Source organism: Mirounga angustirostris, unplaced genomic scaffold (genome assembly GCF_029215605.1).
Source record: "Mirounga angustirostris isolate CCGP_5_RB_7025 unplaced genomic scaffold, mMirAng1.0.hap1 SCAF_17, whole genome shotgun sequence".
NCBI lineage: Eukaryota > Metazoa > Chordata > Mammalia > Carnivora > Phocidae > Mirounga > Mirounga angustirostris.
The window spans coordinates 26,112,068-26,181,953 of NW_026991725.1; the positions used below are offsets into that span (position 1 = coordinate 26,112,068).

General features: G+C 43.1%; 9 protein-coding genes and 1 non-coding gene across 14 annotated transcripts; 1 reads left to right on the plus strand and 9 right to left on the minus strand.

Moving 5' to 3' along the window:
- Positions 1–2,858: 2,858 nt before the first annotated feature.
- LOC123841177 (keratin-associated protein 4-12-like) lies at positions 2,859–3,614 on the minus strand. 5 transcript variants are annotated; one of them, XM_045870844.1, is made up of 3 exons: positions 3,490–3,614; positions 3,190–3,363; positions 2,859–3,138 (listed from the first exon to the last, which is right to left on the minus strand). In XM_045870844.1, the coding sequence occupies exons 1-3, from the start codon at positions 3,612–3,614 to the stop codon at positions 2,859–2,861; spliced, it is 579 nt and encodes a 192-aa protein (XP_045726800.1). The 5 variants fall into 5 exon arrangements, with proteins under 5 accessions (XP_045726800.1, XP_045726797.1, XP_045726801.1 ...); XM_045870841.1 differs by having other exon boundaries at positions 2,859–3,399; XM_045870845.1 differs by having other exon boundaries at positions 2,859–2,992; positions 3,278–3,614.
- Positions 3,615–17,191: 13,577 nt separating this feature from the next.
- Positions 17,192–17,298, plus strand: LOC123841071 (U6 spliceosomal RNA). The gene has a single exon (XR_006790162.1). It is a non-coding gene; the product is annotated as a U6 spliceosomal RNA (small nuclear RNA).
- A 3,043-nt stretch (positions 17,299–20,341) lies between these two features.
- LOC123841069 (keratin-associated protein 4-7-like) lies at positions 20,342–20,887 on the minus strand. Its single transcript, XM_045870755.2, has 2 exons — positions 20,581–20,887; positions 20,342–20,490 (listed from the first exon to the last, which is right to left on the minus strand). Exons 1-2 carry the CDS (start codon positions 20,885–20,887, stop codon positions 20,342–20,344), a joined length of 456 nt encoding a protein of 151 aa, XP_045726711.2.
- A 3,346-nt stretch (positions 20,888–24,233) lies between these two features.
- On the minus strand, positions 24,234–24,779 carry LOC123841070 (keratin-associated protein 4-6-like). The gene has a single exon (XM_045870756.1). The coding sequence runs from the start codon at positions 24,777–24,779 to the stop codon at positions 24,234–24,236; it is 546 nt and encodes a 181-aa protein (XP_045726712.1).
- Positions 24,780–33,362: 8,583 nt separating this feature from the next.
- On the minus strand, positions 33,363–33,860 carry LOC123842014 (keratin-associated protein 4-7-like). The gene has a single exon (XM_045871452.2). The coding sequence runs from the start codon at positions 33,858–33,860 to the stop codon at positions 33,363–33,365; it is 498 nt and encodes a 165-aa protein (XP_045727408.2).
- Positions 33,861–42,019: 8,159 nt separating this feature from the next.
- On the minus strand, positions 42,020–42,520 carry LOC123842288 (keratin-associated protein 4-12-like). The gene has a single exon (XM_045871653.1). The coding sequence runs from the start codon at positions 42,518–42,520 to the stop codon at positions 42,020–42,022; it is 501 nt and encodes a 166-aa protein (XP_045727609.1).
- Positions 42,521–48,844: 6,324 nt separating this feature from the next.
- LOC135363040 (keratin-associated protein 4-4-like) lies at positions 48,845–49,300 on the minus strand. The gene has a single exon (XM_064583544.1). It carries the CDS (start codon positions 49,298–49,300, stop codon positions 48,845–48,847), a length of 456 nt encoding a protein of 151 aa, XP_064439614.1.
- Positions 49,301–55,424: 6,124 nt separating this feature from the next.
- On the minus strand, positions 55,425–55,880 carry LOC135363039 (keratin-associated protein 4-4-like). The gene has a single exon (XM_064583543.1). The coding sequence runs from the start codon at positions 55,878–55,880 to the stop codon at positions 55,425–55,427; it is 456 nt and encodes a 151-aa protein (XP_064439613.1).
- A 6,128-nt stretch (positions 55,881–62,008) lies between these two features.
- Positions 62,009–62,464, minus strand: LOC135362934 (keratin-associated protein 4-11-like). The gene has a single exon (XM_064582313.1). It carries the CDS (start codon positions 62,462–62,464, stop codon positions 62,009–62,011), a length of 456 nt encoding a protein of 151 aa, XP_064438383.1.
- A 6,130-nt stretch (positions 62,465–68,594) lies between these two features.
- On the minus strand, positions 68,595–69,050 carry LOC135362920 (keratin-associated protein 4-11-like). The gene has a single exon (XM_064582182.1). It carries the CDS (start codon positions 69,048–69,050, stop codon positions 68,595–68,597), a length of 456 nt encoding a protein of 151 aa, XP_064438252.1.
- Positions 69,051–69,886: the final 836 nt, after the last annotated feature.

Consider the following 69,886-nt stretch of genomic DNA (forward strand, 5'->3'; position numbering starts at 1 on the left):
AATCAACTGAAGATCTGAATAGAACAAAACCGCTAATGTCCCCTCACTTTGACTAAAAAGGAGCTCCTCATGTCTGACTCCCTTGATATCAGTCTTTTCCTGAAACATTGACTCTTCTTGGGTCTTGAGCCCGCTGGCTTTTGATTTGGTATTTACACCGTCAGATCTTCTGGGTCTCCAGCTTATTGAATGCAGATCTTAGGATTTCTCAAATTCTGTAATCACATAAACCAATTCCCTAAAATAAATACCTCTCTCTCTCTCTCTCTCTATATATATATATGATTCTGTATATGTGTGTGTGTGTTTATGTATATGAATGTGCATCTATATCTATATCTGTCTCCTATTGGTTCTGTTTCTCTGGAGAACCCTAATACATTTATATATTATTGAATTATTTTCCCATTATTGAATTTCCCATGTTTTTGAATTTTCCCATATTATTGAATTATTGATATAATCCTGAAGTCTTTCTTCTTTAATATAGTAGTATCAACAAGCCTATTTAAATATTGTCTAATTTTGAAGCATTCCTGAATGTCTAGGACAAACTCTATTTGGTTATGATGTGTTACTCCTTTTATATATTGCTAAATTTCGCTTGTATTTATGGGAATTTTGCATCTATAATCTTCAATAATATAGGCCTATAATTTTCCTTTATCACATTGTTCTTGTATGTTTTTAATATTGTTTACTAAAAATGAATTGGGAAGATTTTACTTCCGTTCTTTTTCTTAGTTGGAGTGGGAGAGAACTTTAAGGTTTAGTAAACTTACTTATAAATCAACATGGGTCTGGCTTTTTAGTATCAATATATGTAGAGGATGGATTTTGGATCATAGGTATAGTTTCTTTAATGGTTATTGGCTTATTTATGTTTTGTATATCTTCTAGAATTAATTTTACCAATTTATATTCTTCTAGACATAGTCAATTCAATTGTAATTTTCAAACATATTGGTATAAACTTATATGTAATGTTCTGATATGTTTTGTAAAAGTTTCTACTCTTTTGGGAGCTGATTATTCCCCTTTTCAAGCATAATGTTATTTGTCAGTCTTTCAGTCATCATCTTTCTCCCTTTCTCTCTCTTTGATCAGTTTTACCAGACCTTTTCTATTTCATTAGTTTTTTATCTTTGTTTATATAATTAATTTTATTAAACTTTTCATTTGTTATTGTATTTATGTAATTTTACTAAGCTTTTCATTTAAAAATATGTTACTAATGTTTAAATTTGTCATTATAACCTTCTTTCTACATTGGGTTTACTGATTGAAGGGGATGTAATAGAAGGGGGGCTATCCCAACATGTGATTGCAAAGCATGGCTTCAAGAAGGAGAACCCTGTGCATTGTTGATGGGGATATAAATTGGTGCAGCCACTCTGGAAAACAATATGGAGGTTCCTTAAAAAATTAAAAATAGTACTGCCATATGATCCAGCAATTCCACTCCTGGGTATTCATCCAAAGAAAATGAAAACATTAATTCAAAAAGATATATGCATTCCTATGTTCATTGTAGCATTATTTACAATAGCCAAGCTAGAGAAACAACCTAAGTGTGCATCAATGGATGAATGGATAAAGAAGATGTGGTGTAGATATACAATGAAATTTTACTCACCCATAAAGAAGAATGAAATCTTGCCATTTGCAACAACATGGGTGGATCTTGAAGATATTATGCTAAGTTAAGTCAAAGACTAATACTGTATGATTTCAATAAGCAAATGAACAAACAAACAAAACAAAACTCACAGATACAGAGAACAGATTGGTGGTTGCCAGAGAGGAGTGGGGTTGGGGGTGGGCAAACTGGGTGAAGGTAGTCAAGAGGTGTACACTTCCAGTTATAAAATAAATAAGTCATGGGGATGTAATGTTAGCATGGTGACTATAGTCAATAATATTGTATCACATACCTGAAAGTTGCTAAAAGAATAAATCTTAAAAGTTCTCATTACAAGGAAAAGAATTTTTGTAACTTTGTATGGTGACAGATAGTAACTGGATTTATTGTGGTAATCATTTCTTAGAGTATACAAGTATCAAGTTATGGTATATACCTGAAATATATGTTATATGTCAATTATACCTCAATAAAAAATTAAAATTTAAAAATAGGAGCTAAAGACATGAATTAAATCTGTCCCAATTTAGGATATTAAGACATATACATGTGGACATACATATGTGCTGCTTTTGTTCCAATATCTTAAATTATCTATATTTGATATAGCACTTATTCTCAAAGTGGTTTCAGCATGAGTGTTCTTCCTGTATCATCATGTAAAATATAGTTGCCTAGTTACTGAGTAAAATGATCATGAAAACAATAGAGAACAATACCGATGAATTTTTATGTGTAGAAAAGTTTATTAGAAAGCAGAGAAGCAACAAAACATAAGAAATTCACTCTTTTAGAAACTACATAACTGGACCCCCAGGTCTAAGGGTATGACTGAATCCCAGGTCAAAGGGTATCAAATCAGTACTGCACAGGGGTTACAGATAATATTCACTTTGTTAGGAAGGATAATCTAGAGCCCCTAAGTGATAAGGAAGAAAGAGAAATTTAGAGGACTGGGCTAATTTTTTAGCTGATGGATTACAGATTAATATCCATATTTGGCACCAATATTGAAAGGAAAAGATAATAATGGAAGGAGCTTAACATGAACCAGAATGTGCTCACAGAGATAGTGGGATGGGTTCTTTGGAATCATGAGGCTCAACCTGTTGAATGAGGTCAACCAGCCTTCATATGTCCTAATGCTCAGCACGAAAGGAGGGTCTACACCTGTAGGGCAGAGGTAAACAGAGATGGTAGTCACACGGCAGGGGGCTCAGCAGCAAGAGGAGGCACAGCACATGGGATGAGGGCAGGTGGAGATGACACAGGTGGGGCGATAACAAGTGGTGTGGCAGGAGACCTGACCACAGACTGGGCGCAGGCAGCAGGAGGGGCGGCAGCAGCTGGAGCCACAGCAGCTGGAACCACAGCAGGAGGGGCGGCAGCAGCTAGAGATGCAGCAGGAGGGGTGGCAGCAGCTGGAGCCACAGCAGCTGGAACCACAGCAGGAGGGGCGGTAGCAGCTAGAAATGCAGCAGGAGGGGCGGCAGCAGCTGGAGCCATAGGAGTTGGAGCCACAGCAGGAGGGGCGGCAGCAACTGGACACACAGCAGCTGGGGCGGCAGCAGGTGGTCCTGCAGCAGGTGGTCTGGCAGCAGGTGGGGCGGCAGCAGCTAGAGATGCAGCAGCTGGGCCTGCAGCAGCTGGAGCCACAGCAGGTGGGGCCACAGCAGGCGGGGCGGCAGCAGCTAGAAATGCAGCAGGAGGGGCGGCAGCAGCTGGAGCCACAGCAGGAGGGGCGGCAGCAGGTAGTCCTGCAGCAGGTGGGGTGGCAGCAACTAGAGATGCAGCAGCTGGAGCCACAGCAGCTGGGACCACAGCAGGAGGGGCGGCAGCAGCTGGACACGCAGCAGCTGGGGCGGCAGCAGGTGGTCCTGCAGCAGGTGGTGTGGCAGCAGCTGGGGTGGCAGCAGGTCTCCTGGCCACAGCCCTGGTCAGAGCAGACGGAGCCACAACAGGAGTTGACCATGGTGTCAGAGGGTGGAGGTTCTGGGTGGGTTTCCAGAAGAATGAGGTTCTCAAGTGTGATCTCTCCCTGCCCTCTGTCACTTTTGTACCCTGCTGAGAGCTACTATGACCATGTGCAGGACCCTTCTTGTTGTTTATCCTAATAGAAAATCAGTTAGTTTTAGTAAATTAGATAATTATGTTTATCTGGTAAATATACCTATATATAGAAAAGGCTCCATTTCCTTCTCCTGTTGTACTGTGAGCTGTCTCATTTGGTTAAAACCAATTGAATCAGCTCCCATTATTTCTTCCGTTGTCTGATATGTCTTCCAAAGTAGTCCCATCCCCTGGCATTGTTTCATTGGATTTCACAAGTATTAAATCTTCATTTATGTATTTAACTCCAGGATAGTATGTTGAGAATGGATTTTATGATGACTAAATCTGCTGTCAAGAGGTTAACAACAAGTCATATGAGAATGCTGGTAGGAAAATAGGATGAAAGAGCCATCTTGGTGGCGGGGGGGCGGGGGGGGGCGGGGTGTCCCTTGTGTGCAGTGGAGAATACTGTGATTCCTTTGGATTTTATGGATGGCCAGTGAGGTATGAAGGATCCTAACAAAGTTCCTATCTGTTTTGTCTTATTGAATCTATTCAATTTGAAAGTTATAATGCAATGATTCACTACTATTAAATAGTAAAAAACCCATTGGCATGAATAGGCCCTTTTAAAAATTATTATGGACATGTTCTTCAGAGATAGGGTATCATAAAGGAGTATTTTTTCTCCTATTTTAGTGGATGAACATACCCAATAGAATATGTATATTGAATATTTTCTTATATTCTGAGCTTTTGTCTCTCAAAAACTTATGTTTGAGGTATTTTGCTTGTTATAAATCATATCTAAGGGGTTAAGCTTTAATCTGTGTCCTGTAGGCACTTGAATAAGACAAACAAGATACATATGTAGGGGTTTGGCAAGCATGTAGAACATTGTTGATAAATAACAATTATGTATTTAAATCTGTACACTTATGAAATATGAGATAATACTAACACTATTTTTGAGTGCCTATTGTATGTCAGGAATTTTGAGTCATCTTTGTTACCTTGTTTATACTTCACAAGGGCTCTAAGAGGTGGTCACAACTTTTCTTAATTCTTCAGACATGAGGTAATTGAGGCTCAGATAGATTGAAGTCATATAGTCAATAGGGTTCTTTCTTAGAAGTTTCAAACAGGTGTGAGGAGTAATCCATGTCCTTTCTCATACTGTTTCATTTGTGTAAGTGTGCTTTCTCCCTTGTCAGTTCAGCAAACTCTTGCTCATACATAAATGTCTAGTCTGGATACCAACTCATCTCTAATGTCTTTCTTGACATCTACCACATTCAAAACGAATCCTTCTTTCCCTTTTGCTCCAAGATACCTGTGCTATAGGGTATCACACTCTATCATAATTGGTTCATATCCCCCCCAATCCTTCTATATACCCCATGAGGTCAGAGATTGGCTTATTCATATAAGCCAATATAGGTATATTTACCATATAAACATGGTGCCTAGTAATCTGAATGAATGTTAGTTGAGTGAATGTGGAATTTATGGAAAACATAGGGCATTTACTCACCCTTTATCATACTATAGATAATCTAGATGGATGGAGAAAAGAAAAACATTCAGACAGTGGGGATATTATTGAATGGGGGTTTATTTTTGGCCTCTGATGGAGTAAATGACTTGTCCGGTTGGTATTTGTAGGATGGTAAAGAAAAATAATAATCCACTGCTAAAATGAGAATGTAAAGATATTCTTGAATTTATGCAAAGAAAGTGGATATTGTATCATCACACAGTTGGGAGAAAGGTGTGAGAGAACATCTAGGCTTTTAAAATATTATTTGCCTGGGGGTGGGTGGAGTGACAGGAAGCAGGAAGAAAGTTTAGGTGGTGGTTGCAGGCTAGGGATGAGAGATGAATGCCTGTCTAGATTGGTGGCAATGGGAGCAGTAAGGAGGATAGTGATGCAATCGCACTTCAAAGAGAGTCAACCAGGATCACTTACAAAATGGGCAGTAGAGTTGGCAGGAGAACTCACTTAAAGAGGACGCATAATTTAATATTTTTTTCAATTGTATACACATACATTTTGCAATTAAATTCTGATAGTGAAAAGATAATAATTTGTAATAAAGAAAATATATTTTAAAATCTCACCAGAAACAAAGTAAAAAGACAAATGACTGAATGAAAAAAAAAATACTTGCAATTTATACCAAAGACAAAGAGCCAATGACCTTAATATATAAAGCATTTCTAAAATTAGACTGGAGAAGAGGAAAAACCTGATGGAAAAATAAAATGAAGATCTCTCTTCATCATATAGAGATGCCCAGTCTCACACATAGGAATGGAAATGAAATTATACAGGATACCACTTCTCACCTGTGGGACTGTCAAAAACTCAAAATTTGACAACATTGTCTAATAGATTATGTGGAAGTAGGCATGCTTATACCTTTCTTAAAAAGATTTGACAATAATTAGTGGCATTATTCTTTGACTCAGCTATCCCAATTCTATAAATTATCCAGGGTACTCAGGCAAAACTATAAAAAGATGTTATGCAAGATTATTCATGGCACTGCTATTTGTAAAAACAAAACAAGAGCTAGACACAACCTGGGTGTCCTTCAGTAGTGTAGGAGTGAATAAGCCCTGGTGCATCGCCATGATAGAGTACTATTCAGCTGTAAAAAGGAATAAGGAGTATCTTTATATGCTACTATGAAGTAATCTCCAGGATATATTGTTAAGAGATGATAAAGCAGATGGAGCAAAGTGTCTATAGTGTTCTACAATGTGTCTAAACAAATAAAGGAGGGATGTGGGTGGAGGATGGGCTAGATGGGTGAAGGGATTAAGGAAGGCACTTGTTGGGATGAGCACTGGATGTTATATGTAAGTGATGAATCACTGAATTCTACTCCTGAAACCAATATTACACTATATGTTAACTAGAATTTAAATGAAAATTTGGGGGAAAAAAAGTGCTGATGGGTAGAAAAAAATAAGGGAACACATACAGAAAATCTATTTGCTTATATTACATGAATTTTTTTAAATAATTGAAGAACAGAGGGGGAAAAAAAGGGACTTATATTTCCTGCTGAGGAGTTGAGGGACTGGATTTACCCTTCTGCCTGAAGCAGCTAAAAAACTAGACAAAATAAATGAAACAGTGGTTTTTAGACATTGGCTGTTGGGTCAGAACACTGGTACCTTAGGGGAAACAAATGAGGTGATCCCTAGAATTGCCTCAGTTTATTTCTTGAAGAGAGTTTCTGGAGGGTGCAGCTCTGGGAGAGAGAACCAGGTAGAGCCTGGTAATCCTCCTGACTTGAGGAGACAGAGTTGGGATGAAGGAGGCCAAGTCAGCAGCAATTCACAGGATAGAGTACCAGAGAAAAGAGAGTTGCACAGAGAACCTCAGAGATCTGCAGAGGGTCCACCTCCATCTTCAGCTGAGTACTTATGAGTGCATGTGCATGAAGAAACTAGCCAAGGGCAGAAAAAGAGCTGCACTGCCCCACCCTACCTCCATAAAAGACAAGGGAAACAATTCTTGGAGCTGACACAGGCCAGAAACAGCACATGCTCCCATGAGCCAGAGTGAATACAGAGTGAATTCAGGGGTCATTGGTTAGAGTATTTAGAATAATATTGCCTCAGGAATGGGGCAATTTTTTCCCTACAGTAAAGGGTGCTCTGATCCCATCTCACACCGTTTATAAGTAAGTTTTGAAAGGATCAAACTGTTAAATCAACTTAATTGCATCCCAGAGCAATCAATTAATTGGATTCCATCAAAAAAATTTTTACTTTTCAAAAGATGCTATTTAGACAGTAACCTCTTTGATATCGACTGTAGCAACTTTTTTTCTAGATTTGTCTCCTGAGACAGAGGAAACAAAAGCAAAAATGAACTATTGATACTACATCAAAATAAAAAGCTTGTGCACAGTGAAGGAAATGATCAGTAAAACTAAAAAGCAACCAACTGAATGGGAGACGATATTTGCAAATGATGTGTCTAATAAAGAATTAGTATCCAGAATATATGAAGAACTTACAAAACTCAACACCCAAAAAGCGAATAAGCCAATTATAAAATGGTCAGAGGACATGAACAGACATTTCTCCAAAGATGACCTACAGATGCTCATCATTATTTGCCATCAGGGAAATGCAAATCAAAATTGTAATGAGATAGCACCTCACACTTGTCAGCATGGCTACAATCAACAACAGAAGAAAGAACAGGTGTTGGTGAGGCAGTGGAGAAAGGGGAAGCCTCCCATGCTATTGGTAGGAATGCAAACATGGGGGGGGTGCATCCACTGTGGAAAATGGTATGGAGTTTCCTCAAAAAGCTAAGTAGGGGCGCCTGCGTGGCTCAGTCATTAAGCGTCTTCCTTCAGCTCAGGTCATGATCCCAGGGTCCTGGGATCTAGCCCCACTTCAGGCTCCCTGCTTGGCAGGAAGCCTGCTTCTCCCTCTCCCACTCCCCCTGCTTGTGTTCCCTCTCTCACTGTGTCTCTATCAAATAAATAAAAATTCTAAAAAAAAAAAAGCTAAAAGAACTACCATATGATCAAGTAATCACACTGCTGGGTCTTCCCTTCCCTCCCCCAAATACCAAAACACAAATTCGAAGGGATACATGCATCCCTGTGTTTATAGCAGCATGATTTACAACAGCCCATGTACGGAAGCCCAAGTGTCCGAGTGTCCACCAACAGATGAATGGATAAAGAAAATGGGGTCTCTATCGCCAATGGAAAAGTATTCAGCCACAGAAGACAATGAAATCTTGCCATTGGCAATGACATGAATGGAGCTAGAGAGTATAATGCTAAGTGAAATCAGTCAGAGAAAGACAAATACCATATGATTTCACTCATGTGGAATTTAAGAAGCAAAACAAATGAGCAAAGGGGAAAAAAAGAGAAACCAATCAAGAAACAGACTCTTAATTATAGAGAACAAACTGATGGTTACCAAAGGGTGGGTAATGGGTGAAATAGGTGAAGGGGATTAAGGAATTCATTTGTGATGAGTACAGTGTGATATATGGAATTGTTGGATCACTATTGTACACCTGAAATTAATATAACACTATTTTAACCACCTGAAATTAAAATCAAAATTTTTAAAAAGATACTGTTTAGGAAATTAAAAGGCAAGTCACACACTGGAGAAAATACTTAACATATATCTCACAAAGGATTTGTATATGGAACATATAAGGAATTCTTACCACTCAATAATAAGCAACCCAACAAAAATGGGCAAAAGATTTGAATAGACCTTCATCAAAGCAAATATACAGATGGAAAGTCAACCCATGAAAAGATGTTTAATATCATTAATCATTAGGAAAATTCACATTAAAACCCCAATGAGATAATACCATACACCCTCTAGAATGGTTGACATTAACAAGATTGACCTTACGAAGTGTTGGTGATAACATGAAGCCATTGGAACTTTCATACAAGGAAGGAACATAAAATGGCACAATCACTTTGTACAACAGGCAGTTTTTATTTTAAAGAGTTAAAGACACCTACTATATGACTTAGCCTTCCACCCCAAAGTATTTCCCCAAGAGAAATAAAATCATATGAACGAAGGGGGGGAAAAAGAGAGAAACCAAAAAACAGACTCTTAACTATAGAGAACAGGTAGTTACCAGAGAGGAGGTGGATAGGTGGATGGGTGAAATAAGTGAAGGGGATTAAGAGTACACTTACCTTGGGCGCCTGGGTGGCTCGGTCTTTGAGCGTCTGCCTTTGGCTCAGGTCATGATCCCAGCATCCTGGGATTGAGCTCCACATCGGGCTCCCTGCTCTGTGGGAAGCCTGCTTCTCCCTCTCCCACTCCGCCTGCTTGTGTGTCCTCTCTTGCTGTGTCTTTCTGTCAAATAAATGAAATCTTAAAAAAAAAAAGTACACTTATATTGAGGAGCACTGAATAATATATGGAATTGCTGAATCACTATATTGTATACCTGAAACTACTATAACACTGTATGTTAACTACACTGGAATTAAAATTTAAAAAATAAAGCTAAAATGATATGTCCATATAAAGATTTGTTCACAGATGTTCATGGAGATTTTATTTGTAATATAAAAAAATCTGGGAAACAACCCGTGTCTACCAACAGGTGAATAAACAAATGTCATGTCTCCATACTATGAAAGACTTCTCAGTCATAAAAAGAGGTGCACTAGGGGGCAGAGCAAGATGGCGGAGGAGTAGGAGACCTGGATTTCGTCTCCTCTCAGGAATTCAGCTGGATAGGGATCAAACCATTCTGAACACCTACAAACTCAACAGGAGATCGAAGAAAAGAATAGCAGCAACTCTCTGAACAGAAAAGCGACCACTTTCTGGAAGGTAGGATGTGCGGAGAAGTGAATCCGAGGCGATATTCGGGAGGATAGATGGCGGGGGAGAGGCCTCCGTCAGCCGCTTCTGGCAAGTGATAGAGCCGCGGAGCACAAAATCGGAACTTTTAAAAGTCTGCTCCGCTGAGGGACGTCACTCCGGTGGCTGAGTGGGGGATGGAACCCTCTGGGACAGTGTGGTCTCAGGACCCTCAGGGTCACAGAAAGACCAGGGGTGCCTGAGTGCGGCAGAGCTCCCAGGTATCGGAGCGGGGAAGCCGACTGCAGAGACGGAGCCGAGGCGCGGGCTCTCAGCTCGGGGTTGTCATAAACCATGATCCGCAGCACAGTCGGGCCCCTGCTCCTCCAGCAGGGATCCAACAAGCGGCAGATCCGGGGAGACTCACCTTCCTCCCCCGGGAGGAGCAGCGCAGGAGCGCACCGCAGGGATCTGCTGAGTTTGGAGACTCCACCCGGGGTCGGGTGCCAGAGATAGAAATGCGGTGAGCACGGAGTGCGGCCGGAGACTGGGGAGCCAGGAGTGACTGACTGCTTTTCTCTGGGGGCTCACTGAGGAGCGGGGCCCAAGTTCTCGGCTCCTCCGAGGCGGAGCTGGGAGGCCGCCATTTTCACTCTCCGCCTCCAAAGCTGTACAGAAAGCTCGCAGGGAACAAAAGCTCCGGAGAGCAAGCCCGAGCAGATTACTTAGCCCGGACTGGGCAAGGGTGGGGCAATTCCACCTCCGGCAAAGACATTTGGAAACCACGGCAACAGGCCCCTCCCCCAGAAGATCAGCGAGAATAGCCAGCCAAGACCAAGTTTACCGATCAATGAGAACTGCAGAACTCCAGCGCTAGGGGAATACTAAACATAGAATTCATGGCTTTTTTACCATGATTCTTTAGTCTTCCAAAGTTAATTTTTTTTAACTGTCTTTCTTTTTTTTTGAATTTTTCTTTTTCCCTTTTTCAACCAACATCTTATCAATCCCTTTTTTAAAAAAACATTTTTATTTTTCATTTTTAGAGTCATATTCTATCCCTTCATAGTAGTTACCCGTATTTTTGGCATATATATATATATATAAGTTGTTCTCTCTTTAAAATTATGATATAGTTTCTTCTAACAGATCAAAATATACCCTAAATCTCTACTATATGGTTTTTTCCTACTCCTCTGCCTGATCACATTCTCTCCCTTTTTTTTCTTTTTTCTTTTTTTAAATCCTCTTCTTTCTTTTTTCAAACAACTTCTTATCAATTCCTTTTATAAAATTTTTTATAATTTGCATCTTTAGTCATATTCCATCCCTTCATCATATCAACCCTTATTTTTGTACATATATAAGTTTTTCTTTCTTTAAAATTTTGGGAGGCACTTTCTTCTAACAGACCAAAATACACCCAAAATCTAGTGTGTGGCACTGATCTATATACCAGCCTGATCATATTTGATCACATTCTGGTTTTTTTGTTGTTGTTGTTTTGTTTTGTTCTGTTTTTGTTTGTTTGTTTTTAAGATTTATTTATTTATTTATTTATTTGAGAGAGAGAGAATGAGAGAACACATGAGAAGGGGGAGGGTCAGAGGACGAAGCAGACTCCCTGCCAAGCAGGGAGCCTGATGCGGGACTTGATTCAGGGACTCCAAGATCATGACCTGAGCCAAAGGCAGTCGCTTAACCAACTGAGCCACCCAGGCGCCCTTTTTGTTTGTTTTTATCTTTATCTTTATCTTTTTCTTTTTTCTCTCTTTCCCTTTATTTTCCCACTGTTTCAGGTCTTTTGATTTGTTTAGAGTATCTTTTCTGGGGATGTTGTTACTCTGCTAGCATTTTGTTCTCTCATTAATCTATTCTCCTCTGCACAAAATGACAAGACGGAAAAAATCACCTCAACAAAAAGAACAAGAGGTAGTACCGACTGCCAGGGACCTACTCAATATGGACATTAGTACGATGTCAGATCTAGAGTTCAGAATCATCACTTTAAAGATACTAGCTGGGCTTGAGAAAAGCATGGAAGTTATTAGAGAAACCCTTTCTGGAGAAGTAAAAGAACTAAAATCTAACCAAGTTGAAATCAAAAAGGCTATTAATGAGGTGCAATCAAATATGGGGGCACTAACTGCTAGGATAAATGAGGCAGAAGAGAGAATCAGTGATATAGAAGACCAAATGATGGAAAATAAAGAAGCTGAGAAAAAGAGATAAACAAGTAATGGATCACGAGGGCAGAATTCGAGAGATAAGCGATACCATAGGACGAAACAACATTAGAATAATTGGGATCCCAGAAGAAGAAAGAGAGAGAGGGGCAGAAGGTATAATGGAGCAAATTATAGCAGAGAACTTCCCTAATTTGGGGAAGGAAACAGGCATCAAAATCCAGGAAGCACAGAGAACACCTCTCAAAATCAATAAAAATAGGTCAACACCCCGACATCTAATAGTAAAACTTATGAGTCTCATAGACAAAGAGAAAATCCTGAAAGCAGCTCGGGAGAAGAGATATGTAACCTACAATGGTAGAAACATTAGATTGGCAACACACCTATCCACAGAGACCTGGCAGGCCAGAAAGGACTGGCAGGATATATTCAGAGCACTAAATGAGAAAAATATGCAGCCAAGAATAACTATATCCAGCTAGGTTGTCATTGAAAATTGAAGGAGAGAGAAAAAGCTTCCAGGACAAACAAAAACTAAAGGAATTTGCAAACACAAAACCAGCCCTATAGGAAATCTTGAAAGGGGTCCTCTAAGCAAAGAGAGAGCCTAAAAGCAACATAGACCAGAAAGGACACAGACAATATACAGTAACAGTCACCTTACAGGCAATACAATGGCACTAAATTCCTATCTTTCAATAGTTACCCTGAATGTAAATGGCCTAAATGCCCCAATCAAAAGTCACAGGCTATCAGATTGGATTAAAAAACAAGACCCATCGATATGCTGTCTGCAAGAGACTCATTTTAGACCCAAAGACACCCCCAGAATGAAAGTGAGGGGGTGGAAAACCATTTACCATGCTAATGGACACCAAAAGAAAGCTGGGGTGGCAATCCTTATATCAGACAAATTAGATTTTAAACCAAAGACTGTAATAAGAGATGAGGAAGGACACTATATCCTACTTAAAGGGTCTATCCAACAAGAAGATCTAACAATTATAAATATCTATGCCCCTAACATGGGAGCAGCCAATTATATAAGGCAATTAATAACAAAAGCAAAGAAACACATCAACAACAATGCAATAATAGTGGGGGACTTTAATACCCCCCTCACTGAAATGGACAGATCGTCTAAGCAAAAGATCAACAAGGAAATAAAGACTTTAAACGACACACTGGACCAAATGGACTTCACAGACATATTCAGAACATTCCATCCCAAAGCAACGGAATACACATTCTTCTCTAGTGCCCATGGAACATTCTCCAGAATAGATCACATCCTAGGTCACAAATCAGGTCTCAACCGGTACCAAAAGATTCGGATCATTCTCTGCCTATTTTCAGACCACAATGCTTTGAAACTAGAACTCAATCACAAGAGGAAAGTCAGAAAGAACTCAAATACATGGAGGCTAAAGAGCATCCTACTGAAGAATGAATGGGTCAACCAGGAAATTAAAGAAGAATTTAAAAAATTCATGGAAACCAGTGAAAATGAAAACACAACTATTCAAAATCTTTGGGATGCAGTAAAGGCAGTCCTAAGAGGAAAGTATATAGCAATACAAGCCTTTCTCAGGAAACCAGAAAGGTCTCAAGTACACAACCTAACCCTACACCTAAAGGGGCTGGAGAAAGAACAGCAAATAAAGCCTAAACCCAGCAGGAGAAGAGAAATAATAAAGATCAGAGCAGAAATCAATGAAATAGAAACTAAAAGAACAGTAGAACAGATGAATGAAACTAGGAGCTGGTTCTTTGAAAGAATTAACAAGATTGATAAACCCCTGGCCAGACTTATCAAAAAGAGAAGAGAAAGTTGACCCAAATCAACAAAATCATGAATGAAAGAGGAGAGATCACAACCAACACCAAAGAAATACAAACAATTATAAGAACATATTATGAGCAACTCTATGCCAGCAAATTAGATAACCTGGAAGAAATGGATGCATTCCTAGAGATGTATCAACTACCAAAACTGAACCAGGAAGAAATAGAAAACCTGAACAGACCTATAACCACTAAGGAAATTGAAGCAGTCATCAAAAATCTCCCATCAAACAAAAGCCCAGGGCCAGATGGCTTCCCAGGGGAATTCTACCAAACGCTTCAAGAAGAATTAATACCTATTCTTCTGAAATTGTTCCAAAAAATAGAAATGGAAGGAAAACTTCCAAACTCATTTTATGAGGCCAGCATTACCTTGATCCCGAAACCAGACAAAGACCCCATCAAAAAGGAGAATTACAGACCAATATCCCTGATGAACATGGATGCAAAACTTCTCACCAAAATACTAGCCAATAGGATCCAACAGTACATTAAAAGGATTATTCACCACGACCAAGTGGGATTTATCCCTGGAAATAAAGACTTTATTGTACCTGCAAGATTGGTTCAACATCCGCAAATCAACAACGTGATACAATACATTAACAAAAGAAAGACCAAGAATCATATGATCCTCTCAATAGATACAGAAAAAGCATTTGACAAAGTACAGCATCCTTTCTTGATCAAAACTCTTCAGAGTATAGGCATAGAGGGTACATACCTCAATATCATAAAAGCCATCTATGAAAAACCTACAGCAAATATCATTCTCAATGGGGAAAAACAGAGCTTCCCCCCTAAGGTCAGGAACATGGCATGGATGTCCACTATCACCACTGCTATTCAACATAGTATTGGAAGTCCTAGCCACAGCAATCAGACAACAAAAAGAAATCAAAGGCATCCAAATCAGCAAAGAAGAAGTCAAACTCTCACTCTTTGCAGATGATATGATACTTTATGTGGAAAACCCCAAAGACTCCACCCCAAAACTGCTAGAACTCATACAGGAATTCAGTAAAGTGGCAGGATATAAAATCAATGCACAGAAGTCAGTGGCATTCCTATACACCAACAAGACAGAAGAAAGAGAAATTAAGGAGTCGATCCCATTTACAATTGCACCCAAAACCATAAAATACCTAGGAATAAATCTAACCAAAGAGGCAAAGGATCTGTACTCAGAAAACTATAAAATACTCATGAAAGAAATTGAGGAAGACACAAAGAAATGGAAAAATGTTCCATGCTCATGGATTGGAAGAACGAATATTGTGAAGATGTCAATGCTACTGAGAGCAATCTAGACATTCAATGCAATCCCCATCAAAATACCATCCACTTTTTTCAAAGAAATGGAACAAATCATCCTAAAATTTGTATGGAACCAGAAAAGACCCCGCATAGCCAGAGGAATGTTGAAAAAGAAAAGCAAAGCTGGCGTCATCACAATTCCGGACTTCCAGCTCTATTACAAAGCTGTCATCATCAAGACGGCATGGTACTGGCACAAAAACAGGCACATAGATCAATGGAACAGAATAGAGAGCCCAGAAATGGACCCTCAACTCTATGGTCAACTCATCTTTGACAAAGCAGGAAAGAATGTCCAATGGCAAAAAGACAGTCTCTTCAACAAATGGTGTTGGGAAAATTGGATAGCCACATGCAGAAGAATGAAACTGGACCATTTCCTTACACCACACACAAAAATAGACTCCAAATGGTTGAAAGACGTCAATGTGAGACAGGAGTCCATCCAAATCCTAAAGGAGAACACAGGCAGCAACCTCTTCGACCTCAGCCGCAGCAATTTCTTCCTAGAAACATTGCCAAAGGCAAGGGAAGCAAGGGCGAAAATGAACTCTTGGGACTTCATCAAGATAAAAAGCTTTTGCACAGCAAAGGAAACAGTCCACAAAACCAAAAGACAGCCGACAGAATGGGAGAAGATATTTGCAAATGACATATCAGATAAAGGGCTAGTATCCAAAATCTATAAAGAACTCATCAAACTCAACACCCAAAGAACAAAAAATCCAATCAAGAAATGGGCAGAAGACATGAACAGACATTTTTCCAAAGAAGACATCCAAATGGCCAACAGACACATGAAAAAGTGCTCAATATCGCTCGGCATCAGGGAAATCCAAATCAAAACCTCAGTGAGATACCACCTCACACCAGTCAGAATGGCTAAAATTAACAAGTCAGGAAACGACAGATGTTGGCGGGGATGCGGAGAAAGGGGAACCCTCCTACACTGTTGGTGGGAATGCAAGCTGGTGCAGCCACTCTGGAAAACAGTATGGAGGTTCCTCAAAAAGTTGAAAATAGAGCTACCATATGATCCAGCAATTGCACTACTGGGTATTTACCCCAAAGATACAAAAGTAGGGATCCGAAAGGGTACGTGCACCCCGATGTTTATAGCAGCAATGTCCACAATAGCCAAACTGTGGAAAGAGCCAAGATGTCCATCGACAGATGAATGGATAAAGAAGAGGTGGTATATATATACAATGGAATATTATGCAGCCACCAAAAGGAATGAGATCTTGCCATTTGCAACGATGTGGATGGAACTGGAGGGTATTATGTTGAGCGAAATAAGTCAAACAGAGAAGGACCATGTATCATATGACCTCACTGATATGAGGAATTCTTAATCGCAGGAAACAAACTGAGGGTTGCTGGAGTGGGGGGTGGGTGGGAGGGAGGTGGTGACTGGGTAATAGACACTGGGGAGGGTATGTGCTCTGGTAAGCGCTGTGAATTGTGCAAGACTGTTGAATCTCTGTACCTCTTAAACAAATAATGCAATATATGTTAAGAAAAAAAAAGAAGAAGGAGGTAGCAGGAGAGGAAGAATGAATGGGGGGAAATCGGAGAGGTAGACGAACCATGAGAGATGATGTACTCTGAAAAACAAACTGAGGGTTCTAGAGGGGAGGAGGGTGGGAGGATGGGTTAGCCTGGTGGTGGGTATTGAGGAGGGCACATTCTGCATGGAGCACTGGGTGTTATGCACAAACAATGAATCATGGAACACTACATCTAAAACTAATGATGTAATGTATGGGGATTAACATAAGAATAAAAAAATTTTAAAGGTGCACTAGTGTTCACTTAAGCACCACATATACTAAAATTGGAACAATACAGAGAAGATTAGCATGGCCCTTGCACAACGATGACACACAAATTTGTGAAGCATTCCATATTCCTCAGAGGGCACGTACACACAGGTGCACAGGAAAGAGCTGGAGACAGAGAATGGTTAAAGTAAAACATAAACTTGGAAAATACAGAAAAATAAAAAAAAAAAGAACTAGTGATGCACATGACACCATGAATTTCAATATAATTATACTGAGTGAAAAGCCAGGCAAGGCAGAGTACACAATGGTAGGATTCCATTAAATTCTAGAAAATCGACACAAATTTATAGTGACAGTGGATTGGTAGTTCCCTGGGGGAGGGGATGGGAAAGAATTACAAAGGGGGTGATAGATGTTCATTACCTTGATGGTGGTGTTGATTTCATCAGTATATATCAAAACATCAAATTCTGTACTTTAAGTGCAATTTTTGTATGTCAATTGTACCTTAATAAAGCTGAGAAGAAAAGAAAAAATAATGGAAGTATCAGTCATAATTTTTTTTGTTGACTCAGAGAAGGTAGAGGAGATAGAGTGGAGAAGACAGGATAACAGCTAAATTATTGGAATATACCTTGTTCTGTAGGTTTGACTTTGGACTCATGTCAATATTTTACATGGTTATAAAACAAAATTAAAAATTTTTAAATCTCAAAATCATTAAAACAACAATAATAACAAAAGAACCTAACTGTATATTTATGCATAAAAAGCAACTATTCCAAGATCAAAAATATCTAAAACAACTGAAAAACAGTCTTAAGTTTGTTTTCAGTAACTGTATTGTTGTTAGTATTGGTAATGTTATCCTGAGACTGTTGGACAGACATTATAGAATAAAGAAAATGAGTAAATACATTGTTATCACTGAGACATTTTTGGCAGAGGAGAAATGAGATTTATAAGATATATGAGGTTAAATAAAAGCCTTGTAGTTCTCACTAGAAACTCATGACATGGTTTACCACTTAAATACCTATTTTCTAGTTGTGAATGCTGAAAAAGCTAGAAGAAAGTGATTTAGTAGTAATGAACATCTGCATATTTCAAATTGTGGTCTCAAAGATTGTTTCCTCCTGAAAGGAACTGGGGCTCCTCAGAGAAATGGCTGATTAGAAGTCTAGGGAAGGAAGTGTATAAACGAGTCTGCAATATCCTGTTATATGAAAAAGCAAGGAATTTTCAGAGTGCTAGATTTATGTCGAAAGGTCTTGGAGACCAACTTGAAGTTGCTTATTTGAACATCAGTAGAGGGATATGAACTGGAATGGATTGATTCACCATCAAGTATATTGAAATCCACGAGTTCATATTAATGCAAAATTTAAAAAAACAAACTCTTTTCGTCATCCTTGGGGGATGCAAACTGGTAAATAAAGGGAAAGAATCAAACATTTATTTTGCCTTTCCTGTACATAATATTTCTCTGGATTACTAAATGTTGATGAGGTGAAGTTTCTCTTTATGGAATTATCCCAGGTAATAAATAGCAGGGAGTGGAATAATAGAATTGCAATATCATGATTTTGCTATGCCTAAATGAAGTAATGGTCCTAGGAGATGATCATCTACAGCTGATAACATCAAAAAAGGGAGACAACTGGACAATATGGGCCTCCTGATGAAAAAGCACACCACTATCTCTGAAGCAGTCTTTGGGTCCTACAGATCTTTTGGGATATAGTCTCCCATTAACAGGTTCAGCCATTCTCTGGGTTAGTTGTGTATCTTAACCATAGTTATTGGTCTGTGACAAAGGGAGGTGGGAGAAGGTAGTGAGAGGCGCTTGTGTTGTCTGTTTTTTAAGACTGAAGCTTCTGCATCATCTTCACGAATGGAGGTGGCACTAAATGTCAGCAAAGAAATCAGATTACTTCTGCAAGCCCAGAGGGTTCAGGGAAATTTGGGGACACAAGATCTTCAAATGCATCAGTCTAGACGTCTCCATCTCATACCTCAGGGTTTCCTTCTCTACCTTGGCATGGCAGAATTACCTAGGCTGAATGAACAACCACCTCTGGAGCTCTGCTCCTCCTCTGATGAAGTCCTAGCCTTGGTCCTCAGCTTTATTTACCCTTTATGAGAGTCAATTTCTATGCTGCCAGTGAAACCTCTGACTTTTACATTTGTCCTTTAATCTCTGATTTATCACCCTCAGCCTTTCATTATGTTTTCCCAAATCATCAATTGCTCCCAGGTACATTCAATTTCATTTTCCTTATAATTACTATTAACTGCTTTCACAGATATATAATATGGAAAAGATGTCCCAGGGAGCATTAATTGCTTACAGGTTTTCCAAAAAAGTTTTTCTCAGATTTTTATCCATGAATTCCCAAGAATATCTGTTTTATCTAAGAACTTAAAACTGCCAGTGAAACCGAAGCTGTGACTAATGTGGGCTCTCCCTCTTTTGTAAAATTGACAAAGCCATATTGTCTGTGCTACACATGTAGGTAAAATATAGTTGTCCAGACTGTACAGAAAATCTTTTTTTAATTTTTAATTTTATTTTTTAATTTAAATTCAATTAGTTAACATATAATGTATTATTGGTTTCAGAGGTAGAGGTCAGTGACTCATCAGTCTTATATATTACCCAGTGACTGCATTGAAAATCGTATAGAAGAGTACCATCACACTGAATTTTCATACAAGAAAATGGTGGTTTATTTTGGCATAGAGTTTATAACATAGGAAAATTTGGGGAATAAGAATTATAAAAGAGGATCCACTGGACAATTAAGAGAGAGACTATAAAAATCTGTAATGTAGAAATACTGAAATCAAACTTCAACTCCTTGAGCTTGATGAGCTGGTGCCTCAAAATTAAGGAAAATTTGGGAGAATTGGTCAATACAACATTGTAGTTGGTGTGTTGTAAGAAAATTCACACTTGGATGAAAGGGAGAGGTCCAGAAGTAGAATTTGGACTGAGGCCAGAATGTGCTCACAGAGTCAGTGGGACTGTGATGGGCTCATTGGAATCATGAGACGCAACTCAGTTGAGCAACATTAACCCCACGTCCTGTGTCCTAAAGGTTGGCACAAAAAGAGTCTATATCTGAGGGGCAGAGGTAAATGGAGATGGTGGTCACAGGGCAGGGGGCTCAGCAGCAAGAGGAGGCACAGCACATGGGACGGGGGCAGGTGGAGATGACACAGGTGGGGCGATAGCAAGTGGTATGGCAGGAGACCCGGCCACAGACTGGGCGCAGGCAGCAGGAGGGGCAGCAGCAGGAGGGGCGGCAGCAGCTGGAGCCACAGCAGGAGGGGCGGCAGCAGCTAGAGATGCAGCAGCTGGGCCTGCAGCAGCTGGAGCCACAGCAGCTGGAACCACAGCAGGAGGGGTGGCAGCAGGTGGTCTGGCAGCAGGTGGGGTGGCAGCAGCTAGGGATGCAGCAACTGGGCCTGCAGCAGCTGGAGCTACAGCAGGAGGGGCGGCAGCAGCTAGAAATGCAGCAGCTGGGCCTGCAGCAGCTGGAGCCACAGCAGCTGGGACCACAGCAGGAGGGGCGGCAGCAGCTGGACACGCAGCAGCTGGGGCGGCAGCAGGTGGTTCTGCAGCAGGTGGTCTGGCAGCAGCTGGGACAGCAGCAGGTCTCCTGGCCATAGCCCTGGTCAGAGCAGACAGAGCCACAACAGGAGTCGACCATGGTGTCAGTGGAAGGAGTGGGGTTCCACAAGTGGGTATAAGTGGGTTTCCACGTGGTTTCTTGAATTTGAATGTCTCCTTTCCTCTGTCCCCTTTTATACTCTGCTGAGTAGCTGATGTTACCATGAGGAACACTCTTGTTGTTATTCCTGCCAGGAAACAATTAGTGTTACTAAGTCAATAATTATGTTTATCAGGTTAAATATGCCAGTATCTAAGAAAAACATCATTTCCCTTTTTCTGCAGCGTGTGAGTCATTGAACCACTTTCCCATTTTTTTTCTGTCTAACGTATCTTGTAAGTTGGAGCTGTCATATGATATTCTATTACCGACTTTTTCTGTGTGTCCCATTTTTGTGTATGACTCCAATGATCATATTTTATTTTAATTCTAGTATAGTTAACATACAGTGTTACATTAGTTTCTGGTGTACGATATAGTGATTCAACAGTTCTATACATCACCCAGTGCTCATCACAAGTGCACTCCTTAATCCCCATCACCTATTTCACCCAGTGATGAGTCTTTCCTCCTATTTCCTTATCAGTACTCCACCTGACAGTAGCATGCATTTTTCCACTTTGACCAGAGAGAGAGAGAGAGAGGATTGTCATTATGATAACCATCCTCAAAATATGATTATGGATTTCATTTTTTATTTTCCATGATCATATTTTGAGGATGGCTATTACAGTGCCACGTCTCTCTCCCTCACCTTTTCTTTTCTTTCCTTTTCTTTCTCTCTTTCTCAATGTGGGAAAATGCATGCTACTGTCAGGTGGAGTGCTGATAAGGAAATAGGAAAGATTCATCACTGGGATTACTTGAATGGGGAGGACTGGACTGTGTTTCCTGAATGATTGGAGAGTTAGAGGGTTACAAATGGCATTCTAAACTCATTGTAATGACCCTACGTCAAGATGTAGCTTTGACTCATTCCTTTTTGATGAAAGAACCATTTTCAGAAATGAACTTTTTCCTTCAGGAATCTTTTCCACATATAGTATGCCAAAGTTGAGCAAGTTTGATCTTTCTTTTGATTGGCCAACTTATGTAATAGATTCTGCATTATATAGAAGGTTTTACTTAAAGCATCTTTTTCTTGTACTCTTTCCATAATTCAAATTCAAGTCCTTCTGCTTAAAGAAGATGTAGACAGATAAGCCTTGCTGTTTGTATAGGCACTTAACTCTGGTATATTGAAAGGCAAGATTTTGGCAAATATTCAAAGCATCAAAGAATTAGTGTCCAAAACAAGCATTATGTATTTAAGGCTCATGTACTTACAGTGAAAAATGAGATACTACAGATACTGTTTGTGCTTGCCATGTGCCAGTTAGTCTGCTGAATGCTTTGTAATTTGTGTTGATTTTTCTTCTTAAAGAACCCATGAGGTACTCATTATTCTCTAAGAGTTCACATAGAGGAGTGTTAGGTAGCTAATCCTATGAAGTGTATCCCTTTGATTGTGCTGTTACATCTCCTTAGAGCCTTAGAAAGTTCATTCTCCCACATCAACTCAGCAATTCCTTATTCTCTTTTTAAGTTCCAGCCCAGAGGGCTCCCTCCTCCCTTTTGTTTTCCTTGACATTTCTCCTCCTCCTCCTTCTCCTCCTCCTCCTCTTCTTCTTTCTTCTTTCTTCTTTCTTCTTTCTTTCTTCTTTTTTAAACCTTATCTGCTCCTCCTCATCTGTGTTGATACCACATTGTGGAACACTCAAACTTCTCACATCTACTGTAACCTGAATGTGATTATCTGTCTCCAGCTGGATAGAGACACCTGAGGTGAACGCTTGAACCTTATAGTATTTTCATCATGCATGGAACAGAGCATGTCATCAGTGACTTTTTAAAAAAATACTTTCTAGGAATCACTTTTTAAATTTAAATGTTGTTTTGCAATTACATACTTATGCTCCCAAAATAAATTCTACAAAGTGAGGCATGTTTAAGGAAATCTTGCTATTTCTATTCCTTCCCTCCCCCACAGAGAATCATTTTTATAATGTAAGGTTTTCCCTCCCACTGCTATTTTAAATATAAGTGTGTTTGCATTTGCATAGTTGTATCTCCTTTGTTTCTTAGGTAAATGGTTGTACACTAGATACACTTTACTCCAATTTGCTTTGCTTCACCTAACAATTTATCCCAGAGTTATGTTATTTCACAGTAGTATAGTTCAGATATTCATTTCATTTTTAGCCACAAAATGTCCTATTCTGTTGCCGTAATATGATTTATTTAGCTAGCTCCCTATTGATGGACATTTGGGTTGTGTTCAGGCTTTCACTATTAAAAATAATACTGTGCACTTGAAAAGAAGTATCTTTTTTAACTTGGGGGTTGTGAATTTGATCCATATCTGCAAGATCTACCTTGCAGAGGGTCAGTGAAAGCAGACCCACTTTTCAGTGAAAACAATGGGTCCCCGTTTTCCCATGGAAGCAATTGACAGGAACTCAGGAATACCCTCTTATGTGGTTATGCAGTCTACAGTTTATCCCAGTTTCCACCAAACACATCATCTTATCAAGGGCATGCTTTACTCATCTAGGCTATCTACCTGTCCCTTGAATGCATGAGGATCTGAAACTCTCTATCAACAGAAAAAAATGAGACCTGACTGAGGTCCTGTTGCAAATAGAGTCGGAATCAGTGCATATTTGATTTGTTACATGGATGACATCAGTGTCATTGAGTACAAGCCTGAATACAAACTTGTAGACTGTGCTGAACAATACATTGCATAACTATGGTGGCTGGTGTGATGCATGAAACATGTATTGTGTTCTTTTTGCCTTTATATACCTATAGTCTTCCAAACGTCTACTTTTCACTCTCTTGTTTATTTTCCTAGGGCAGGTTCATAGTGTTAGGTGATTTGCCCATGAAATAAGGAGGCACGTAGGAAAGAATCAGGCAGTGAATAATGGAATCTGACTATTATTGAGAAGTGACAAGACCATGTGTGTATCCTGCAGGTGTAGGTCAAATACACTTGCCTACCAGCTGAAGACAAAATCTTAATGGAGCAACAATCACACTGAATTGTTAATGCAGGGAAGTAACTTTATTTTGGTACAAAAATATATCAGGTTACAGAAAAGGCCTATAAAAGGGAAGTTAGGAGAATGATTTCACCAATTGTCAGGTCGAAGGGTAAAATCTGTTACTGTATAAGTGCTCCATGCCATATCCATCTTCTTCAACAGCATGATTGGTTTCCTCAGTGGAATTAAGGCCCAATTCAGTTGAGCAACATCATTTCCACTCCATGTGTTCTAAAAGGAGGGTCTACAAATGTGGGGCAGAGGTAAACAGAGACGGTGGTCACAGGGCAGGGGGCTCAGCAGCAAGAGGAGGCACAGCACACGGGATGGGGGCAGGTGGAGATGACACAGGTGGGGCGATAGCAAGTGGTATGGCAGGAGACCCGGCCACAGACTGGGCGCAGGCAGCAGGAGGGGCAGCAGCAGGAGGGGCGGCAGCAGCTGGAGCCACAGCAGGAGGGGTGGCAGCAGCTAGAGATGCAGCGGGAGGGGTGGCAGCAGCTGGAACCACAGCAGGAGGGGCGGCAGCAGGAGGGGCGGCAGCAGCTGGAGCCACAGCAGGAGGGGCGGTAGCAGCTGGAACCACAGCAGGAGGGGTGGTAGCAGCTGGGGCGGCAGCAGGTGGTCTGGCAGCAGGTGGGGCGGCAGCAGCTAGAGATGCAGCAGCTGGGCCTGCAGCAGCTGGAGCCACAGCAGGAGGGGCGGCAGCAGCTGGACACACAGCAGCTGGGGCGGCAGCAAGTGGTCCTGCAACAGGTGGTCTGGCAGCAGCTGGGGCGACAGCAGGTCTCCTGGCCACAGCCCTGGTCAGAGCAGACGGAGCCACAACAGGAGTCGACCATGGTGTCAGAGGGTGGAGGTTCTGATATTAGCTTAGTGAATTTGAAAATCCCTCTGCTGCTTGTCCTCTTTTATACTCTGCTGAAGCTGCTATGTTCTTGTCCTGGACAATTTCCTAGTTTTCTTTTCCTAAAGAAATATTAGTCATTAAATTAGATCACTGTGTTTTTCTGGTTAAATATTTTCAAATGAAGAAAAATAAGATTTCCTTTTCCTGGTGTGTTAAGATTTCCAATCTGGTCATTCTCAAAATTGTCTTTTCTATTTTCTTGTTTGTCAAAAGGGCCTATCACATGGGTTCAGTCACTGATGTTTACCTGTGATCTGTGTATCACTCCATGATATTGTTTGGACAAATTATTCACATGATGCCAAGGTCTCTTTTGATGTCAAAAGAGAGGTAGAATTATAGTAGGGAATAGAAAAAAGTTCATCTTTATGAGTTACCTGTATGCTATGAGGAAGACAGACCCTATTTGTGAGTCACAAATACTCGTTAGAGAATAGACTCTGGCTGTTTCAAAGTATGTGCTAAGTATTATTTCCTGTGTTCAATTTGAAACTGTTAGCAACAACTCATTGTATGTAAATATTAAAAGGTATTTATTTGGGGCCTCTTTGAAGGGATTCTCACTGGTCCAGTATGGAACAGCTTGAACAGCAAAATGAATAGTGGTAGTAATGGATTTTAACCCATTAAAAAAAAGAACTCATGAGTCCATATTGAGACTAATTAAAGAAATGAAAAAGATGAGAAAGTTATCCATGGTAGTAGAATGTCAACTAATAAATGTAGAAGGAAAAACTGAGTCACAAAATCACCGTTTACAACCCTCATAATAAAACTCGATTCAGGTAAATATCATCAATGGATGCTACAGCTAATAGGTGAAAGTTTGTTGAGGGACAGGATATTTGCACACCTTTAAAATATTTCCTCATCAGGGGGCACCTGGGTGGTGGCTCAGTCGTTAAGTGTCTGCCTTCAGCTCAGGTCATGATCCTGGGGTCCTGGGATCGGGCTCCCTGTTCAGCAGGAAGCCTGCTTCTCTCTGTCCCTCTGCCACTCCCCCTGGTTGTGCTCTCTTTCTGTCTCTCTCTCTCTCTGACAAATGAATAAATAAAATCTTTTAAAAAATAAAATATTTCCTCATCAGTTATTTATTAATGTCTAAGGGAAAAATGCTAACTTTACTGTGGAGAAACTTGAGAAAAAAACCTTAACTAGTGTTAGCATCATTAATAATAGGACCAACGGATATGTGTCTCTCTAAGTCACACACTGAAAGGACACATCACCTATGTAGTATTCCTGTCAAAATGCACCACCCAAATCAAATCATGAGGGATTCAGACAAATCCATACTAAGGAATATTCTACGTAATGATTTCTCTTTAAAAATGTCAGAATTGGGCGCCTGGGTGGCTCAGTTGGTTAAGCAACTGCCTTCGGCTCGGGTCATGATCCCAGGGTCCTGGGATCAAGCCCCGCATCGGGCTCCCTGCTCGGCGGGAAGCCTGCTTCTCCCTCTCCCACTCCCCCTGCTTGTGTTCCTGCTCTCGCTGTCTCTGTCTCTGTCAAATAAATAAATAAAATCTTGAAAAAAAAAAAAGTCAGAATCATCAAATATAAAGACAAACCAAGGAAGTGTTTCAGATTTAAGGAGACTAAAGAGACACAATATCTAAATGCAATTCATGAATGTGGGTAAAAATTTCTCTATAGGATATTCTTGGTACAACTGGCAGCATGCAGATATTAAATGTATATTAAGGGATAGTAATGTATCAACATTTAATTGATATGTGTACTCTGGTTATGCAAGAAAATGTCCTTAGTCTTAGGATTTTAAGTTTATATATTTAAATCTTTGTGTCTATATCATATCTACCTACCTACCTACCTATAGCTGTCTATTGGAAAGAAAAAAATGTGGCAAAATGTTGAATCTAGATGAAAGCTATATGGTATAAAGGGGGTCTTCATATTACTATTCTGTAAGTTTGACATTTTTTTCAAAGGTTAGGATTGAAAGAATCTTTTTCTTCAGTGTTAGTATATTAAGAGGGAGTAATTAGTATCTTTTGGGAGAAATACTAATATATAACAAATTTTACTTTATAGGAGCTTCTGTAATAACCTTTTTTTATATTTCTAACTAGTGCAATAAATCTTTCATTTTCTTGGGACCTTGGAAATATAGGACTCTTGGTAACATTGCTGATTGATTATACAAGCAAATAGAAATGCTTGAAAAGTATTTTAATTACATGGCTGAATTTGAAAAAAGAAAAGAAAAATTCTCATTTTCCAGAAATGAAAAGAGAACTCAAACTGTAAACAGTAGTTGATGTCCTAGGGCCTATGGAATTTGTTGGTATCTAGTTATAGGCTTTCAGAATCGGAGGTTGGTAGTTAATACCCAGGCAGGTGCAAGAAATGGGACCTCAAGCTGTCACAATGCAGGATCCAAGAAGGGAGAACTCTTCCTAGAGTTTGCACGTCTAACGTGGCACCTTGTAAGATGGGGACAAGAAAACCGTATCTGCCCACAAGGGATTTTACATGGTAATCAAGGCTCCTGCGAGCATCTCAGCCACAGCAACACTAGCAAGCTTTCTAATTTATACTATATGCATACTGAAGGAATCTTTGAGATTTGTGCAAAGTGTTACAAAACAGTGAATGTCCTTGGAATCATCAGAAACAAAAGCAAAAATCGTAGCACAAAGAAATAACTGTTATAAAAGAATATATAAGAATATATATAGAATATTAAAGAACTCAAAATAAAAAAGCACTAACCACAAGGAAAAGAAACCACACATAGGCTGAATGGGATGTCCACAGGGGAAAATGTTCTAAAATACTCAAGAGCATAATCCACCATGAATAGCATAGTAGGTACAAGAAAAGAAAATATAACCTCAAGAATTGAGATAATTGAAAATTCTGAAGACTGTAAATAAATTGGAGTTCAAAGAGGCTCTTTAATCTTTGGCTTGATGTTTCCATCACTTTTGTTAAATTGTCCATCAGGTATCTCTTTGTTTATAGCTTCTTCCCTGTTGTCTTTTCCTGGGACTCAAGTTTATGTGTATGTTTGATCTTTCACTTTGTTCCATGTGTATCTCATGCTCTTGTCTGTATTTTTTTTTAAACTTTTTCCTCTTTGTATTTTAATGTGGATATTTTCTACTTCCAATGTGTTCTTTCTCTCTTCTGTCCAATCTGCTAAACCCCTTTATTGAGTTCTGAATTTCAGGATTTGAGTTTTTCAGTTCTAGGATTTTCACTAGACTTCTGTTTTCATTTTTGTTTTTACATATTCTGATTCTCTGATGAAATTTGCCATTTCTCATCTATTACTTTAAACATATTAATCATAGTTATTTTAAGGTTAGTTGTAATACTTTACATGGATCATCTCTGAATCTATTTCTACTGTCTTTTCCTTGGTCCTAGTAATTTGGACCTTTTTTCTTCCGGCATATCTGTTTTTAATTGAATACCAGACATTATATGTGAAAAACTAGAGAGGCTTGAGGTGATTTTATCTTCCACCTTAAAGGATTTAATTTTCTTCTTAGACTCTGGGACCCTTAATCCTGCCTGCATAGAATAATTCCCAGTGCTTAAAATCAATTGTTCTCTTAATTTTCTCCAGTTCTTATAGTCATCCTCATTGAGAGCTACTTCATCATTGCTGGATGTGGAATTTTGCCCTTTGACTTTTTTCAAGTTGCCACTCTCTTTTGGACGGTGTGCCCTATTACTTGCCTTTCCTCTGACTATTCCTTTCTAGTGCCTGTGCTTGCTTTTGTTCTTCCTTCAGCTTTCCCATAGTTCAGGTCATAGATGTCTGCTCTGTAGATAACTTCCTATGACCCAGGAAACCACCTGCAGGCCCGCAGCATTAAAACCCATTTTAGATTTGTAAGCCCCTCTCTCACATACTGTAGTTGGCAGCCTCTACGATGACTGCTGGTGATCCCTGCCTCCTGGTACTCATGTCCTTGTGTGATCCCCTCCCCTTGAGTGTGAGCTAGACATGGTGATTCATTTGGAAAATAATGGAATACAGCAGTACTGAGAATATGTCACTCTCAAGATTAGGTTATTATAAGCTTGTGGCTTCCATCTTGGATTTTCTTGCTACTTTTCTCACTTTTTTAGATTACTTGCTCTGGGGAGAGCCAGGTGGCATGTTGCATGAACAGCCCACATGGTGAGGAACTGAAGCCTCCTGCCAGCAGCCATGTGAGTGAGCTTGGAAGTGGATTTTTCTGCCCTTATACAAATGCAGCTCTGGTCAACAGACTTGCAGGCAATCTCAGGAGAGAGCCAGACTTGCCACTTCTGGATTGCTAACCCTCAGAAAGTATGTGAGATAATAAATGTTTGTTGTTTAAGCTGCCAAATTTGGGGATAACTTGTTACACAACAAGTGTAGATAACTAATATACATACCAGTTCCATGTGTGTGAAATTCTTCTGGATTTTCCATAAAGACAATCATATTATCTACAAATAATGACAGGGTGTTTTTTGTTGTTATTGTTGTTTTCTTTCCAATTCTTCCACTTACATTCTTTTTCTTTAAATTTTTCTTTATTGTGAAAAAGTACTGATAGAGCCCCTCCCCCTCAAAAAAAACAAAAACAAAAAACAAACAAAAGTTTTTATGCTCAAGCCAACTGAAGGTGCAACTCATTCTCATCTACAATCTCAGATCTATTAGGAGTTCTGTGCCTTGAGTGGGGTTGAAAAATAATGTCCCTAGGCAAGTAAAATTAATTTATGGAGTTAAACACAATCATGAGTCAGTCCCACTATATTACTTATTAGCTCTGCAACTCTCAGAGTATGCATTTATTACAAAGCTTGCTAAATGTTTCTCCTGCTTTCACTAGCATGAATTCATCAGAAATTTATTTGTACCTTTTTTTAAAAAAAATTTTTATTGTTAATCACCATACATTACATCATTAGTTTTTGATGTAGTGTTCCATGATTCATTGTTTGTGCATAACACCCAGTGCTCTATGCAAAACGTGCTCTGTTTAATACCCATCACCAGGCTAACCCATCCTCCCACCCCCCTCCTGTCTAGAACCTTCAGTTTGTTTTTCAGAGTCCATTGTCTCTCATGGTTCGTCTCCCCTTCCGATTCCTCCCCCCCTTCATTCTTCCCTTCCTGCTATCTTCTTTTTTTTTTCCTTAACATATATTGCATTATTTGTTTCAGAGGTACACATCTGTGATTCAGCAGTCTTGCACAATTCACAGCACTCACCATAGCACATACTCTCCCCAGTATCTATCACCCAGTCACCCCATCCCTCCCATGCCACCCCCCACTCCAGCGACCCTCAGTTTGTTTCCTGAGATTAAGAATTCCTCATATCAGTGAGGTCATACATGTCCTTCTCTGATTGACTTATTTCACTCAGCATAATACCCTCCAGTTCCATCCACATCGTTGCAAATGGCAAGATTTCATTCCTTTTGATGGCTGCATAATATTCCATTGTATATATATACCATATCTTCTTTATCCATTCATCTGTCGATGGACATCTTGGCTCTTTCCACAGTTTGGCTAGGTGGACATTGCTGCTATAAACATCGGGGTGCACATACCCCTTTGGATCCCTACATTTGTATCTTTGGGGTAAATACCCAGTAGTGCAGTTGCTGGATCATATGGTAGCTCTATTTTCAACTTTCTGAGGAACCTCCATACCGTTTTCCAGAGTGGCTGCACCAGCTTGCATTCCCACCAACAGTGTAAGAGGGTTCCCCTTTCTCCGCATCCCCGCCAACATCTGTCGTTTCCTGACTTGTTAATTTTAGCCATTCTGACTGGTGTGAGGTGGTATCTCATTGAGGTTTTGATTTGGATTTCCCTGATGCCGAGCGATATTGAGCACTTTTTCATGTGTCTGTTGGCCATTTGGATGTCTTCTTTGGAGAAATGTCTGTTCATGTCTTCTGCCCATTTCTTGATTGGATTCTTTGTTCTTTGGGTGTTGAGTTTGATGAGTTCTTTATAGATTTTGGATACTAGCCCTTTATCTGATATGTCATTTGCAAATATCTTCTCCCATTCTGTCGGCTGTCTTTTGGTTTTGTTGACTGTTTCTTTTGCTTTGCAAAAGCTTTTTATCTTGATGAAGTCCCAAGAGTTCATTTTTGCCCTTGCTTCCCTTGCCTTTGGCGATGTTTCTAGGAAGAAGTTGCTGTGGCTGAGGTCGAAGAGGTTGCTGCCTGTGTTCTCCTTTAGGATTTGGATGGACTCCTGTCTCACATTGAGGTCTTTCAACCATTTGGAGTCTGTTTTTATGTGTGGTGTAAGGAAATGGTCCAGTTTCATTCTTCTGCATGTGGCTATCCAATTTTCCCAACACCATTTGTTGAAGAGACTGTCTTTTTGCCATTGGACGTTCTTTCCTGCTTTGTCGAAGATGAGTTGACCATAAAGTTGAGGGTCCATTTCTGGGCTCTCTATTCTGTTCCATTGATCTATGTGTCTGTTTTTGTGCCAGTACCATACTGTCTTGATGATGACAGCTTTGTAATAGAGCTGGAAGTCCGGAATTGTGATGACGCCAGCTTTGCTTTTCTTTTTCAACATTCCTCTGGCTATGCGGGGTCTTTTCTGGTTCCATACAAATTTTAGGATGATTTTTCCATTTCTTTGAAAAAAGTGGATGGTATTTTGATGGGGATTGCATTGAATGTGTAGATTGCTCTCGGTAGCATTGACATCTTCACAATATTTGTTCTTCCAATCCATGAACATGGAACATTTTTCCATTTCTTTGTGTTTTCCTCAATTTCTTTCATGAGTATTTTATAGTTTTCTGAATATAGATCCTTTGCCTCTTTGGTTAGATTTATTCCTAAGTATCTTATGGTTTTAGGTGCAATTGTAAATGGGATTGACTCCTTAATTTCTCTTTTTTCTGTCTTGTTATTGGTGTTTAGGAATGCCACTGATTTCTGTGCATTGATTTTATATCCTGCCACTTTACTGAATTCCTGTATGAGTTCTAGCAGTTTTGGGGTGGAGTCTTTTGGGTTTTCCACAGAAAGTATCATATTATCTGCAAAGAGTGAGAGTTTGACTTCTTCTTTGCTGATTTGGATGCCTTTGATTTCTTTTTGTTGTCTGATTCCTGTGGCTAGGACTTCTAATATTATGTTGAATAGCAGTTATTTGTACCTTTTTTTACTGGGATAGAGTCCATAGGGATTTGGGAATATTCTGGGCTTACTGAGAACAAAACAAGTGCATTGATTGGTTTCTTGTCAGTCCCACACTCTTCATAAAATTTGTTGAAAAAGTCCTCCTAAACATGGGTATAAGAACACAACCCAGAAAAGTTCTTAAGATAGGGAAATATTAAAATTTGAGTACTTTCCATTTTATGCTATTCTCCACACTCAGGGAGATTGATTTTCCCAAAAGATCATTATTTTGTTGTTAATAGTTGGAGATGAAGTTAGAGAAAGCTGAGAGGATAATAAATTAGATTACACAGGAGAAGGGTAGACCATAAGGAGGAACCCCTGGTTTCCTAAGAAAACCTGACAAGGGAAGAACAATGGAGATGGGAGGAAGAGAGAGGGAAGGAACAGAGGGATGAGACATCTATGAGGAGTAGAATTGTAGGGCAAAGTAGGCTCTCAGAAATATTTTTTTTTTTAAGATTTTATTTATTTATTTGAGACAGAGAGAATGAGAGACAGAGAGCACGAGAGGGAGGAGGGTCAGAGGGAGAAGCAGACTCCCTGCTGAGCAGGGAGCCCGATGCGGGACTCGATCCCGGGACTCCAGGATCATGACCTGAGCCGAAGGCAGTCGCTCAACCGACTGAGCCACCCAGGCGCCCGGCTCTCAGAAATATTGAAGAAAGGCTTGCTGTGGCATATAACCCTTCTCCTGCATGCCCCTAAATTTTTTACATAAAAATCTTTATGATTCATCAGTGCTTTTGGACATTCTGTATATTGTTATTTCTGGATTGGTTAGTTTGTTTTTTAATGTCAGACTCCCCACGTTGGGATTTTCCTGAGGGTGAGAGCCAGGACTAGAAAGCCTGATTCAGTGGCATGTTGGCTATAATTCCCCCAGGAAATGAGGATAATCACAGCAAAGCAGCAGACACAAGAACATTGTATTTCTAGGCCAGGAAAGTGCAGCTTTATTCAGGAGCAACAACAAGATACAGAAATCTTCCTGTAAAAGGAAATACAGACTTTTGGATCTGAGGCTATGACAGCAGTGCCCCTGCGGGCCCTGAAGGAGTTTGGGACAGAGTGACTTGACACCTAGAAGTCAAAAGGTCAGATGTAGAATTTGGGCAATTCTAGTAATTTCTTGCTATGAATACCACCTAATTTCATACTCTGGGTCCACTTGGGGACAAGGTCAACAAAGGTGAGAGAGTTTGGCCTGAGGCTGGGATGTGGACACACAGTTGTTGGAAATGGCCACCCCTAAGGCATCCGTATAGTGTATAGAGTCTGCTGCTGGATGAAACCAGTGAAGGGGAGAAGGTGGACTCAGGGAAAGGTCTCAGTAGCAAGAGGAGGCACAGCACATAGGATGGGGGCAGGTGGAGATGACACAGGTGGGGCGATAACAAGTGGTGTGGCAGGAGACCTGACCACAGACTGGGCGCAGGCAGCAGGAGGGGCAGCAGCAGGAGGGGCGGCAGCAGCTGGAGCCACAGCAGCTGGAACCACAGCAGGAGGGGCGGCAGCAGCTAGAGATGCAGCAGGAGGGGTGGCAGCAGCTGGAGCCACAGCAGCTGGAGCCATAGCAGGAGGGGCGGCAGCAGCTAGAAATGCAGCAGGAGGGGCGGCAGCAGCTGGAGCCACAGCAGGAGGGGCGGCAGCAGCTGGACACACAGCAGCTAGGGCGGCAGCAGGTGGTCCTGCAGCAGGTGGTCTGGCAGCAACTGGGGCGGCAGCAGCTGGATCCACAGCAGGAGGGGCAGCAGCAGGTCTCCTGGCAGAGGCCGTGGCCGCAGCCCTGGTCAGAGCAGACGGAGCCACAAGAGGAACTAACCATTGTGTCAGAGGGTGGAAGTTGTGGGTGTTTCCAAGAGACTGAGGGTCTTGAGTTAGGAGGTCTCCTTGCCACATGGCCCCTTTTATACCCTGCTGAGGGACTTCTGTGATTATGAAAAGACTATTTCCTTTTTTTTGTTTATATTGACTACAAATGCAATTAGTAAATTAGGTCATTATATTTTTCTAGTAAAAACTCCCAATGTATGAAAATAGTTATTTCCCTTTTCTCAAGTTCCCCAGGGTTCTCATGTGAATCACTTCTTATTTCTTTGTTTGCATTGTCACAAGACTTTAATCTCTGGGTATCATGTGACACAGGTGGGTCCCTGTCTCTTCTCTGTTATTCACCTTGACATGATTTTGGGAGAGCTTCTGATGGAGAAGCATCTCTAGTGGAAAATTTATATTTCAATAGATGGAATGCTGGTAGGAAAAAAGGAAGTAAGCTCCTTCTTTTTGACTGTAAGAAGTGAGGAGACTTATGATTAATTGTGTATATTGTGGTGGTCTTTGGGTTAATGAAATTCCTACAGCATTCCAGGCTGTGTTATTTCTCATCACTCTGATGTACTTTGAAACAGCAGCAACTCAGGGTTTTTAAATAGCAAAGAGTCATCTGGGATTGATCGGTGTTGATCTTCAGAAATGTCTTCTGGGTTGGGCTAAAGTAATTGGGCTGATAATTTTTGATCTGTCTTTTGAAATGTCAAAATATGCCATGATTATACTTTACGGCCATTTTTATTAAAAATTTTTCAAATATTTTAACCTAAAATGTCTGTCAGTTTTTGTGGTATCATATATGTTTAAGATTTTCTTAGGAACATTAAGGGAAATATAAATGGTATTTATGATCTTACCTATACTTTCATAGTAATGACATCCATAAAGAGTTTTATAATCAAGGTCAGATCTGGTCATGTTCCTAAGTAAGAGGTATTCTTCAATGCCACCGGTATTCAGGGGAAAAAAAATTCAAGGAAAGAGCAAGTTACATTCACGATAGTCCCTCTTCCTGCAGTCTTTTGTGAGCTCAACGTTCTCCTAGTTATCTTTTCCCATTGAGTTCAAATGCCACCTTCCTCCTATATCTTCCTTGGCATGGCACAAAAGTAAAGTCTTTTCTCTATGGCACTTCCGTTGTGCTTTATACATGCATGGGTTCCACCATATCATTTTCTATCAGAAATGCATTTATGTATCTGGCTCCCTCTGGAATATAAACTCCATTAGGGCAAGGAATATGCTTTATCCATCTTTGTATCCCCAGGGCTGAAATAGACTGATTTTTGATAAAGGAGATCTCTGTTTAATGACTGTAGATGTTGTCTCAGCCATCAGAGAAGACACATTGACCTTTGTTGTTCAAGAGAAAGGACAGTAGTTGAGATTGGGCATAACTCTGGCCTGTGATGATGAAAGGGAAATGTATGGAAGGTTAAGAAGTAGTGAGAGATAAATTGAGATTGCTAGAATGAGGGAGAGATTGTGTATAGCCTTAAATTTCAGGAGAAATGGTGGGATCTTTTAAAAGCTATTAAGCAGGAATGTAATATATACATGCCATATATAATTGACTTTAATGTTTTGATTTGCCTTTAGAAATGCCAAAATACACTTGGCTTTCTGGGGAGAGACACTATTTAAAGGTTGAAGTGGAGCAAGGTGAGATATGTGCTCATAGCCTCAGGTGATGTTAATGAGCATAACAGAGTTACTTCAAAGAAAGAATCAGCAAAGGCTTGAACCAAATTGAATATAGAGGAATAAGGAAGGTTTTTTATAAAATTTATAAAACATACCGCATCTGTTTTTTATGTATTTTATAGCTCTCCATGTATATAACGTATGCCCTTTCCTCCTAAAAGCCAGTAATTTAAAGTTTTACGGGATAAATAAATCAGAAAGCATTTATGTGCTAAAAAAAAGAACTGAAGCCATTTAGAGATAAGGAAGAGATCATCAACATGATTATGCACTAAATATGCCTATTCTTTTCAGGAGCCTATGCAAAATGAAAACACAATGGATTATGGAATTCCTGTCCTTCTTCCTTCTGAAGGCTCTGAGTGCTGCCTGCTCAGCACTTTGCTGGACGCTGCAATAACACAACAACCAACACATGATGCAGTTGTTCCAGTGCTTTCCACAGATGAGCACATTTGCCAGTCCCAACAACCCAATGCAGCAAGTTTCACTATAATCTCCCCTTTACAGATGAGGAAACTGAGGCAAAGGGAGAATTAAAACCAATAAATAGGAAGCAGTGATTTGTTTCCAGCCAACTGAGCATTGGAGTCCACATTTTTAAGCACTATATACCCTGCCTCTCTGCAAAGTCAGATGGGAAAGAAATTGTCTTTATCCTCATGTTGCTCTAGGTTAATAATGCATCCTGAATTATTAACACATAAGTAAGCATGAAACTTACATAGAGTCTTTAGAAACCCCACTGTCAGCAAATGTCTATGGACATGTATTCTGGGGGATTTCAAATTCCTTTTCATGGGCCCAAGAGCCCCCTGATGTTCACTATTCATAAAAATATTTTTCTATTTCTTTTTTTTTTTAAAGATTTTATTTATTTATTTGACAGAGAGAGGGAGACAGAGTGAGAGGGAACACAAGCAGGGGGAGTGGGAGAGGGAGAAGCAGCCTTCCCGTGGAGCGGGGAGCCTGACGTGGGGCTCAAACCCAGGACCTTGGGATCATGACCTGAGCCGAAGGCAGATGCTTAACGACTGAGCCACCCAGGTACCCCTCTATTTCTTTTTGGAATTAGCTGTGACCATTGTGTATTTTTCTTAAATAATTCAAACTAAAATCTGTAGTCCCTTCCAGATGATGTTATTTATATTATAATAAAGGAGAACGTGTAATACTTAAACAATTCCCTTGGAATTTACCTCTATACCCCAAATATGCTTGCTGATTATGCAATTCTTCTCTTAGAAAGTAGAGAAAGTGCATACCCACTAAAGCTGCCTCAAACGAGGTAGCTGAATTATGATGTGATGCCACTATGGTGCCTACCATTCTCCCCATGGGGCTGGAAAACTTTTCCCCATCCCCAAGTCTTCCCACTGTTTGGATCAGTCCTCTGGCCATAACCACTGAGCTGGGCTGTGGGTTGCAGCTCTGCGTCTACCCCTCTATCCATATGAGATTTGGCAACACCAGCATTGCTAAGACATGAAAAGAAAACAATCTCCTTTAGAAGGAGTGTAGGAATAGTTTAAATGTTGCTTACCATTGCCTTGGATAGGGAAGAAGTGGAGGGTAAAAACAAAACAAAAAACTAGTTTCTGGTGAAATGCTTTTGTATTTTGCATCTTTTATATTTTAAAATTTAATTTAAACATTTTGAATATCATTTTTTCACATGTATTCCTCCCACCTTTCTTAACAGTCACCTAGGGTCCCCCCTCGAAGGCAGCCAGAACTTCCAGGTTTTTTTACTCATTCTGAAGATATTTAATACATAAGAAACAAATAAGAATATTTATTCATTTCTTTCATTTATACAAATGGTAGTACATCAGTCATGGTCCTCCTGCTTTGCTTTTTCACATGAAGCATTCAGATAGTATATATATACCACTTTGCCATTCTTTTTCCGCTGTTGGATATTTAGTTTGCTTTTAGTCTTTTGAGATTACATACAATGCTGCAATGAATAAGTCTGTTCATACATAATTTCACATGTGTGAGTGTTTTCTGTAGAATAAATTCCTATGGAAATAGAATAGCTGGATCAAGGAGTATACATTTGTTTATAATATTTATTAGATAATGCCAGCTTCACCTTCAATAGAGATTGTACCAATTTACACATCTATCAGCGATGTGTGAATGTTTTGTCTTTCCCCATTTGTATTAATGCAATGATACGCAGGATACACAAATACATAGATACATATATAGAGATACATATTTATGTATGTAGACACCTGTCTATCATTAATCTTGGTCAATATGATAGGTGAAAAAGTTTCTCTAGGTGACTTTTTTTTCTTTTTCAAATTTTTATTTAAATTCTAGTTAGTTAATATATAGTGTAATATTTGTTTCAAGAGTAGAATTTAGTGATTCATCACTTAATATAACACCCATTGCTCATTAAAAGTGCCTTCCTAGGGTATTATGCTGAGCGAAATAAGTCAATCAGAGAAAGACATGTATCATATGACCTCACTGATATGAGGAATTCTTAATCTCAGGAAACAAACTGAGGGTTGCTGGAGTGGTGGGGGGTGGGAGGGATGGGTGGCTGGGTGATAGACATTGGGGAGGGTATGTGCTATGGTGAGCGCTGTGAAGTGTGCAAGACTGTTGAATCACAGATCTGTACCTCTGAAGCAAATAATACATTATATGTTAAAAAAAAAGAAGAAGAAGAAGAAGATAGCAGGAGGGGAAGAATGATGGCGGGGGAAGTTGGAGGGGGAGAGGAACCATGAGAGACTATGGACTCTGAAAAACAAACTGAGGGTTCTAGAGGGGAGGGGGGTGGGGGGATGGGTTAGCCTGGTGATGGGTATTAAAGAGGGCATGTTCTGCATGGAGCACTGGGTGTTATATGCAAACAATGAATCATGGAACACTACATCAAAAACTAATGATGTAATGTATGGTGATTAACATAACATAAAAAAAAGTGCCCTCCTAAATACCCATCACCTATTTAGCCCATCCCCCACAACCTCCCCTCTCTATGTGATTTTAATTTCATTTTCCTTATTTTAAGTGAGATTGAGCAGCTCTTCAGATGTTTCAGGCTATTAGTATATCCTTTTCTATAAGAAAAAATTATAGAAAATTTTCTATATTGCCTGTAATTTATGTTTTTCTACTGAGTTTAGCCTTTATACATTGCTTTTTGCAGGAACTCTTTATATGAAGCATAAAAGGCTAAAAATTAGCCTTTTTATATAATACGAATTTCAAATATTTTTCCTAGTTTGTCTTTCTTCTTTGACTTTGCTTATGTGGTTTTTGCCATGCAGATGTTTACTTTTGATATAGTCAAATTTATTAATTTTTTATGGCTTCTGGGTTGGTGTCATACTTTGAAAGTCCTTTCCAGTTGTAATTTTGCATAAACACTGTTTCATAATTTCTTCTGTTCAAAGTTTCATGTTTTATATTTTCAAGTATTTAATCCATCGGGATTACAAGATGTGAGGTTTAAATGTTTTTAAGTTTGTTATGACCATAAGCTAACACCATTTACTAAGCAATATATCTTTTCCCCCTACTGATTTAAGATGCCACCTTTTCATATACTAAATTTCTTTATGTATTTGAGTCTGTTTCTGGACTTGCTTTTTCAAATTCATTGATGATTTTTCACACATGAATGCCACAATTATCAATGTGTAGTATTAACTTGCTCTCAATGGTTATCAAGTCCAAGTCAGCATCACTACATTATGACAATATGCTAGTGAACTCAAACATCCATGTAGCCAAACAGTAAATCTATACTTGGTTCTCTGCCATGAGGATGTAAATTGCACCTGGCAGAACCTGAAGCTGGCATGGAAAAGAATGCAGTAGGCAAGTCTGGGATGGCATAACAGTCTGGCTAGGCTTGTTGTGCCTCCTATAAAGTTCTAATATATTAGTTACAACTGAAGCAACTGGAGGAAAGAGCTGTTTAATCACCAGGAGTCTGCTGTTAACCTCCAGGAACTGTCTTCCCATACACTGGCCAGATAGGACTGTTAAAAGGGTTTGTGGGGATTACAAGGCTCCCTTCAGCTATCTCCTTCATCAGAACAGTCATTTCTTGTTGCTCTTCTGGAATTCAGTTTTGTTTAGAGTTTACTACCTAGGAGGGTTTGAGCAATTCCAGTGGTACATATTTAACACGGCCAAATAAAACTGGATGAAGGGCAGACTTAGTCCATGCTCTATTCACTTAAAATCGTCCCAACTCTGTGTTCAGGTAAAGTCAATGGGACCAAAGCCACACTTTCCCATTCATAATTGTTTCTACCTTGGTTTCCTCTGCCACACTATCTCTGGTATCACTTTTGGATCTTTTAGAGCACTGTAACTCTCTCTAATGGAAATTAATGTACATTGAGTGCCTGTATGTAGTAATTCTAAGAAGTCTGGCATGCTGCCCTTTGACTACTTCACTCAAATCCTTGCAGAGGTCTTCAGGCATAGGGTAACTGCTCCTTGCTATTATGAGCCCTGGGTATTGAGCTATTCCTTATTGCTTTCCCTAAGCTCTGTCTACACCTTTGTAAATAGTCCTTTTATTACACAGATTCAGAGTGTTATCTTGTTCCTGCTGTGACCCAGTTCTCGTTATAAAAACAGGAAATTATAAGCCTCAGATACTTCAATACTGAAAAAAGCAGTATAAAACCTACATTCTTTGATTCAGCTCTAGCTAATAAAGCATAACATTAAAATGAGAGCCTGCATCCTATAATTACTAGTTATCAAGGAGGAACATAAGGGAGGATAAAAGATTTGTTAATTCTAGTGTGTGAATAAACAGGGCTGTATTCTGTAGAACATTTCAGAATTAGTTGGAAAGGTGAAGCTGAAAATGTCTACCGGACATTTCTAGGATATGCTAAGAATATGATACCCAACTTGTGTTGGGGTGAGCCCCATTTTATATCAACTCTTATCTGGTTTGTCTCTTATACCTTATAACTTTTTTTTAATTTTAGAAATAATAACCCTTAATTACACTTGTTAAAGTTTTGGGAAATATAACACAGCTAATAGATAAAACTGATGTATGCACAATTTGAATTTAAAATGTTTTCACTATACTTCAGATTATGAACCAAAATTTATAGACCCTTATATTTATATAAACATGATATTATCATATATATTGTGGCACATTTTCTCAACTACGGAGGATCATTATTACCTGAGTCTGGATGCTGAGAAAACTGTCTCAAAGAAATACCCTGTGCATATTCTCTTAATTAAAACCAGGCAAGGTGATAAAAGCCCAAAGTGAAAAAAAAATCATCAAGAAGATGAGAAACTTCAGTAACATGAGAGTTTTCATAAGACTGAAAAAATATAGACTTTCAGTCTAGAAATACTAAAATTTTAAACATTCTATTAATGAAAAGTTTTAAAATATTTATGGAAAGGTTGCCATGGACTTCATAGATTTCCAGAAATCTGGATTTAGAAGGTATACTTCATATTCTAAAAGAGAGTTTTTATGCTTAGAGAGAAAAGGGGGAAGGAAGGTAGAGGAGGGAAGGAAGGAGGAGAGAGTACTTGAGCTAAGTAGAACACCCAATATTTGCACAACCAATAATGGAACATACTGGAAGTAGAAATATAGTCAAGTGAAATTTAGATGACTTTATGATGTTCAGCTCACTAGTGTTTTTAAAAGGGACATTTGAGACATATACTAAAACTTAATTTTGAGTTACAGAGGACAGTAAAACAATTTTGCAACCTTTCTTTGTTTTATCAAAGACAATACTATGCTAAGATAGTATTCTAGTCCGGGGTAGTGTTTCAAGAAAAATAACCAAAAAAAGAGATATTTATTGAGAGCTTACATTACATGCCCCACCCTGTGCCAACTATATTGCATGGATTATGTCTTTGGACCTTTGAGGAACATGGTGTATTGTCCCCATTTCTCAGAGAAACCAAACTGAGGCTTGGAGAGGTTAAGCAATTTTGACCATGTCATACAATGAATGCCTAGTAGAGTCTTGTAAGTAACTGCTCTTGAACATGTTCTCCTGCATTTAAAGCAAGATGTACTTTGGTGTGAGGTGATACATAAAGACACACGCATATACACACATGCACATGGTAAATCATTAACAAACTGGGAGATTTTAATATCCGTAGAAATGGCTGTTTATTTAGGACATATGAAAACAATGTCATGTAAGATCATCAGAGTCGTGTATACATAGGATGAAGATATTGCTGGCCTGAAAATAGATGCATTTGGGCGGGGGTTAAAAATCATTTGACAGTTGTTTTAATCTGTCACTTGCTAGAACGGAATGCCAACGCTGAATGCCAATAAGAAGATGAGTTGGCGGATAAGACTCCATTCACCAGTCACTGGCTGGCGCTAACGCATTATGTGAGAATTTGAAGACATTAATATGTCACAAAAATTATACGCAGAGAGACTCAGCAGCAGGAAGAAGCACAGTACATGGGAAGGGGGCAGGTGGAGATGACACAGGTGGGGTAATAGCAAGTGGTGTGGCAGGAGACCCGGCCACAGACTGGGCGCAGGCAGCAGGAGGGGCAGCAACAGGAGGGGCGGCAGCAGCTGGAGCCACAACAGGAGGGGCGGCAACAGCTAGAGATGCAGCAGGAGGGGCGCCAGCAGCTGGAGCCACAGCAGGTGGGGCTACAGCAGGAGGGGCGGCAGCAGGTGGTCCTGCAGCAGGTGGTCTGGCAGCAGGTGGGGCGGCAGCAACTAGAGATGCAGCAGCTGGGCCTGCAGCAGCTGGAGCCACAGCAGCTGGGACCACAGCAGGAGGGGCGGCAGCAGCTGGACACGCAGCAGCTGGGGCGGCAGCAGGTGGTCCTGCAGCAGGTGGTCTGGCAGCAGCTGGGGTGGCAGCAGGTCTCCTGGCCACAGCCCTGGTCAGAGCAGACGGAGCCACAACAGGAGTTGACCATGGTGTCAGAGGGTGGAGGTTCTGGGTGGGTTTCCAGGAAAGCGAAGGTCTTGAGTTTGGAAGGCTCCTTGGGCCATGGCCTCTATATACTGCCCGACCAGGGTGATTTGTCCACACGTCTTCCTTGTTGTTGTTTACCGAATATTTAAGTAATTGTCAGAGACACAATAGTGTTTGTCTATGTAATGGTGTAAACTCATGGGAAACACATTTTCTTTTCTAGATGTGATACATTCCATCTGGTCTGCTTTTCCTCCTGACTCATACCCACCGGCATCTTCTGGACCACTCTCTCCTCCTCTTCCTCCGCAGAGGGCCGTTATGTGATAGGTGGCATTTGCAATTACATTTCTTCCTCTCCCCTCCTGTATCCCCTAGCAGGATGGGATCAGGGCCAACATATCTCTGGTCGTGCATTTCTTCCAATGATCAGCGGGGAGGAAATCCCACGTGCATAAGTGTGGCATGTGGGAAGTGGCATGAGACAAGAGGAAGAGGCCCTGTTTCATAGGTCATTGTTGAGCAATGAGGAAGGGGACCACTGTCTATGTGTGTGTGATGTTGCTGACCTCTGCCACTGGAATGGGTTTTCTTGGGCGTTTCTGTCTTTGGATCACGTTGTCTACCCTAAAACCGTGGCAGGCCATTCATTATCTGTATGGTTCCGGTCACTGCCCTGATTCGTAGTTCATTAAGTGTTAACTTTGCCGTCACATATTTTTGTGTTGCATTTCTCTGGGTGGTCTTTAGACTCCGAAAAACTTAGCCTCATTTTTATTCTTATCTCCTCCTTGATTAAAAATACTCTTCAACGGAGCAAAAAGCAAATGCTCAGAAGGTGCCTCTCCACAGAATTTATCTGCAGAGCTGGGAAATCTATAGCACATGTTTTTTGGGGGGATCCATTTGAAATGTGAGTGGATCTTAGTCAATGTAACTTCATATAGTTACTATTTCTCCGTCTTCCCCACTTAGTGATAGTCCAACTTTAGCATGCCGCAGGTCATCCAAAGGGCCTATTAAGTATGTCGGGACAAATGCTACAGGTTCTGATTACACAGGGAGCCTGAGGTCTGGCATTGCTAACGAGTACCCAGATGCTCTTGATGCTGAAGGCCCAGGGGCCACACTTTAGAGACCTACTCCTTTCTTCTGTTCATTCATGCTTTGAGGAAGTGCCTCTATCAAGTTCCTCCCTGTTCCTTTTCGATTACAGAAAGCATCCCTGCATCCCCCACTGCCCCCCCCATACACACATACAAACAACTGCAATATACTATGTAAAGAAACATCAAAAGAGCTCATAGTAGTGTAATTTAACCAAAAGAAATGTGTTTAAGGCGAATTAGCCACGATGAGAATTTGGTAAAGACGTAGGTTTATTCATAAGTAAATAATTTAGTCACGTTTTCTTGTTTACATTTGATGATTGATTTTATAGTTTGGGTGGAATTTACACACATTGAAATTGAAAAAATCCTACGGGTAGTCCTCCATAGTGACAAATTTTGATACACAGAAGCCCATCCGTGTAATCCCCACATCTATCAAGATAGAACATTTCCATTATACCAGAGAGTCCCCACTCGTCCCTTAGTAAAGTGCGCCATAGCCATGGTGGCAATTGCTGCTTCATTATGTTTTCTTTTACCATAGATCTCTTTTGATCTAGAACATCAGACAGACTCTACATCTATGTCTGTGTCGTGTGTGTGTGTGTGCGTGTGTACCCTATTCATACAGCATATGGAATTTCTCTTTGGTTTGGCGCCATTAACTTGGCTTCTGCCTGTAAGGATCACTAATGTTGATGCATATATCACTAGTTCAATCAGTGCTGTACTACTGAAGTACCAAGTCTTATTTTAACTGTTAGCATTAAATTTCAAGGTAGGGTGACCATCCATTCCTTAAGCTAACCTTTCCTTTTGAATCTTAAATAGAGTATGCATTTCAGTGCACCCTAAATTTTTAAAAATTCTTTCAGATGATGAAAAATGCACATAACTGAAAAGCATATCAACTCTATAAGCATAAGATAAAACATAGTTATGGAGCAAATATTTGCATACCCAAAGCTTGAGTCAAGAAATAGAACATTGTTGCGCCCAAGAAGGCTCTCGATATGATATGTCTTTTCTTGAGCACAATCCTTTTTCCACCCTACAGATGATTACCGTGCTGATTTTTCAAGTAACCTTTTCATTTATTTTCCTTAGGGTTTTATTAGCTAGGTATGCATGCCTAAAGTATATAGTTTTGTTTTATGTGTTTCTGATTCTTTTAAAGGGAAGTCTTCCCAGGACTGTGTTTTGCTTCTTTCACTCAATATTATGTAAGAGTTCTGGTAGGCAGCCTCCAAGATGGCCTTCAAGTTGCTTTCCACCTCTTGGTGTTCATGGTCTCATCTATCTCCATCCCCTCGAGTCACTTGCTTCTAAACCATGGCAGGTGGCAACATCAAGGGGTTGTGTTACAAAAGACTGTGACTTTCATCTTAAAGCCAACCCTTTCTCTCTCTCTCACTGGCTTTGATGAAGCCAGGTACGATGTGGGAGGGATCCTCGCAGCAGAGAACTGAGCACAATCTCGATTTAGCGGCCAGGAAGGAAGCAAGGTCCTCACTCTCGTGGTCCGCAAGGAACTGAATCCTGCCAGTGAGCACGTAAGTGAAGTGAGCAGTGGCTTCTTCCCCAGTCGAGACCTCACCTGAGAGCAGTGCAGTGCCAGGCAGTGCCTTGCGTGCAACCCTGTGAAATAGAAACTAAGCTAAGAAATGAGTGTTGCTTTAGGCTGCTGAATGTTGAGGTAATATTGCATAAGAGTGGATGACCACTACGGATGTATCTAGGACCACAGCACACACGGGTGAGAAAGGGGGAATTGAAAAGTGCAGAGAAGTAGAAGTGCTAAAATAGATGTAGTCATAAAGCCAGAAAGCCCAAGCCGCCTATGTTCCCTAGGAGAGATCTGGGGGCACTCTGTTTACGAAGATGTTAAGGAATCATCAAGTACCAGTGTCAGCAGGGTCACTGAGATAGTAGTGCCTATTCTCTGTAGTCAGAGGTTGTGTTGGGATTGCTGTGTCCGCGGGAATATGCTCCCTAGGAATAACGGGGATGATCATATCCCTGAGTGGCAGAGTCCAGGTGGCAGCATTTAACTCTACGAAGTAATGTGGTTATGATTATGTGATGGGCAACAAGATTGGAATGACAAGGGGGCAGAATGATGTGGAACCCTCAGGGACCTTACGGTATGGATAATAGAGCATGGTGTCCCTCTTAATAGGATATAGGCATCCGGGGGGCACCTGGCTGGCTCAGTCGGTTAAGCATCTGCCTTCGGCTCAGGTCATGGTCCCAGAGTGCCAGGATCGAGCCCCATGTTGGGCTCCGTGCTCAGTGGGGAGTCTGCTTCTCCCTCACCCCACCCGTACTCGGTCTCTCTGCCCACCCCCCTATAATCAATCAATCAATAATAAATAAGCAAAAAAGTAAATAAGGAAATCAGGATATAGACAGCCAAATAGGGTGCACCTTTGTGTGTGTGTGTGTGTGTGTGTGCATGTGCGTGCGTGTGCCCGCCCACATGCACTGGTGTATTTAAAAGAGCTTAAGAATATAAACACAAAGGCTGAGGTCATTGATCCCAATGGAAGGTCGTGATCCCTGACACAGTTTGTAGACCTCAGGCTGTTCTCAGACCCATTAACCCATCAATGGAGAGACCAGTGTTCTTGGATGAAGGATCACAGCAAGTGTATATCACAGAATTTCCTTAGTCCTTGCCCCAAAATCTATAGCCATTGACCCAGGGGAAGCTGGAATACTCCTACGTTGGCAGGCTGTTGTACATGGGATCTGAGTTGAACGGACTGCAGGATATCCAGAGTCTTTCATGGCCCTTGTTTGAATACATTGATCTGGAGGTTGGAGTGAAAGGAGAAGTTTCCCCATGATCTTCATCACGGTGATCCATTTGGGGGAATTTGTGCCTCCCTCTACCATAATTGTTGGCTGTGTGCATCTAGGGGTCATGGCTGTAAGAGACGAAAGCTAGTTCGAGGGGGACATGGTAAAATTCTGATTGGTATTAAAACTCTGGCTGCCCCCTTATCCCGTTGGGTTTCTAGTGCCATGAAATCATCAAGCAAAGAAGGGAGCTATGGGAGCCATAAGGAGGATGCTTGGCATCGAGGTGATGTGTAGGGGCATTCTTGGTATCCTATTCCCAGTATCAACCGCTGATGAGCGAGTAGTATAGCCTGAAGAGGACAGAGGAACCATGGGCTCAGGACTCTCAGGGGTGGGGATGGAGGTCAGTGCCCCAGGCAAGTCAGGTAAAGGAGCAGAGGAGCCACGCACTAACTCCCCTCTTGAGGGTTTTTCTAGAATTTGTGGCAAGCCACATGGAGTGAGGCTAATGAGAGCAATCCATAGACATGAGCAGAGCTAGGGGGTACATATGTGATATTCATCTGGATCCCCTTTCCATAAATGCCCTGATCCACACGCCAGTGCAGAGTACGGACTACTCGTGGCTCACACTGTTCACCCACACTGTTCTGCAAGAAATTGACTCTCGGCCTAGGGTTGGACCACACCCAGAAGTCTGCCCCCTCCATCATTTCTACCCCCCAAGGGTTGTGCACAGGTAGTGAAAAGTGATGTAGGAGTACATAGGCCCAACCCCCTTGCCTCCAAGAGGAGCAGGCCTGTAACACAGTCTACACCCCTCACCTGTGGGGTCAGAACGTGAGGGTAGAATTGAACTGGAACCACATTTTGCATTCGTTCCTTTTAGGCCCCTGTTTTGTTTCCTTCCGTTTGTTACTGATTTCTCCTGAGAGCTCTTCCTTCAACATCCTGTTTTAGTCTCTGGATTTTTGAATGCAATGTAAGAGTCACAGTTTGGGAGTGTTCCCCTTAAACAGGCCTCCTTTAGGGAGACAGTTCCTAACATGGTGAGCTGTGTTACTCACGGGAGCGTGTCCTGTCCCTGAGGATAGAGAAGGATGTTTTATTTTTTTTTTTTTTAAGATTTTATTTATTCATCTGAGAGAGAGAATGGGAGAGAGAGCACGAGAGGGGGGAGGGTCAGAGGGAGAAGCAGACTCCCCGCCGAGCAGGGAGCCCGATGCGGGACTCGATCCCGGGACTCCAGGATCATGACCTGAGCTGAAGGCAGTCGCTTAACCAACTGAGCCACCCAGGCGCCCGAGAAGGATGTTTTAAAAATTGGAGGCTAATAGTCTAAAACCAAGTGTGCAGAAACTGTAAGAAGAAAGAGCATACTAGGAAAAGATTCAGTGCTTCAGTGGAGAATAAGTTCAAGAGTTGGCTGGCATCATTGTTACCATTCCTACTGTATGGAAATGTTTTGAAGACGCTGATCCTGAGATTCGGAACACTGGTGTTAGGGTGACGTCACGGGCAGAGTCTAAAACCAGAGGTTTGAGAGCAAGCAGTTTGTTTGGGAGGCGATCTCAAGAAGGGCTGTAGGGAACCCGAGAAGTGATCCAGGGAAGGGGTGGAAGCCAATCCAGAATGATTTCAAGAGCAGATGACTCCTGTAGGCGCCTGGGGTTCAGTCCTGGCTGAGGGCCTCTGGTCTCACACGCCCCACTCGAGGGGAAAGAGGCTAGAGCACTTACCCACCAAGTGCTGCCCATTGGTGGAGGACTTCTCCTGGAGACTTACTTTCCCTACCTCTGGCCTGCCGAGAGCTTCCTCCCTCATCTGGACAAAGCCTCAGCAGAGAGCTCCAGGTGCCTGCTGTAAACAACCAGGGTCAATGTCAGCACGGGGAGTGCTGAGGGGGTAGAGGTGGAAATCCTAAGGTCATCTGCTGCGGACTCCTCTTTCTGCAGGGAACACCAGAACTACGATCGACAGCTAAGGATAACAGTTCATGAGGGAGAAATAATGAGACACGATGCCCTTCGGATCTGTATGCCTGGAGACTTTAAGATTTATTTAAGATACAGCCTCATCTCCATAGGAGGAAACCTGGCAGGAACGAAAGGTGTGATTGGGATGACATGCTGGTTGAGAGATCTCAGAGAAAATTCAAGCTCTGTATTTCCTTGGGAGGGAGCTAGTAAGAAGGAGGCGGGGAGGAGGGCGTTGGTGGTGGGGGAGTATATCTGGAGGCCAACTCAGTTGAAAAGTCCGCCGGAACTGAGGTTTGACAGTTGGCCTCTCATGATTCAGCTCACAGTTGGACTACCTGAAGAAGATTGGTTGATGAAAGACACAGCGGGGTGCGGGCCAGGATACTCAGCTGCAGAAGCACTAGAGCAGGTTGGGCAGCAGCAGGTGGTCTAGCAACGGCTGGGGCGGCAGCAGGTGGTCCTGCAGCAGGTGGTCTGGCAGCAGGTGGGGCGGCAGCAGCTAGAGATGCAGCAGCTGGGCCTGCAGCAGCTGGAGCCACAGCAGGTGGGGCCACAGCAGGCGGGGCGGCAGCAGCTAGAGATGCAGCAGGAGGGGCGGCAGCAGCTGGAGCCACAGCAGGAGGGGCGGCAGCAGGTGGTCCTGCAGCAGGTGGTCTGGCAGCAGGTGGGGCGGCAGCAACTAGAGATGCAGCAGCTGGGCCTGCAGCAGCTGGAGCCACAGCAGCTGGGACCACAGCAGGAGGGGCGGCAGCAGCTGGACACGCAGCAGCTGGGGCGGCAGCAGGTGGTCCTGCAGCAGGTGGTCTGGCAGCAGCTGGGGTGGCAGCAGGTCTCCTGGCCACAGCCCTGGTCAGAGCAGACGGAGCCACAACAGGAGTTGACCATGGTGTCAGAGGGTGGAGGTTCTGGGTGGGTTTCCAGGAAAGCGAAGGTCTTGAGTTTGGAAGGCTCCTTGGGCCATGGCCTCTATATACTGCCCGACCAGGGTGATTTGTCCACACGTCTTCCTTGTTGTTGTTTACCGAATATTTAAGTAATTGTCAGAGACACAATAGTGTTTGTCTATGTAATGGTGTAAACTCATGGGAAACACATTTTCTTTTCTAGATGTGATACATTCCATCTGGTCTGCTTTTCCTCCTGACTCATACCCACCGGCATCTTCTGGACCTCTCTCTCCTCCTCTTCCTCCGCAGAGGGCCGTTATGTGATAGGTGGCATTTGCAATTACATTTCTTCCTCTCCCCTCCTGTATCCCCTAGCAGGATGGGATCAGGGCCAACATATCTCTGGTCGTGCATTTCTTCCAATGATCAGCGGGGAGGAAATCCCACGTGCATAAGTGTGGCATGTGGGAAGTGGCATGAGACAAGAGGAAGAGGCCCTGTTTCATGGGTCATTGTTGAGCAATGAGGAAGGGGACCGCTGTCTACGTGTGTGTGATGTTGCTGACCTCTGCCACTGGAATGGGTTTTCTTGGGCGTTTCTGTCTTTGGATCACGTTGTCTACCCTAAAACCGTGGCAGGCCATTCATTATCTGTATGGTTCCGGTCACTGCCCTGGTTCGTAGTTCATTAAGTGTTAACTTTGCCGTCACATATTTTTGTGTTGCATTTCTCTGGGTGGTCTTTAGATTCCGAAAAACTTAGCCTCATTTTTATTCTTATCTCCTCCTTGATTAAAAATACTCTTCAACGGAGCAAAAAGCAAATGCTCAGAAGGTGCCTCTCCACAGAATTTATCTGCAGAGCTGGGAAATCTATAGCACATGTTTTTTGGGGGGATCCATTTGAAATGTGAGTGGATCTTAGTCAATGTAACTTCATTTAGTTCCTATTTCTCCGTCTACCCCACTTAGTGATAGTCCAACTTTAGCATGCCGCAGGTCATCCAAAGGGCCTATTAAGTATGTCGGGACAAATGCTACAGCTTCTGATTACACAGGGAACCTGAGGTCTGGCATTGCTAACGAGTACCCAGATGCTGTTGATGCTGAAGGCCCAGGGGCCACACTTTAGAGACCTACTCCTTTCTTCTGTTCATTCATGCTTTGAGGAAGTGCCTCTATCAAGTTCCTCCCTGTTCCTTTTCGATTACAGAAAGCACCCCCGCATCCCCCACTGCCCCCCCACACACATACAAACAACTGCAATATACTATGTAAAGAAACATCAAAAGAGCTCATAGTAGTGTAATTTAACCAAAAGGAATGTGTGGAAGGCGAATTAGCCACGATGAGAATTTGGTAAAGACGTAGGTTTATTCATAAGTAAATAATTTAGTCACGTTTTCTTGTTTACATTTGATGATTGATTTTATAGTTTGGGTGGAATTTACACACATTGAAATTGAAAAAATCCTACGGGTAGTCCTCCATAGTGACAAATTTTGATACACAGAAGCCCATCCGTGTAATCCCCACATCTATCATGATAGAACATTTCCATTATACCAGAGAGTCCCCACTCGTCCCTTAGTAAACTGCGCCATAGCCTTAGTGGCAATTGCTGCTTCATTATGTTTTCTTTTACCATAGATCTCTTTTGATCTAGAACATCCGGCAGACTCTACATCTATGTCTGTGTCGTGTGTGTGTGTGTGTTTTTGTACACTATTCATACAGCATATGGAATTTCTCTTTGGTTTGGCACCATTAACTTGGCTTCTGCCTGTAAGGATCACTAATGTTGATGCATATATCACTAGTTCAGTCAGTGCTGTACTAGTGAAGTACCAAGTCTTATTTTAACTGTTAGCATTAAATTTCATGGTAGGGTGACCATCCATTCCTTAAGCTAACCTTTCCTTTTAAATCTTAAATAGAGTATGCATTTCAGTGCACCCTAAATTTTTAAAAATTCTTCCAGATGATGAAAAATGCACATAACTGAAAAGCATATCAACTCTACAAGCATAAGATAAAACATAGTTATGGAGCAAATATTTGCATACCCAAAGCTTGAGTCAAGAAATAGAACATTGTTGCGCCCAAGAAGGCTCTCGATATGATATGTCTTTTCTTGAGCACAATCCTTTTTCCACCCTACAGATGATTACCATGCTGATTTTTCAAGTAACCTTTTCATTTATTTTCCTTAGGGTTTTATTAGCTAGGTATGCATGCCTAAAGTATATAGTTTTGTTTTATGTGTTTCTGATAGTTTTAAAGGGAAGTCTTACCAGGACTGTGTTTTGATTCTTTCACTCAATATTATGTAAGAGTTCTGGTAGGCAGCCTCCAAGATGGCCTACAAGTTGCTTTCCACCTCTTGGTGTTCATGGTCTCATCTATCTCCATCCCCTCATCTATCTCCATCCCCTCGAGTCACTTGCTTCTAAACCATGGCAGATGGCAACATCAAGGGGTTGTGTTACAAAAGACTGTGACTTTCATCTTAAAGCCAACCCTTTCTCTCTCTCTCACTGGCTTTGATGAAGCCAGGTACGATGTGGGAGGGATCCTCGCAGCAGAGAACTGAGCACAATCTCCATTCAGCGGCCAGCAAGGAAGCAAGGTCCTCACTCTCGTGGTCCGCAAGGAACTGAATCCTGCCAGTGAGCACGTAAGTGAAGTGAGCAGTGGCTTCTTCCCCAGTCGAGACCTCCCCTGAGACCAGTGCAGTGCCAGGCAGCGCCTTGCGTGCAACCCTGTGAAATAGAAACTAAGCTAAGAAATGAGTGTTGCTTTGAGCTGCTGAATTTTGAGGTAATATTGCGTAAGAGTGGATAACCAGTACGGATGTATCTAGGACCACAGCACACACGGGTGAGAAAGGGGGAATTGAAAAGTGCAGAGAAGTAGAAGTGCTAAAATAGATGTAGTCATAAAGCCAGAAAGCCCAAGCCGCCTATGTTCCCTAGGAGAGATCTGGGGGCACTCTGTTTACGAAGATGTTAAGGAATCATCAAGTACCAGTGTCAGCAGGGTCACTGAGATAGTAGTGCCTATTCTCTGTAGTCAGAGGTTGTGTTGGGATTGCTGTGTCCGCGGGAATATGCTCCCTAGGAATAACGGGGATGATCATATCCCTGAGTGGCAGAGTCCAGGTGGCAGCATTTAACTCTACGAAGTAATGTGGTTATGATTATGTGATGGGCAGCAAGATTGGAATGACAAGGGGGCAGAATGATGTGGAACCCTCAGGGACCTTACGGTATGGATAATAGAGCATGGTGTCCCTCTTAATAGGATATAGGCATCCGGGGGGCACCTGGCTGGCTCAGTCGGTTAAGCATCTGCCTTCGGCTCAGGTCATGGTCCCAGAGTGCCAGGATCGAGCCCCATGTTGGGCTCCGTGCTCAGTGGGGAGTCTGCTTCTCCCTCACCCCACCCGTACTCGGTCTCTCTGCCCACCCCCCTGTAATCAATCAATCAATAATAAATAAGCAAAAAAGTAAATAAGGAAATCAGGATATAGACAGCCAAATAGGGTGCACCTTTGTGTGTGTGTGTGTGTGTGCATGTGCGTGCGTGTGCCCGCCCACATGCACTGGTGTATTTAAAAGAGCTTAAGAATATAAACACAAAGGCTGAGGTCATTGATCCCAATGGAAGGTCGTGATCCCTGACACAGTTTGTAGACCTCAGGCTGTTCTCAGACCCATTAACCCATCAATGGAGAGACCAGTGTTCTTGGATGAAGGATCACAGCAAGTGTATATCACAGAATTTCCTTAGTCCTTGCCCCAAAATCTATAGCCATTGACCCAGGGGAAGCTGGAATACTCCTACGTTGGCAGGCTGTTGTACATGGGATCTGAGTTGAACGGACTGCAGGATATCCAGAGTCTTTCATGGCCCTTGTTTGAATACATTGATCTGGAGGTTGGAGTGAAAGGAGAAGTTTCCCCATGATCTTCATCGCGGTGATCCATTTGGGGGAATTTGTGCCTCCCTCTACCATAATTGTTGGCTGTGTGCATCTAGGGGTCATGGCTGTAAGAGACGAAAGCTAGTTCGAGGGGGACATGGTAAAATTCTGATTGGTATTAAAACTCTGGCTGCCCCCTTATCCCGTTGGGTTTCTAGTGCCATGAAATCATCAAGCAAAGAAGGGAGCTATGGGAGCCATAAGGAGGATGCTTGGCATCGAGGTGATGTGTAGGGGCATTCTTGGTATCCTATTCCCAGTATCAACCGCTGATGAGCGAGTAGTATAGCCTGAAGAGGACAGAGGAACCATGGGCTCAGGACTCTCAGGGGTGGGGATGGAGGTCAGTGCCCCAGGCAAGTCAGGTAAAGGAGCAGAGGAGCCACGCACTAACTCCCCTCTTGAGGGTTTTTCTAGAATTTGTGGCAAGCCACATGGAGTGAGGCTAATGAGAGCAATCCATAGACATGAGCAGAGCTAGGGGGTACATATGTGATATTCATCTGGATCCCCTTTCCATAAATGCCCTGATCCACACGCCAGTGCAGAGTACGGACTACTCGTGGCTCACACTGTTCACCCACACTGTTCTGCAGGTAATTGACTCTCGGCCTAGGGTTGGACCACACCCAGAAGTCTGCCCCCTCCATCATTTCTACCCCCCAAGGGTTGTGCACAGGTAGTGAAAAGTGATGTAGGAGTACATAGGCCCAACCCCCTTGCCTCCAAGAGGAGCAGGCCTGTAACACAGTCTACACCCCTCACCTGTGGGGTCAGAACGTGAGGGTAGAATTGAACTGGAACCACATTTTGCATTCGTTCCTTTTAGACCCCTGTTTTGTTTCCTTCCGTTTGTTACTGATTTCTCCTGAGAGCTCTTCCTTCAACATCCTGTTTTAGTCTCTGGATTTTTGAATGCAATGTAAGAGTCACAGTTTGGGAGTGTTCCCCTTAAACAGGCCTCCTTTAGGGAGACAGTTCCTAACATGGTGAGCTGTGTTACTCACGGGAGCGTGTCCTGTCCCTGAGGATAGAGAAGGATGTTTTAAAAATTGGAGGCTAATAGTCTAAAACCAAGTGTGCAGAAACTGTAAGAAGAAAGAGCATACTAGGAAAAGATTCAGTGCTTCAGTGGAGAATAAGTTCAAGAGTTGGCTGGCATCATTGTTACCATTCCTACTGTATGGAAATGTTTTGAAGACGCTGATCCTGAGATTCGGAACACTGGTGTTAGGGTGACGTCACGGGCAGAGTCTAAAACCAGAGGTTTGAGAGCAAGCAGTTTGTTTGGGAGGCGATCTCAAGAAAGGCTGTAGGGAACCCGAGAAGTGATCCAGGGAAGGGGTGGAAGCCAATCCAGAATGATTTCAAGAGCAGATGACTCCTGTAGGCGCCTGGGGTTCAGTCCTGGCTGAGGGCCTCTGGTCTCACACGCCCCACTCGAGGGGAAAGAGGCTAGAGCACTTACCCACCAAGTGCTGCCCATTGGTGGAGGACTTCTCCTGGAGACTTACTTTCCCTACCTCTGGCCTGCCGAGAGCTTCCTCCCTCATCTGGACAAAGCCTCAGCAGAGAGCTCCAGGTGCCTACTGTAAACAACCAGGGTCAATGTCAGCACGGGGAGTGCTGAGGGGGTAGAGGTGGAAATCCTAAGGTCATCTGCTGCGGACTCCTCTTTCTGCAGGGAACACCAGAACTACGATCGACAGCTAAGGATAACAGTTCATGAGGGAGAAATAATGAGACACGATGCCCTTCGGATCTGTATGCCTGGAGACTTTAAGATTTATTTAAGATACAGCCTCATCTCCATAGGAGGAAACCTGGCAGGAACGAAAGGTGTGATTGGGATGACATGCTGGTTGAGAGATCTCAGAGAAAATTCAAGCTCTGTATTTCCTTGGGAGGGAGCTAGTAAGAAGGAGGCGGGGAGGAGGGCGTTGGTGGTGGGGGAGTATATCTGGAGGCCAACTCAGTTGAAAAGTCCGCCGGAACTGAGGTTTGACAGTTGGCCTCTCATGATTCAGCTCACAGTTGGACTACCTGAAGAAGATTGGTTGATGAAAGACACAGCGGGGTGCGGGCCAGGATACTCAGCTGCAGAAGCACTAGAGCAGGTTGGGCAGCAGCAGGTGGTCTAGCAACGGCTGGGGCGGCAGCAGGTGGTCCTGCAGCAGGTGGTCTGGCAGCAGGTGGGGCGGCAGCAGCTAGAGATGCAGCAGCTGGGCCTGCAGCAGCTGGAGCCACAGCAGGTGGGGCCACAGCAGGCGGGGCGGCAGCAGCTAGAGATGCAGCAGGAGGGGCGGCAGCAGCTGGAGCCACAGCAGGAGGGGCGGCAGCAGGTGGTCCTGCAGCAGGTGGTCTGGCAGCAGGTGGGGCGGCAGCAACTAGAGATGCAGCAGCTGGGCCTGCAGCAGCTGGAGCCACAGCAGCTGGGACCACAGCAGGAGGGGCGGCAGCAGCTGGACACGCAGCAGCTGGGGCGGCAGCAGGTGGTCCTGCAGCAGGTGGTCTGGCAGCAGCTGGGGTGGCAGCAGGTCTCCTGGCCACAGCCCTGGTCAGAGCAGACGGAGCCACAACAGGAGTTGACCATGGTGTCAGAGGGTGGAGGTTCTGGGTGGGTTTCCAGGAAAGCGAAGGTCTTGAGTTTGGAAGGCTCCTTGGGCCATGGCCTCTATATACTGCCCGACCAGGGTGATTTGTCCACACGTCTTCCTTGTTGTTGTTTACCGAATATTTAAGTAATTGTCAGAGACACAATAGTGTTTGTCTATGTAATGGTGTAAACTCATGGGAAACACATTTTCTTTTCTAGATGTGATACATTCCATCTGGTCTGCTTTTCCTCCTGACTCATACCCACCGGCATCTTCTGGACCTCTCTCTCCTCCTCTTCCTCCGCAGAGGGCCGTTATGTGATAGGTGGCATTTGCAATTACATTTCTTCCTCTCCCCTCCTGTATCCCCTAGCAGGATGGGATCAGGGCCAACATATCTCTGGTCGTGCATTTCTTCCAATGATCAGCGGGGAGGAAATCCCACGTGCATAAGTGTGGCATGTGGGAAGTGGCATGAGACAAGAGGAAGAGGCCCTGTTTCATGGGTCATTGTTGAGCAATGAGGAAGGGGACCGCTGTCTACGTGTGTGTGATGTTGCTGACCTCTGCCACTGGAATGGGTTTTCTTGGGCGTTTCTGTCTTTGGATCACGTTGTCTACCCTAAAACCGTGGCAGGCCATTCATTATCTGTATGGTTCCGGTCACTGCCCTGGTTCGTAGTTCATTAAGTGTTAACTTTGCCGTCACATATTTTTGTGTTGCATTTCTCTGGGTGGTCTTTAGATTCCGAAAAACTTAGCCTCATTTTTATTCTTATCTCCTCCTTGATTAAAAATACTCTTCAACGGAGCAAAAAGCAAATGCTCAGAAGGTGCCTCTCCACAGAATTTATCTGCAGAGCTGGGAAATCTATAGCACATGTTTTTTGGGGGGATCCATTTGAAATGTGAGTGGATCTTAGTCAATGTAACTTCATTTAGTTCCTATTTCTCCGTCTACCCCACTTAGTGATAGTCCAACTTTAGCATGCCGCAGGTCATCCAAAGGGCCTATTAAGTATGTCGGGACAAATGCTACAGCTTCTGATTACACAGGGAACCTGAGGTCTGGCATTGCTAACGAGTACCCAGATGCTGTTGATGCTGAAGGCCCAGGGGCCACACTTTAGAGACCTACTCCTTTCTTCTGTTCATTCATGCTTTGAGGAAGTGCCTCTATCAAGTTCCTCCCTGTTCCTTTTCGATTACAGAAAGCACCCCCGCATCCCCCACTGCCCCCCCACACACATACAAACAACTGCAATATACTATGTAAAGAAACATCAAAAGAGCTCATAGTAGTGTAATTTAACCAAAAGGAATGTGTGGAAGGCGAATTAGCCACGATGAGAATTTGGTAAAGACGTAGGTTTATTCATAAGTAAATAATTTAGTCACGTTTTCTTGTTTACATTTGATGATTGATTTTATAGTTTGGGTGGAATTTACACACATTGAAATTGAAAAAATCCTACGGGTAGTCCTCCATAGTGACAAATTTTGATACACAGAAGCCCATCCGTGTAATCCCCACATCTATCATGATAGAACATTTCCATTATACCAGAGAGTCCCCACTCGTCCCTTAGTAAACTGCGCCATAGCCTTAGTGGCAATTGCTGCTTCATTATGTTTTCTTTTACCATAGATCTCTTTTGATCTAGAACATCCGGCAGACTCTACATCTATGTCTGTGTCGTGTGTGTGTGTGTGTTTTTGTACACTATTCATACAGCATATGGAATTTCTCTTTGGTTTGGCACCATTAACTTGGCTTCTGCCTGTAAGGATCACTAATGTTGATGCATATATCACTAGTTCAGTCAGTGCTGTACTAGTGAAGTACCAAGTCTTATTTTAACTGTTAGCATTAAATTTCATGGTAGGGTGACCATCCATTCCTTAAGCTAACCTTTCCTTTTAAATCTTAAATAGAGTATGCATTTCAGTGCACCCTAAATTTTTAAAAATTCTTCCAGATGATGAAAAATGCACATAACTGAAAAGCATATCAACTCTACAAGCATAAGATAAAACATAGTTATGGAGCAAATATTTGCATACCCAAAGCTTGAGTCAAGAAATAGAACATTGTTGCGCCCAAGAAGGCTCTCGATATGATATGTCTTTTCTTGAGCACAATCCTTTTTCCACCCTACAGATGATTACCATGCTGATTTTTCAAGTAACCTTTTCATTTATTTTCCTTAGGGTTTTATTAGCTAGGTATGCATGCCTAAACTATATAGTTTTGTTTTATGTGTTTCTGATAGTTTTAAAGGGAAGTCTTACCAGGACTGTGTTTTGATTCTTTCACTCAATATTATGTAAGAGTTCTGGTAGGCAGCCTCCAAGATGGCCTACAAGTTGCTTTCCACCTCTTGGTGTTCATGGTCTCATCTATCTCCATCCCCTCATCTATCTCCATCCCCTCGAGTCACTTGCTTCTAAACCATGGCAGATGGCAACATCAAGGGGTTGTGTTACAAAAGACTGTGACTTTCATCTTAAAGCCAACCCTTTCTCTCTCTCTCACTGGCTTTGATGAAGCCAGGTACGATGTGGGAGGGATCCTCGCAGCAGAGAACTGAGCACAATCTCCATTCAGCGGCCAGCAAGGAAGCAAGGTCCTCACTCTCGTGGTCCGCAAGGAACTGAATCCTGCCAGTGAGCACGTAAGTGAAGTGAGCAGTGGCTTCTTCCCCAGTCGAGACCTCCCCTGAGACCAGTGCAGTGCCAGGCAGCGCCTTGCGTGCAACCCTGTGAAATAGAAACTAAGCTAAGAAATGAGTGTTGCTTTGAGCTGCTGAATTTTGAGGTAATATTGCGTAAGAGTGGATAACCAGTACGGATGTATCTAGGACCACAGCACACACGGGTGAGAAAGGGGGAATTGAAAAGTGCAGAGAAGTAGAAGTGCTAAAATAGATGTAGTCATAAAGCCAGAAAGCCCAAGCCGCCTATGTTCCCTAGGAGAGATCTGGGGGCACTCTGTTTACGAAGATGTTAAGGAATCATCAAGTACCAGTGTCAGCAGGGTCACTGAGATAGTAGTGCCTATTCTCTGTAGTCAGAGGTTGTGTTGGGATTGCTGTGTCCGCGGGAATATGCTCCCTAGGAATAACGGGGATGATCATATCCCTGAGTGGCAGAGTCCAGGTGGCAGCATTTAACTCTACGAAGTAATGTGGTTATGATTATGTGATGGGCAGCAAGATTGGAATGACAAGGGGGCAGAATGATGTGGAACCCTCAGGGACCTTACGGTATGGATAATAGAGCATGGTGTCCCTCTTAATAGGATATAGGCATCCGGGGGGCACCTGGCTGGCTCAGTCGGTTAAGCATCTGCCTTCGGCTCAGGTCATGGTCCCAGAGTGCCAGGATCGAGCCCCATGTTGGGCTCCGTGCTCAGTGGGGAGTCTGCTTCTCCCTCACCCCACCCGTACTCGGTCTCTCTGCCCACCCCCCTGTAATCAATCAATCAATAATAAATAAGCAAAAAAGTAAATAAGGAAATCAGGATATAGACAGCCAAATAGGGTGCACCTTTGTGTGTGTGTGTGTGTGTGTGTGCATGTGCGTGCGTGTGCCCGCCCACATGCACTGGTGTATTTAAAAGAGCTTAAGAATATAAACACAAAGGCTGAGGTCATTGATCCCAATGGAAGGTCGTGATCCCTGACACAGTTTGTAGACCTCAGGCTGTTCTCAGACCCATTAACCCATCAATGGAGAGACCAGTGTTCTTGGATGAAGGATCACAGCAAGTGTATATCACAGAATTTCCTTAGTCCTTGCCCCAAAATCTATAGCCATTGACCCAGGGGAAGCTGGAATACTCCTACGTTGGCAGGCTGTTGTACATGGGATCTGAGTTGAACGGACTGCAGGATATCCAGAGTCTTTCATGGCCCTTGTTTGAATACATTGATCTGGAGGTTGGAGTGAAAGGAGAAGTTTCCCCATGATCTTCATCGCGGTGATCCATTTGGGGGAATTTGTGCCTCCCTCTACCATAATTGTTGGCTGTGTGCATCTAGGGGTCATGGCTGTAAGAGACGAAAGCTAGTTCGAGGGGGACATGGTAAAATTCTGATTGGTATTAAAACTCTGGCTGCCCCCTTATCCCGTTGGGTTTCTAGTGCCATGAAATCATCAAGCAAAGAAGGGAGCTATGGGAGCCATAAGGAGGATGCTTGGCATCGAGGTGATGTGTAGGGGCATTCTTGGTATCCTATTCCCAGTATCAACCGCTGATGAGCGAGTAGTATAGCCTGAAGAGGACAGAGGAACCATGGGCTCAGGACTCTCAGGGGTGGGGATGGAGGTCAGTGCCCCAGGCAAGTCAGGTAAAGGAGCAGAGGAGCCACGCACTAACTCCCCTCTTGAGGGTTTTTCTAGAATTTGTGGCAAGCCACATGGAGTGAGGCTAATGAGAGCAATCCATAGACATGAGCAGAGCTAGGGGGTACATATGTGATATTCATCTGGATCCCCTTTCCATAAATGCCCTGATCCACACGCCAGTGCAGAGTACGGACTACTCGTGGCTCACACTGTTCACCCACACTGTTCTGCAGGTAATTGACTCTCGGCCTAGGGTTGGACCACACCCAGAAGTCTGCCCCCTCCATCATTTCTACCCCCCAAGGGTTGTGCACAGGTAGTGAAAAGTGATGTAGGAGTACATAGGCCCAACCCCCTTGCCTCCAAGAGGAGCAGGCCTGTAACACAGTCTACACCCCTCACCTGTGGGGTCAGAACGTGAGGGTAGAATTGAACTGGAACCACATTTTGCATTCGTTCCTTTTAGACCCCTGTTTTGTTTCCTTCCGTTTGTTACTGATTTCTCCTGAGAGCTCTTCCTTCAACATCCTGTTTTAGTCTCTGGATTTTTGAATGCAATGTAAGAGTCACAGTTTGGGAGTGTTCCCCTTAAACAGGCCTCCTTTAGGGAGACAGTTCCTAACATGGTGAGCTGTGTTACTCACGGGAGCGTGTCCTGTCCCTGAGGATAGAGAAGGATGTTTTAAAAATTGGAGGCTAATAGTCTAAAACCAAGTGTGCAGAAACTGTAAGAAGAAAGAGCATACTAGGAAAAGATTCAGTGCTTCAGTGGAGAATAAGTTCAAGAGTTGGCTGGCATCATTGTTACCATTCCTACTGTATGGAAATGTTTTGAAGACGCTGATCCTGAGATTCGGAACACTGGTGTTAGGGTGACGTCACGGGCAGAGTCTAAAACCAGAGGTTTGAGAGCAAGCAGTTTGTTTGGGAGGCGATCTCAAGAAGGGCTGTAGGGAACCCGAGAAGTGATCCAGGGAAGGGGTGGAAGCCAATCCAGAATGATTTCAAGAGCAGATGACTCCTGTAGGCGCCTGGGGTTCAGTCCTGGCTGAGGGCCTCTGGTCTCACACGCCCCACTCGAGGGGAAAGAGGCTAGAGCACTTACCCACCAAGTGCTGCCCATTGGTGGAGGACTTCTCCTGGAGACTTACTTTCCCTACCTCTGGCCTGCCGAGAGCTTCCTCCCTCATCTGGACAAAGCCTCAGCAGAGAGCTCCAGGTGCCTGCTGTAAACAACCAGGGTCAATGTCAGCACGGGGAGTGCTGAGGGGGTAGAGGTGGAAATCCTAAGGTCATCTGCTGCGGACTCCTCTTTCTGCAGGGAACACCAGAACTACGATCGACAGCTAAGGATAACAGTTCATGAGGGAGAAATAATGAGACACGATGCCCTTCGGATCTGTATGCCTGGAGACTTTAAGATTTATTTAAGATACAGCCTCATCTCCATAGGAGGAAACCTGGCAGGAACGAAAGGTGTGATTGGGATGACATGCTGGTTGAGAGATCTCAGAGAAAATTCAAGCTCTGTATTTCCTTGGGAGGGAGCTAGTAAGAAGGAGGCGGGGAGGAGGGCGTTGGTGGTGGGGGAGTATATCTGGAGGCCAACTCAGTTGAAAAGTCCGCCGGAACTGAGGTTTGACAGTTGGCCTCTCATGATTCAGCTCACAGTTGGACTACCTGAAGAAGATTGGTTGATGAAAGACACAGCGGGGTGCGGGCCAGGATACTCAGCTGCAGAAGCACTAGAGCAGGTTGGGCAGCAGCAGGTGGTCTAGCAACAGCTGGGGCGGCAGCAGGTGGTCCTGCAGCAGGTGGTCTGGCAGCAGGTGGGGCGGCAGCAGCTAGAGATGCAGCAGCTGGGCCTGCAGCAGCTGGAGCCACAGCAGGTGGGGCCACAGCAGGCGGGGCGGCAGCAGCTAGAGATGCAGCAGGAGGGGCGGCAGCAGCTGGAGCCACAGCAGGAGGGGCGGCAGCAGGTGGTCCTGCAGCAGGTGGTCTGGCAGCAGGTGGGGCGGCAGCAACTAGAGATGCAGCAGCTGGGCCTGCAGCAGCTGGAGCCACAGCAGCTGGGACCACAGCAGGAGGGGCGGCAGCAGCTGGACACGCAGCAGCTGGGGCGGCAGCAGGTGGTCCTGCAGCAGGTGGTCTGGCAGCAGCTGGGGTGGCAGCAGGTCTCCTGGCCACAGCCCTGGTCAGAGCAGACGGAGCCACAACAGGAGTTGACCATGGTGTCAGAGGGTGGAGGTTCTGGGTGGGTTTCCAGGAAAGCGAAGGTCTTGAGTTTGGAAGGCTCCTTGGGCCATGGCCTCTATATACTGCCCGACCAGGGTGATTTGTCCACACGTCTTCCTTGTTGTTGTTTACCGAATATTTAAGTAATTGTCAGAGACACAATAGTGTTTGTCTATGTAATGGTGTAAACTCATGGGAAACACATTTTCTTTTCTAGATGTGATACATTCCATCTGGTCTGCTTTTCCTCCTGACTCATACCCACCGGCATCTTCTGGACCTCTCTCTCCTCCTCTTCCTCCGCAGAGGGCCGTTATGTGATAGGTGGCATTTGCAATTACATTTCTTCCTCTCCCCTCCTGTATCCCCTAGCAGGATGGGATCAGGGCCAACATATCTCTGGTCGTGCATTTCTTCCAATGATCAGCGGGGAGGAAATCCCACGTGCATAAGTGTGGCATGTGGGAAGTGGCATGAGACAAGAGGAAGAGGCCCTGTTTCATGGGTCATTGTTGAGCAATGAGGAAGGGGACCGCTGTCTACGTGTGTGTGATGTTGCTGACCTCTGCCACTGGAATGGGTTTTCTTGGGCGTTTCTGTCTTTGGATCACGTTGTCTACCCTAAAACCGTGGCAGGCCATTCATTATCTGTATGGTTCCGGTCACTGCCCTGATTCGTAGTTCATTAAGTGTTAACTTTGCCGTCACATATTTTTGTGTTGCATTTCTCTGGGTGGTCTTTAGATTCCGAAAAACTTAGCCTCATTTTTATTCTTATCTCCTCCTTGATTAAAAATACTCTTCAACGGAGCAAAAAGCAAATGCTCAGAAGGTGCCTCTCCACAGAATTTATCTGCAGAGCTGGGAAATCTATAGCACATGTTTTTTGGGGGGATCCATTTGAAATGTGAGTGGATCTTAGTCAATGTAACTTCATTTAGTTCCTATTTCTCCGTCTACCCCACTTAGTGATAGTCCAACTTTAGCATGCCGCAGGTCATCCAAAGGGCCTATTAAGTATGTCGGGACAAATGCTACAGCTTCTGATTACACAGGGAACCTGAGGTCTGGCATTGCTAACGAGTACCCAGATGCTGTTGATGCTGAAGGCCCAGGGGCCACACTTTAGAGACCTACTCCTTTCTTCTGTTCATTCATGCTTTGAGGAAGTGCCTCTATCAAGTTCCTCCCTGTTCCTTTTCGATTACAGAAAGCACCCCCGCATCCCCCACTGCCCCCCCACACACATACAAACAACTGCAATATACTATGTAAAGAAACATCAAAAGAGCTCATAGTAGTGTAATTTAACCAAAAGGAATGTGTGGAAGGCGAATTAGCCACGATGAGAATTTGGTAAAGACGTAGGTTTATTCATAAGTAAATAATTTAGTCACGTTTTCTTGTTTACATTTGATGATTGATTTTATAGTTTGGGTGGAATTTACACACATTGAAATTGAAAAAATCCTACGGGTAGTCCTCCATAGTGACAAATTTTGATACACAGAAGCCCATCCGTGTAATCCCCACATCTATCATGATAGAACATTTCCATTATACCAGAGAGTCCCCACTCGTCCCTTAGTAAACTGCGCCATAGCCTTAGTGGCAATTGCTGCTTCATTATGTTTTCTTTTACCATAGATCTCTTTTGATCTAGAACATCCGGCAGACTCTACATCTATGTCTGTGTCGTGTGTGTGTGTGTGTTTTTGTACACTATTCATACAGCATATGGAATTTCTCTTTGGTTTGGCACCATTAACTTGGCTTCTGCCTGTAAGGATCACTAATGTTGATGCATATATCACTAGTTCAGTCAGTGCTGTACTAGTGAAGTACCAAGTCTTATTTTAACTGTTAGCATTAAATTTCATGGTAGGGTGACCATCCATTCCTTAAGCTAACCTTTCCTTTTAAATCTTAAATAGAGTATGCATTTCAGTGCACCCTAAATTTTTAAAAATTCTTCCAGATGATGAAAAATGCACATAACTGAAAAGCATATCAACTCTACAAGCATAAGATAAAACATAGTTATGGAGCAAATATTTGCATACCCAAAGCTTGAGTCAAGAAATAGAACATTGTTGCGCCCAAGAAGGCTCTCGATATGATATGTCTTTTCTTGAGCACAATCCTTTTTCCACCCTACAGATGATTACCATGCTGATTTTTCAAGTAACCTTTTCATTTATTTTCCTTAGGGTTTTATTAGCTAGGTATGCATGCCTAAACTATATAGTTTTGTTTTATGTGTTTCTGATAGTTTTAAAGGGAAGTCTTACCAGGACTGTGTTTTGATTCTTTCACTCAATATTATGTAAGAGTTCTGGTAGGCAGCCTCCAAGATGGCCTACAAGTTGCTTTCCACCTCTTGGTGTTCATGGTCTCATCTATCTCCATCCCCTCATCTATCTCCATCCCCTCGAGTCACTTGCTTCTAAACCATGGCAGATGGCAACATCAAGGGGTTGTGTTACAAAAGACTGTGACTTTCATCTTAAAGCCAACCCTTTCTCTCTCTCTCACTGGCTTTGATGAAGCCAGGTACGATGTGGGAGGGATCCTCGCAGCAGAGAACTGAGCACAATCTCCATTCAGCGGCCAGCAAGGAAGCAAGGTCCTCACTCTCGTGGTCCGCAAGGAACTGAATCCTGCCAGTGAGCACGTAAGTGAAGTGAGCAGTGGCTTCTTCCCCAGTCGAGACCTCCCCTGAGACCAGTGCAGTGCCAGGCAGCGCCTTGCGTGCAACCCTGTGAAATAGAAACTAAGCTAAGAAATGAGTGTTGCTTTGAGCTGCTGAATTTTGAGGTAATATTGCGTAAGAGTGGATAACCAGTACGGATGTATCTAGGACCACAGCACACACGGGTGAGAAAGGGGGAATTGAAAAGTGCAGAGAAGTAGAAGTGCTAAAATAGATGTAGTCATAAAGCCAGAAAGCCCAAGCCGCCTATGTTCCCTAGGAGAGATCTGGGGGCACTCTGTTTACGAAGATGTTAAGGAATCATCAAGTACCAGTGTCAGCAGGGTCACTGAGATAGTAGTGCCTATTCTCTGTAGTCAGAGGTTGTGTTGGGATTGCTGTGTCCGCGGGAATATGCTCCCTAGGAATAACGGGGATGATCATATCCCTGAGTGGCAGAGTCCAGGTGGCAGCATTTAACTCTACGAAGTAATGTGGTTATGATTATGTGATGGGCAGCAAGATTGGAATGACAAGGGGGCAGAATGATGTGGAACCCTCAGGGACCTTACGGTATGGATAATAGAGCATGGTGTCCCTCTTAATAGGATATAGGCATCCGGGGGGCACCTGGCTGGCTCAGTCGGTTAAGCATCTGCCTTCGGCTCAGGTCATGGTCCCAGAGTGCCAGGATCGAGCCCCATGTTGGGCTCCGTGCTCAGTGGGGAGTCTGCTTCTCCCTCACCCCACCCGTACTCGGTCTCTCTGCCCACCCCCCTGTAATCAATCAATCAATAATAAATAAGCAAAAAAGTAAATAAGGAAATCAGGATATAGACAGCCAAATAGGGTGCACCTTTGTGTGTGTGTGTGTGTGTGTGTGTGCATGTGCGTGCGTGTGCCCGCCCACATGCACTGGTGTATTTAAAAGAGCTTAAGAATATAAACACAAAGGCTGAGGTCATTGATCCCAATGGAAGGTCGTGATCCCTGACACAGTTTGTAGACCTCAGGCTGTTCTCAGACCCATTAACCCATCAATGGAGAGACCAGTGTTCTTGGATGAAGGATCACAGCAAGTGTATATCACAGAATTTCCTTAGTCCTTGCCCCAAAATCTATAGCCATTGACCCAGGGGAAGCTGGAATACTCCTACGTTGGCAGGCTGTTGTACATGGGATCTGAGTTGAACGGACTGCAGGATATCCAGAGTCTTTCATGGCCCTTGTTTGAATACATTGATCTGGAGGTTGGAGTGAAAGGAGAAGTTTCCCCATGATCTTCATCGCGGTGATCCATTTGGGGGAATTTGTGCCTCCCTCTACCATAATTGTTGGCTGTGTGCATCTAGGGGTCATGGCTGTAAGAGACGAAAGCTAGTTCGAGGGGGACATGGTAAAATTCTGATTGGTATTAAAACTCTGGCTGCCCCCTTATCCCGTTGGGTTTCTAGTGCCATGAAATCATCAAGCAAAGAAGGGAGCTATGGGAGCCATAAGGAGGATGCTTGGCATCGAGGTGATGTGTAGGGGCATTCTTGGTATCCTATTCCCAGTATCAACCGCTGATGAGCGAGTAGTATAGCCTGAAGAGGACAGAGGAACCATGGGCTCAGGACTCTCAGGGGTGGGGATGGAGGTCAGTGCCCCAGGCAAGTCAGGTAAAGGAGCAGAGGAGCCACGCACTAACTCCCCTCTTGAGGGTTTTTCTAGAATTTGTGGCAAGCCACATGGAGTGAGGCTAATGAGAGCAATCCATAGACATGAGCAGAGCTAGGGGGTACATATGTGATATTCATCTGGATCCCCTTTCCATAAATGCCCTGATCCACACGCCAGTGCAGAGTACGGACTACTCGTGGCTCACACTGTTCACCCACACTGTTCTGCAGGTAATTGACTCTCGGCCTAGGGTTGGACCACACCCAGAAGTCTGCCCCCTCCATCATTTCTACCCCCCAAGGGTTGTGCACAGGTAGTGAAAAGTGATGTAGGAGTACATAGGCCCAACCCCCTTGCCTCCAAGAGGAGCAGGCCTGTAACACAGTCTACACCCCTCACCTGTGGGGTCAGAACGTGAGGGTAGAATTGAACTGGAACCACATTTTGCATTCGTTCCTTTTAGGCCCCTGTTTTGTTTCCTTCCGTTTGTTACTGATTTCTCCTGAGAGCTCTTCCTTCAACATCCTGTTTTAGTCTCTGGATTTTTGAATGCAATGTAAGAGTCACAGTTTGGGAGTGTTCCCCTTAAACAGGCCTCCTTTAGGGAGACAGTTCCTAACATGGTGAGCTGTGTTACTCACGGGAGCGTGTCCTGTCCCTGAGGATAGAGAAGGATGTTTTAAAAATTGGAGGCTAATAGTCTAAAACCAAGTGTGCAGAAACTGTAAGAAGAAAGAGCATACTAGGAAAAGATTCAGTGCTTCAGTGGAGAATAAGTTCAAGAGTTGGCTGGCATCATTGTTACCATTCCTACTGTATGGAAATGTTTTGAAGACGCTGATCCTGAGATTCGGAACACTGGTGTTAGGGTGACGTCACGGGCAGAGTCTAAAACCAGAGGTTTGAGAGCAAGCAGTTTGTTTGGGAGGCGATCTCAAGAAGGGCTGTAGGGAACCCGAGAAGTGATCCAGGGAAGGGGTGGAAGCCAATCCAGAATGATTTCAAGAGCAGATGACTCCTGTAGGCGCCTGGGGTTCAGTCCTGGCTGAGGGCCTCTGGTCTCACACGCCCCACTCGAGGGGAAAGAGGCTAGAGCACTTACCCACCAAGTGCTGCCCATTGGTGGAGGACTTCTCCTGGAGACTTACTTTCCCTACCTCTGGCCTGCCGAGAGCTTCCTCCCTCATCTGGACAAAGCCTCAGCAGAGAGCTCCAGGTGCCTGCTGTAAACAACCAGGGTCAATGTCAGCACGGGGAGTGCTGAGGGGGTAGAGGTGGAAATCCTAAGGTCATCTGCTGCGGACTCCTCTTTCTGCAGGGAACACCAGAACTACGATCGACAGCTAAGGATAACAGTTCATGAGGGAGAAATAATGAGACACGATGCCCTTCGGATCTGTATGCCTGGAGACTTTAAGATTTATTTAAGATACAGCCTCATCTCCATAGGAGGAAACCTGGCAGGAACGAAAGGTGTGATTGGGATGACATGCTGGTTGAGAGATCTCAGAGAAAATTCAAGCTCTGTATTTCCTTGGGAGGGAGCTAGTAAGAAGGAGGCGGGGAGGAGGGCGTTGGTGGTGGGGGAGTATATCTGGAGGCCAACTCAGTTGAAAAGTCCGCCGGAACTGAGGTTTGACAGTTGGCCTCTCATGATTCAGCTCACAGTTGGACTACCTGAAGAAGATTGGTTGATGAAAGACACAGCGGGGTGCGGGCCAGGATACTCAGCTGCAGAAGCACTAGAGCAGGTTGGGCAGCAGCAGGTGGTCTAGCAACAGCTGGGGCGGCAGCAGGTGGTCCTGCAGCAGGTGGTCTGGCAGCAGGTGGGGCGGCAGCAGCTAGAGATGCAGCAGCTGGGCCTGCAGCAGCTGGAGCCACAGCAGGTGGGGCCACAGCAGGCGGGGCGGCAGCAGCTAGAGATGCAGCAGGAGGGGCGGCAGCAGCTGGAGCCACAGCAGGAGGGGCGGCAGCAGGTGGTCCTGCAGCAGGTGGTCTGGCAGCAGGTGGGGCGGCAGCAACTAGAGATGCAGCAGCTGGGCCTGCAGCAGCTGGAGCCACAGCAGCTGGGACCACAGCAGGAGGGGCGGCAGCAGCTGGACACGCAGCAGCTGGGGCGGCAGCAGGTGGTCCTGCAGCAGGTGGTCTGGCAGCAGCTGGGGTGGCAGCAGGTCTCCTGGCCACAGCCCTGGTCAGAGCAGACGGAGCCACAACAGGAGTTGACCATGGTGTCAGAGGGTGGAGGTTCTGGGTGGGTTTCCAGGAAAGCGAAGGTCTTGAGTTTGGAAGGCTCCTTGGGCCATGGCCTCTATATACTGCCCGACCAGGGTGATTTGTCCACACGTCTTCCTTGTTGTTGTTTACCGAATATTTAAGTAATTGTCAGAGACACAATAGTGTTTGTCTATGTAATGGTGTAAACTCATGGGAAACACATTTTCTTTTCTAGATGTGATACATTCCATCTGGTCTGCTTTTCCTCCTGACTCATACCCACCGGCATCTTCTGGACCTCTCTCTCCTCCTCTTCCTCCGCAGAGGGCCGTTATGTGATAGGTGGCATTTGCAATTACATTTCTTCCTCTCCCCTCCTGTATCCCCTAGCAGGATGGGATCAGGGCCAACATATCTCTGGTCGTGCATTTCTTCCAATGATCAGCGGGGAGGAAATCCCACGTGCATAAGTGTGGCATGTGGGAAGTGGCATGAGACAAGAGGAAGAGGCCCTGTTTCATGGGTCATTGTTGAGCAATGAGGAAGGGGACCGCTGTCTACGTGTGTGTGATGTTGCTGACCTCTGCCACTGGAATGGGTTTTCTTGGGCGTTTCTGTCTTTGGATCACGTTGTCTACCCTAAAACCGTGGCAGGCCATTCATTATCTGTATGGTTCCGGTCACTGCCCTGATTCGTAGTTCATTAAGTGTTAACTTTGCCGTCACATATTTTTGTGTTGCATTTCTCTGGGTGGTCTTTAGATTCCGAAAAACTTAGCCTCATTTTTATTCTTATCTCCTCCTTGATTAAAAATACTCTTCAACGGAGCAAAAAGCAAATGCTCAGAA

Excerpts from the sequence above, each read along its gene's own strand:
- LOC123841177 (XM_045870841.1), bottom strand. The coding sequence starts at position 3,614 with ATGGTCAACTCCTGTTGTGGCTCCGTCTGCTCTGACCAGGGCTGTGGC. Across the intron at positions 3,400-3,489 it reads TGCCGCCCCAGCTGCTGCGT|GACTACCTGCTGCCGCCCCT; the intron begins GTCCAGCTGCTG and ends CACCTGCTGCAG.
- LOC123841069 (XM_045870755.2), bottom strand. The coding sequence starts at position 20,887 with ATGGTCGACTCCTGTTGTGGCTCTGTCTGCTCTGACCAGGGCTATGGC. Across the intron at positions 20,491-20,580 it reads CCAGACCACCTGCTGCCACC|CCAGCTGCTGCCGCCCCTCC; the intron begins CCTCCTGCTGTG and ends CCTGCTGTGGCT.
- LOC123841070 (XM_045870756.1), bottom strand. The coding sequence starts at position 24,779 with ATGGTCGACTCCTGTTGTGGCTCCGTCTGCTCTGACCAGGGCTGTGGC.
- LOC123842014 (XM_045871452.2), bottom strand. The coding sequence starts at position 33,860 with ATGGTTAGTTCCTCTTGTGGCTCCGTCTGCTCTGACCAGGGCTGCGGC.
- LOC123842288 (XM_045871653.1), bottom strand. The coding sequence starts at position 42,520 with ATGGTCAACTCCTGTTGTGGCTCCGTCTGCTCTGACCAGGGCTGTGGC.
- LOC135363040 (XM_064583544.1), bottom strand. The coding sequence starts at position 49,300 with ATGGTCAACTCCTGTTGTGGCTCCGTCTGCTCTGACCAGGGCTGTGGC.
- LOC135363039 (XM_064583543.1), bottom strand. The coding sequence starts at position 55,880 with ATGGTCAACTCCTGTTGTGGCTCCGTCTGCTCTGACCAGGGCTGTGGC.
- LOC135362934 (XM_064582313.1), bottom strand. The coding sequence starts at position 62,464 with ATGGTCAACTCCTGTTGTGGCTCCGTCTGCTCTGACCAGGGCTGTGGC.
- LOC135362920 (XM_064582182.1), bottom strand. The coding sequence starts at position 69,050 with ATGGTCAACTCCTGTTGTGGCTCCGTCTGCTCTGACCAGGGCTGTGGC.